This window comes from Puccinia triticina, chromosome 3A (assembly GCF_026914185.1).
Source record: "Puccinia triticina chromosome 3A, complete sequence".
In the NCBI taxonomy this organism is placed as follows: Eukaryota; Fungi; Basidiomycota; class Pucciniomycetes; order Pucciniales; family Pucciniaceae; genus Puccinia; species Puccinia triticina.
In genome coordinates this window covers 6,908,507-6,978,211 of record NC_070560.1, presented here as the reverse complement: position 1 = coordinate 6,978,211, position 69,705 = coordinate 6,908,507, and the positions used below count along the sequence as shown (strand labels likewise).

Here is a 69,705-nt window from a genome sequence, read left to right as displayed (position 1 = left end):
CAGCGGTCAACTGTAGTAAAGAGCCCGTCAGGAGGGGTAGCGCAGAGCAGCGCCACCGGTTCCGGCATCTTATCCTCTACAGCCATTTCCAACAACAGCTCAATGTCAAGGCAATCCCAGGAACCTACTGACACTGCTGACAAGGACGGCTAGAAAACAACTAATGAAATTCCTGATCATTTGTGCTCTCACACTCTTAACTTGTTTTCTTGTTGTTTTTCCCAACTCCTTTTGTCTGGCATATTATTGTTTTTATTTTATTTTTACTTTGTTTATTTAAATTTCACAGCTACTTGATATGCAATGCAGTTGTGGTACCCTGGTGGTACCACATTCTGCAATATTACCCGTGGTTTTGATCCGCTCCGCCCCCCCGGGTGACCTAACCAAACCACATCTTGTGGGCCCGACCCGTGTGTGGGTATCACGACGAATCCTTGGGGAGTCCACAATTGAAGGACCCGTGATCCACCCGTGGGCCCAACCTTCACGTTGGGATCACAGGGAATCCACGGTTGATCCTCCCGGTGGTGACCCTGTGATTCCCTGGACCTCCAGCCGCTGGTCCAACCTTGCGCGCGGCTACCACGTGGAGTCCTTGTGAAACCCGCATGATTTCCCCGTGAAATCCGCGTGATTTCCCCGGGTGTAGCCCCCACTAGTCCTTGGACTAACCTCTAAAATGAATATGCATCATGCTCAATGGCATGAACTCTATGTGTTTAGGTGCCAAACACATACCATACAGGCACCTAATCACATAATCTCCAACAGCCTTGGACCTCCCAATCTACACCAATGCGGTCGGCGACTCGGATTAGCTTACTCCAACTGTAATCGGAGCTAGTTAGTCCAGACTAAATTAGCAACAGATGCGGAGTATCTGAGGGACTTGGCATTTTTCAAGTCTAAAATCCAACGTACTTTTGAGAATCTGGAGAAACACTAACTTATCTAATTTCCCTCCTTGGGGGAGCGCAGCAACCTCCAAAGGAGGGACTTAAATACGTGCTAAGCTGACTCCGTGGCCTGAGAGCATTTCAGCTTTTAGTGGGCACTTTTTCATAATCAACCTCACGCACTCGTCTCTGGACGCTTTTCCTTCTAGTTTTCATTTCTGGGACCACACAAACAGTCCCCATGTACCTACTATATTTTTTTTGTCTCCATCCCATCAGCTGCCTTCACTATCCTTCTGTGTAAAAATTTTATTTCCTCTTGCCAACGGTGGGCCAGCTACGCTAACTGTAGCGTTAGCGTGGCGTAGCGTAGCAGAATTCCGCTAAATTTTAGCGTAGCGTTAGCGGAATTGCGCCTTTCTGCGCTAACGCTACACGCAAAGGGTGCACAGCTAATTTAGCTGTTAGCGTAGCGTTAGCGCAGATGCGCGCAATTGCGCTAACGCTACACACGCAGGGCGCAAAAGAGCGCGCGCTACGGTGCGCCACAGTGCTTTTAGCTGAAAAAAAGGCCTTTTTTTCCGCTAAAAGCGCTGTAGCACAGCGTAGCGTAGCGTAGTGACTGTAGCGGCGCGCTAACACTAACAAACAATTGGCGCGCTGTTAGCGCCGCTGAAACGTAGCTCAGCGTAGCGGCGCTAACAGCGCGCTAACGCTACTCAAAATGAGCGGGCGCTTTTTGCCGCTACGCTAACGCTAAGTGGCCCTGTAGCGTAGTGTAGCGTAGCGGCCCACCGTTGCGAGTCTTGGGCATGGCACTTGAATTCCAGGTGCTTCCATGCATTAAAGCTGTATTCAGTGCTGAAACACACTATGCTGTTTCAGTGACTGTGGCACATGAGTACATATAACATGTTATGATCATGTTGCAAGGGTTCTAATGTTTTTTAAATCATTCAAACTGCTGTATTTCATGTGGAATCTTTTTTGCATGAGATGTGGCAACCAATACTGGATTTGGTGTTTGAGTCTCTTTGGAGGGATGAAAACACCAAACGGCACAATTAACAAGACATTGAAGGATTTCACAGGTTCAAGAAGGAGACATAAGGATTCTCCTGGATAAGCCCCTCCTTTTGCTGGGCAACTTAGTAGTCAGCCGGTAAGAAATGGTGGCACTAGAGCAAATCAAAAAAAGGTCCAAATTTCCTGATGCTTTCAGGCAAGAGGGCCGACATAGCGCATAAGTCCCTCCTTCGGAGGGTCCCTGCGGGACGGAATCCCCCCTCCACATAGAGAGGGACTTAGTCAAGGCTCTGTTTGGCAGTGTAATAATAGGAAACATGCTACATTACATATGGTAAAACATGTTCTTTTAGGATAATCTTTTGAAAGTAAACCCTCATAAGGCTTGGCAGTCTACTTACAAAAGATCAGGCGGAAAAGTAGTGTCTTACACAATGTAGGGGGACATGGCAAGATTATTTATTGTGTAATAATCACACTGCCAAACAGGGCCTCAGTTAGGGCAAAACACCATCAGCATTTCACCAATGGAGGCCATGAAAAAGTACAATTACAGAAACCGTAAGTTCCTCTACCCAATTGGCACAATGAGGCAAGCGCCTGAAGAGCAAGGTTGTACATATGTACATGCTGTTGGTTTCCGGGACGGTGGAGGACTTCCCGTCAATCTGGGAACTCAGATTTTTCCAGATTTTGCGGGGAAATCTGGGCTCCATTGTCCCAAATCCTAGACCTGTCTAGATTTCCCTGCAAAATCTGGGAAAATCTGGGTTTCCAGATTGGCAGGAAGTCCTCCAATAAGACTAGATGAAATCAGTCTTAATAAAAGTAAGTGAATCATGTTGCATCAGTATCATGGTAGCATGTTTTTGAGTAGACAGTTTTTAGGAAAGTAACTTTACTTGATTAAAAGATTGAGTAAGAGTTTACTTCTTAGTTTTTCTGTTTTGAGTTATCAAAGGCTGATAAAATTTGGTCCTTAAGACTTGAACTAATAAAGTTATATCAAGACGTTAGCATCTTTAGTGTTTTGGCTAGAACAAACATATACCAAACTACTTACGATAATCTTTGTTCACTCACCAGGAAAAAACAATGATCACTTGTCTGCAAGTGACATCAAAAAGTACAAAGGCCCCTTTCTACTTTGCTATGTCACTTGTTGGCAAGTGATCATTCTTTTTTCCTGGTGACTATTGTTATAATAGCTCTGGTTGTTGCTAACATTATTTGATCTAGTTGTTTATGAAGAAAGAAGAAAGAGTGATTAGCTCTTTGACTAACTAATGCTGAGATCTGAAGTTTTACTTATGTTGTACCGGGTAATTGAGTATTGCCTAGGTTGTAAGTCTTGATGATGATTGCGTCATTGATTGGAACAAGAGCACAAAACTTCTTGTGATCTGTCTGGTCCATGCAGTTTAACTGTCACACAATTTACACATAAAGAGTAAATGAATATTCATTATGGTTTGGTCTTGGTGAGTGTACAAAAGTACTACTCACCGGGGTACTCCTCTTAAGAGGGTTCTTATGATTCCAACACTACCAACAACAAGGCTGGTGGCCCAAATTTAGTTTCAAGTCGTTGTACCTTGTTGTTTTGCAATCTTGGTTTATCATCATCATGCTGCGAGTCTCATTATGTTTCTATATAATTACTGTATTTCATGCAGAGCTAGTTGTACATAACATGCGGCACCAATTACGGGTTCAGCCTAAAAACCACATTGGAGCGATGCAATCAATAAATGTCGCATAGCAAAGCAGTGAGGAACTTAAGAGTAGAAATTGAGATGGTGTGAATCTCCTGGTAAAGCCCCTCCGAGTGTTGGGCGACTTCATAGTCAGCTGATAGCTGACGCAGGCGCTACAGCAGATCAAAAAAAAAAAAAAAAGAAGAATTTTCTAATTTCTCTACTGCCGCGGGGTCGACATAGCGCATAAGTCCCTCCTTCGGAGGGTCCCTGCGGGACGGCGTCCCCCCTCCAATAGAGGGACTTAGTTAAGCTAGCACCAATGCCCGAGTAGAGAGAATCAAAAAGTAGGAAACCACAAGTCAAGTTCAAAATTGACAATAAATTTGAGAGCTGCATTGAGGATCAGAGATCTATGCAGGCTACTTGTGAGTGGTTAGTCCCGCAATAACATAAAGTCCTTCGCGTAGCCTTGGCCAAGTGGATCTTCTTTGTGGCGAGATGTAATATCGGTGCGAACGTTGATAAGCTCTTCCAAGGCGTGCTTCAATTGGGGACTGAGAAAATCAAAGGCCTGGATTCCATAGAACACTAAAGACGCCTGTCGATCATCGGGAGTTCCAAAAGGAGGTAGCTGATATACTTTGGGGTTGTCTTTTGGTCCTTTGTGCTGCAAGCTGAAGTACAACGCGAGATAGGGGTTGCAGTCGTTGGTCTTGATCCCAGCGGATTCAGGAGTCATCTTCTCCTGAAATTCTGGCAGTTGGCGGTCGTCTTTTCGGTTCTTAACTTGAACACCGCAAAATGTAAGATTTGCCTCATCCAGCGTAGCTCGGGACTCATGTTTCAAGTAGATAGGCAAAATTTGGTCGAATGCACGTTGTTCAGGGTAGCACTGCATAGCCATCCCTCTTTCCATGCCTTCCATTAGTGATCCAGAAGTCGGCGTAGAAGAGCAATACATGAAATGGTTCCAGAACATCATGCCTTCTTCGAGCAGTTTCCTCTTGGGATCTTTGGCGATGGAGCCCAGAGGCAAGTCATTTGCCGGCAGCCCGGTGAGAGTCTCGAGGAATTTGGTCACTGGGACAGGACTGGGAAACGAAGTGAGGACTGGTTTCGATCCGTCGGCCGCTTTTCTTTCCCCAATCTTCACTTCAGCGGCAGCTTTATTCATCGCGCATAGCAGAATGATTCTGCTGGCGAATTCGCCCGCATCGCCCGTATCGACGTGTCCTCGGGATAGGACGCTCGCTAGAGAATTGATACAAAAAATGAGTTTTGCTTCGTCCCTCTGCAGAAAGTTGTTGGCAGCTAGCGCATAGATCGGTTGCGAGGGATAGAAACTATGTTGGATTTCCCGGCTTGGATCGAGGTAGGCGCAATGAGCCGCATGTGACGCAGTGAGTTCCACATTAAGATGCGGCTGGCCTTCAAGAGGAACTCCAATGGTTGGCCCAAGCAACGCAAGTGCCTGGATCTCAGTCAACTTGAGCGATTCTGTGATATCTTCAGAACAGAGAAGTTTCTGCAACGCAAAATTGACCATTGGGGGGATAGCTGTATCGGGTGTGATCGCTCGATCCTCCATCAAGTCTTCGAGATATATGCTGAAAAAAGGGACGCCATAGCTGCATAGTCGGTTCGGCAAGAATAGCTCGTCCCAATTGTTTGGTTGAGGGTGGGCCTTTCGATCAAAGGTGCGTATCATGTAGATGGGGGCGAACAGCTTGATCGGCGCTTTTGCACGAGAACCTATTGCACGTGAGCTGCGGTCCTCTCGGTTCACAGGACAGAAGTTTGACACGCGAGAAGTGGTGTCGACCACGATAGCGAAAACGCCGGAATGATCAGGGATTTCTCTAATAGCACGGCGAAAGAGGCGAAAAAGATGGATTTCCACGTTGGCTGGTTCGACGAGCATAGCGCTGGCTTCGTCAATGGCCAGTAAGACCTTCAGGCCAGGAACTGCCAGGGACGCATTGCGTTTCATTGCGTCAACTGCGAGGCCAAGCTGCTTGACAGCAGTAACAGCGTTGAACAAACAGCTGTTCAATGCTTTCATGACATCCGTGTGAAATTGTGTTGTGGCTTGGTGCTTGTTCCATTTTTGGTACTTTTCTTTGGGCTCTTCTGGGTGAGATTCGAAAAACCGGACGGTGACCAATAAGATTGCCGTTATGAGTCTGATGTAGTAATCCTTGTAATCAGCGGATGCCTTCAGGAGTACCTCGTCTGCGAGAAGAGACCGTTTTGGTTCACCGGTGGACCCCTCGTTGCGGAGGCAGATGGACACGACACAGACTTCTTCTGCGATTTCCATCAGCAGTCGACTTTTTCCGATCATAGTCGGGCCAATTAGGCATGTGTAAGGTGCGAATTGGACATCTGATTGCCACGATGTAGCATAATCGTTCAAGGTTTCTAAGATCGGAGCAATAATGTCGTTGTAACCGATATACTTCGAATCGTAGCCTCGTGCAATCACATCTCTGGGTAAGATGGGTTGTTTGGTGGCTATCAACATGACTCGGCCTGATTTCACAGAGCTTGCAAGTGATTCAGCGATTGCGTCCGGACTGAATTTCTGTTTACCAAACAAATCGGGGTAGCGCCTGAGGAAGGCAGCTGGAGAAATTTTTCTTGGGTATCTTCATTTTCTTCGATTCCCCAATTACGGACGGTAGATGTCCATGGTACTGGAGCCTCACCGCAGGCAAATCCAAGCAGTGTTCGGATTGCGTATTGGTCTCGAGGATGATCTGGCGATAATTCCATAAACTGCAGAAGTTTCTCAAGCATGTCCAGAAACATAGCTGCAAGCTTATCTGTAGAATCAGAGGGTTCGCACAGCTAGATTAGCAACATGTTTCATATTTAAGCACTGTGGGAAGAGAATGTGTTACACACGGCCTGCCTCCTCCTCAAATATTCGAAACAATCTGTAGTGGTGATCGTTCGGATGAAGACGTTTGGCTTTCTCCTCGATTGGCAGTTCTCGGTTGGCCATTGTCGTTAGCGCAGCGAGAGTTTCGGTTATGAACGAGTCTGATGGTCTGTGGTAGATGAATGATTGATGTGAGTGATTGGGTGTGTATCTATACTGGAAAGAATGCAGTTGGACGAGGGGGGGTGAAAAGACTAACCTGAGCAAGGGGTCGCGGTGTGATGTTGAATGGTTCTTGTAATATTGTAGTGTTTGACGGCGGAGAGGCGAGACGATTTCGATAACACAGAAGCAAGAGGAAGACTTGGATACAATCATTGGTTAGTTGATGATTGACAAAGAATAAGGAAGATATCGAGTTCTTTGCTCACCGAATTTGGGAAGGAATTCGACGATTCGATGAGAATCGATATGAGTCGGAAGACGGAGATTTGAATCGTCTTGGGATTGAAGTGAATGATTTATAAATATGTAAACGCTAGTGTAGGTTATCAAAGTCGTAGAATCCCGATACTGATACGTGTGGGAGTGGACAGATCTGTGCGGACGTTGGAGAAGTTAACTGACAGAAGATGAAACAAAGGTCCATGAGTGACGACAGGCCACAACCGACAGCTATTTATGTAAATATCTTAGGACACCACACCAGAGAAAACCAGGGAAAACCCCAATGGAAATACATACATAATCCGACCGACATCTTCGAAGATGAGGTTCCGTTCCAAAGCTCGTCTGCAAAGAGGGAACTTCCACCGGATTCGTTGTGTCTCAAACGACTTAAAACACTCGAGAGGAAGGAGAAAAAAACTCCAGCGGAAAGGAGGGAAAGATTTCAAAGTTCCACCTTCTCACAGATGAGATAGAAATATTCTGCAACTCACTTCAAAAAGGGATTGTATTGCGAACTTGAGAAGTTCCTTGTGCTTGAATAGGCTTGAATCTTTGATGTATTTATTTAATTGAGAGCATCCATGTAACGACCCGAGCGGATAATTAATGTTAATTATCTGAGCTGACAGACTATTATGCGTCTAGATTAATAAGCCGATTACTAACAATTGGATTAATTCGATCTGCTTTGCAGGATGGCGAGTTAATTTGATTTACATGTTGCTATGACGTTTGATGATCGGCGATGTCGTCATTCGGGATGACCAGATTGTTGTCTATGTTTTCTCTCTTCGGTTTCTGTCTTTCCTCTCTTCTTTCCTTTCTTTCCTTATCGGAATATTCTTTGTTATTACTATTCATCTCATTATACTTATTTATCCGAGTAATCCATTCTCGAGTTACAAACAACAAAAGTTTATCGTTCTCGCAAAGTATAAAGCATAAATCCAGAAACTACTATCAAGCATCTCGGCGAACTATCCTCTTGGAGAGTTTCATAGCCACATAGCGAATTGATAGTAGGCTGGGCCTCACAATTATATTCCGATCCTTTCGAAAATTACTCTTATAAATTTAAATATGTCCGATAATTCCGAAATCGCACCAATAACTCCAATCCATAATTCTCCTTCCTTTACTCCAACTCCTCCTCCGGTTTCAACTCTTCCAATACCGGGACCTTCTCATCAATTTTTTTCGGTCAACACGCCTTCGCCGATTGATCATAATTCTCCGGCATTCATGACTTTCTCTCCTTGACTTATTCCAACAACATCCCCTCAGCCAGGCGTTCAACTTCCACAGCAAGGTGGATCTTCTCAAACATTCGGATTACACGGTGTGGTCATTATTCCTGTGTTTGTAGGAGGAAAATTCAAACTTTTATGTGTACTCACAAAACGCCTCAAGATACAGCCAACTGCAAAGCAGAAATGGAATCTAGGACCAAAATAGCCCCTAGTCACCCACTGAAACCACCCTCATATCTCTACCGGATCAGAAGATACGCAAATCACCCCTTTCACGCACCAGTCCGAGTGGGTTCACACACAGACTCAACTCTTGGCTACCATACTTGGCATAATGCATACGGCACATGAATTACTTTTCTTCCTTCCTTTTATCAGGCCTCACCTCCTATTTCCCCTTGCATATGTTTGTTTCCCATTTGCATATCTTTGATCTTGGAAAATCCTTGTATGAATATATATGATCCTGTTTGCATATCAAAGGGACGCGTTGTAAATAGTCTAGCTAAATTCCCTCAGTTGTACTTTCTCACCAGCCAAATTCCCTCAAAGCTGTTCCCCTGGAGCTAAATTCCCTCATCATTGTCTATATAAGGAGGCCTCTGCCTGCCAGTTGTTTTCTCCTCATCCCATCAGGGGACATTCCCCCTCAGATCCTCATGCCATCCGGCGGTCTATATTCCCTACTCACTTATCACTCATATTATCTATCCATATCACAGTTATCAGCTCACATCACCACTCAGTTTCACATACCTTTCACACTTTATTTGAAATTCATATCACCGCTCAGTCACACACCTTTCACCAGTAACCAGTCCCCGGTTCCACTCCTGGTTGAGCTTAGCTCCCTCTCACCCTCATCACTCCTCCCTTTCTGAACTTATATACCCCCAGGCCAAGGACCTAGGTTCAAGCCCCACTCGAGACATCAAGTCGCCGTCACCTATCACATACATCAGTAACCCCATCAACCTCGGACATCAACAACAATCCTCTTATATATCTCATCTTTGAACATATCCTATCACAAAATAAATTGCCAAGCTTACCTTGGTGGTCTTGTTTTCTGATATACAGAAAGGCAGAGCTTGCACCTCACCCATACCTTTCGCCATTCAGCAAAAGGGTCTCATGACACCTTTTGAGTCTTACAAGGGAGTCCCCAACGTGATCGGATTGCCGTATAATTGGATTGTCAAACGAAGTCAACCAAATTAGTCAAATCCTCGAATAAGAAGAAAGAACAACAAATCTATCAGCCACTACTGTCATTTAAAATAAACGGAAAACTCAGTTACTCTGAAGATCAACTAGTCTACTGAAAAAGGCTATCCAGCGACGAAAAAGACTCACCATCTCTGAAGAATAAAGATTTAACAACGAACCAGTACTGAAGGACGTATCTTGAAGAAAGCAGCCAGTTATATACCAGAAGACGGAAGATTGCCAAAGGATTTGGATAACTAGGATCCTGTTAGAAGAGAACGTTGGAGCACCACTCGAAGGAAGCGGACGATTAGAAGCTCGGAAGAAAGGTTATTGCACCTGAAGAAGCCGGACAGACATAGACTCTGGATAATTGTATACTGTTAGAAGAACCCTACCAGCTACTATTAGTTATTTGGAATAAACCCCTCAGCTTGCCCTGGTAAAGAGACCAGAGACCATTTATAATCGAGAAAATCAGAGATTAGCAGGATAAATACTCAACAGATAGAATTTTTTTAAAACCAGAAAATCAACAGAATTCAACATGGGCTTACCATTTACAAACATGCCAGAATTGGAAGGCGGATTTGCTCCTCTAGAAACTCCTTCGAGAAACCGATTTTTTTCAAACACTTCAAACTGGAATCCACAAACCGGTTTACCACCACCACGCCCAGACAAAGGCAAAGGACCTGCAAAAGAGGAAGGCGGAAATGAATCAGACTCCGGTACACCTCAGAACAAAAGTCGACCTAGACCACAAGCTCAGGGATATGGGATGCATAATGTTCGCCAATCTGAAGGACTTATGGAAGAAGAAGACAAGCCTCCTGTCATGCAAAGAGGAGCACCAAAAATTATTAAAGACCCGGGATTGCTCTACAACGGGACCCACTTTATGAAGTTTTTAAAACGATACAAGAGAGCAGCAAGGACATACCAGGCAACGGATTACAATAAGGCGTTACAGATCGGACGATTTGTGCAGACGGAGGAACTCAAAAGCAAACTCAAGGCGATGGACGGATATGACGAATGCGATTGGAAGAAGTTACAAAAAGATATGGTAGAATCATGGGGCAAATTGGACGACACAGTTCTATACACCACAGCCGATCTAATCAAAGTAGCAGAAGAATACTCCAAGGAAGGTCAACTTAGCAGTCATCAAAAATACAAAGCATACGTTGGGAAATTCACCACCATCCTCAAGTACCTAGTCAGCAATGAGCACATAAACAAAAAAGAGGATGCCTTGCTATTATTTTTAAGTGCATTCTCACGGGAAAGCCAGAAAAACATCAGAAGACACCTTGTCAGTCAGGGAAAAATACCAAAAGGGAAAGATGGAAGCAGCAAACCACCACTTTGGAAAGACGCCACGGCAGCTGCAGAATTGGAAGTCCAGACAGAAGAGAACGGATACTTTGACATCAGAACCTTTTCAGACTCCAACCAAATCATGCAAAGGAACCTAGATGAACACCAACGAGAGAAGATGCTTACGGATAACCCCAAAGTCATGGAAAAGCAAGTTCAAGATCTAGCGCAGGATATGTCAGCACTCAAGCAGCAAATGAGAAGCCTGGTACCAGCAACTTACACACCAAATAAAACTATGGACCAACCCTCAGAACGTTCAGAATTCTTGAGGGGGAAGACTAGGCCATCAATGCCACTTTACGATCAATTGAACTGTTACTACTGTCATGAAGAAGGGCACTCAACAAACCAATGTGGAGAATTGGCAAAATACAAAGCAGAAGGATTAGTAAGGTATGGCTCAAGCAGAAGAGACTGTTACTTATCTGATGGACACCAGATCCCTTGGAACCCAACAAGACCAATCCAATCAGTAGTAGCTACAGCTTCAGCGAACACCAAGATACAAGAAGAATCCAGGGAAATAGTGGAAGATCAAAAGCCAACTTCAGTCAAAACATCAGCTCAAACAATAGACTGGGAACCACCAACTCTTAGTGCAGAAAGTTACCTCAAGTCTCACCCAATGACAAGGTCAGAAGATCAGAAAGGACAAAGAAGCGTAAGGATCCAGGAGCCCGGCCAAGAGGAACGAATGGATGTCGATCAGGAGGAAGAACCCAAAACACCGGTACGCAGCCCGGCAAGACGGATGGTCAAGAAAGTATGGACCAAAGAGAAGGGACTAGCTGGAAAGGAGAAGGAATTGAATCCGGAAGAAGCGCTACTCCAGGAACTAGACAACGTCAAAATACCAACAACATTTGCTCAGCTAACAGCAATCTTGCCAGCATACACCGCCCAGAATATCTCGAAGCTACAAGACCAATCTCCAGGAGCCAAGCATGGAATAAAAGTATCAGTACCACTTGCGAGAATAGGACAAGGAAGAGGCTGGAACAACATGAGGGATCTCGGCACAAATAATATAAGATCGTTTGGGTTCAGCTTGGTTCCACAAGGGCTCAAAATGGGACAGGTTTTGTTATGTTGGATAATGGCCTTGACCATGATGATCGTGGAGGGAATCAAGAAGCTATCAAAGATCAGTATGAAAAGCTTTGAGGTTATCAGCGGAATTATATTGGTTATTATTTTATATCTTTTCCGACTTGGCAAAGAAACAGTCCAAAACGTAACCGGGTTGCGAATTTTGTTCCCGGAACAACTCTGTAAAATCTGGAGGAATGGAAAGCTATGGCACATCAAAAACAATCAGCTATCAGGAAAGTGTATCAGCCGCATTCAAGATCTCAACAAGCTCAAAGACAAAATCTTCAACAAGCATCTCTTCAAACCTCACTTGGATCAACATGAAGAAATTTTCAACAAATCTTCACCTCTGGACCCAGGACCCACAGATACAGACCCTGAAGAAAAGAAAGACAGAACCATCAATCTATGCCACCCAAATGACAATTTTACAGATCTCAAACCAATAAACTCACCAACTTCAATCAAACCAAATACAATTTGTCAGCCTTCTGAAGAAACATTTGAGACTCCGCCGCCACCAGTTCCTCCGGATATTGCCTCAAAACCAAATCATTCAAGAAATGAATCAAAACTGAAACAAGAATTCAGATCAATCAACAATCTATCTCAACTCAAATCACACAGGAATCAATTTCTCCTCTTATTTTACTTACTCAAGAAGCTCATTTTTAAATCAACCCTGAAGATTCCACCAGACCGCTTTTGACAACTCCAGAAAACCTTCAACCTCCCAAGGCTCCTTGTTGGAATTGGTTAAACATTCATCATTTTTTCCTGTTTTCTTGTTTTCTACACTCATCAAAATCAGATATCAGCTCTAAATTCTTGCACTCTCAGAGTTAGAATCTTTTCAAGTTGGGGGAGGAACTTACACTTCTTTCACACATCAATCTTTCATTGCCACCTTCCTTCCATCCCTCTTCATTCTTAAGTTCTACTTTTTCTTATATAAGTTGGGGGAGAAGACCTCTGTGTAGTTTTTTGGCTTACAATTTCTCTTGGTTGAGGACAACCATCTAAGTTGGGGGAGGGCATCCTTCATTCGGCTAGAATTCTAAAAATTAAAAGCTTTTTGCGGACACAAACTCGTCTCGATGCAGGTTGGACAACTAGAAATAACTCGCGGAAGACAGCGCTGGATAAAGTGTTTTGTATTCGCAACCGGATCGGCTGAGGACCGAGGAACCAATTGCCACCAGAAATTCAAAAACAACTATATTATTATCATCATTCATCACAATTCAGACATTTGAAAAGCATCAACAATAATGGGACGGTAGTTTATATTGCGACTTCGAACCAAAATCATCGTTCTAGAGAAGAAAACCACACAAGGAAACTATGATCAGCTTCAAACAAGACAGAATCTATAGTTGGGAATGATCGAAGAGCATCGAGTACTGGCTACGGAGTTCGAAGAGTATCGGCAAGTAAGGACGATCAGACAAGTTTGGCGAGGCTCTTAAATACAAAGGAAGCGGAGAACAGGAGTCGATTCCGGATCGTTTCTGCTAGACATGGCGAGATTTCATTCAAATGCAAATTGCATACGGGCTGTACTTTGATTTGGATGCATGACAAAGTAACAAGATAAAAAACTCCGAACGAAGATGACAGGAGACAACTTACCTAGTTGAAGAACCGCTAGCCAAATCGATCGAGTAGTCGTGGATCGTTGATAGGAGGCATGGAAGCTGCTGGAGATCAAAAGCCGGGATCGGACCAGCTAGAAAGGATCACAGGCGCGAAGACCTGTCACGGACTTGTACTCCAAATCGGAGGAACGCACACGTCACCATAAAGCGCAGAGCGCGACTGCGGGCGCAGCAGCGAGGCCTGCGCGACCAATCACGCAAAACCAGTACCCCCCGATGACTACTCAACACCCGAGGCGCGCGAAGAGCACAAAGGCACACGCAAAGCGGACTCCGCGCACACCAACCAACCACAAAACCCCTGGGAGGCTACAACCTTGAACCTGGGTTCAATTCCCACCAACAAACAAGCATTAAAACTTCAGCCAGAACGCCGGTTCAACCCCTACTCATGAACCCAGCTTTTTGCGCAAGCGGACTGCAGTTCAAATCCCCAGTAAAACCAACCTCTCTCAGTAATAGGACTTGGGTTCAAGTCCCACTCTCTGAAAAACACAAAAACTATCAGATAATGGGTTCAAAACACACACTCAACCAAATTTATACCTCAACCCTCAAACAAAATCAGCTCACCGCGTCTGCGGAGGATCACTGCTCAATCAACACTCAAGTCAAAGCATGATTTCATCATCTTTTTGGATCAAAGCTCTCCATCATATAAAATCAAACACAGTCATAAGTCATAATTGACTGGGGACAGTCAATAAGTTGGGGGAGGATGTGTTCATTATTCCTGTGTTTGTAGGAGGAAAATTCAAACTTTTATGTGTACTCACAAAACGCCTCAAGATACAGCCAACTGGAAAGCAGAAATGGAATCTAGGACCAAAATAGCCCCTAGTCACCCACTGAAACCACCCTCATATCTCTACCGAATCAGAAGATACGCAAATCACCCCTTTCACGCACCAGTCCGAGTGGGTTCACACACAGACTCAACTCTTGGCTACCATACTTGGCATAATGCATACGGCACATGAATTACTTTTCTTCCTTCCTTTTATCAGGCCTCACCTCCTATTTCCCCTTGCATATGTTTGTTTCCCATTTGCATATCTTTGATCTTGGAAAATCCTTGTATGAATATATATGATCCTGTTTGCATATCAAAGGGACGCATTGTAAATAGTCTAGCTAAATTCCCTCAGTTGTACTTTCTCACCAGCCAAATTCCCTCAAAGCTGTTCCCCTGGAGCTAAATTCCCTCATCATTGTCTATATAAGGAGGCCTCTGCCTGCCAGTTGTTTTCTCCTCATCCCATCAGGGGACATTCCCCCTCAGATCCTCATGCCATCCGGCGGTCTATATTCCCTACTCACTTATCACTCATATTATCTATCCATATCACAGTTATCAGCTCACATCACCACTCAGTTTCACATACCTTTCACACTTTATTTGAAATTCATATCACCGCTCAGTCACACACCTTTCACCAGTAACCAGTCCCCGGTTCCACTCCTGGTTGAGCTTAGCTCCCTCTCACCCTCATCACTCCTCCCTTTCTGAACTTATATACCCCCAGGCCAAGGACCTAGGTTCAAGCCCCACTCGAGACATCAAGTCGCCGTCACCTATCACATACATCAGTAACCCCATCAACCTCGGACATCAACAACAATCCTCTTATATATCTCATCTTCAAACATATCCTATCACAAAATAAATTGCCAAGCTTACCTTGGTGGTCTTGTTTTCTGATATACAGAAAGGCAGAGCTTGCACCTCACCCATACCTTTCGCCATTCAGCAAAAGGGTCTCATGACACCTTTTGAGTCTTACAACGGGAACGCGGAGAATGATATTTCGGCTCTTCTTTCGAATCTTTGAGTCAATAACTCAACACAATCGACTTTGATTGAAGCGCAGGCGGCTTCAATTGCTCTTTTAACCGCACAGGCTCGTCAGGACAAGAAATCGATTGCCACGTTACAAGCAGATACGAAGAATATCAAGGATATCTCCCACGCCGAGTTATCGAAGAATCAATCTGAAAATCAGCAATCCATTGCTCATCTTCGTGGATTGTTGGAGGGTTTGAATGATGCGTTAGGCGGTCGTTTGGGTTGATTGGAGGTTTTGAACACTCAGCCAATTTCGGCACCGGCCAGGATTTTTATTGAGCCACCTCATCAGTCCCATATCTATTTTACTGGCTCGCCTCGTGAAACTAACAATTTTTGTTTTACCATAAGAAATACCTTTGAACGGATTGGGGAACAGTTTAACACGGAAAAGCAGAAAATTATGTGGATTTCGGGTTATTTCCGCTCTTCCTCCGGACGAATGGAAGGCGAAGTCCCTTCTTATACGTGGTGGTGTGGTCTGCTTGCGAGCAACGCGGAAGCTCTTCATTTGCCGACTCTCAGAGCTTCGGCTAGTATGACGTATGTATTAGCTGAGCTTCGCGATGTCAATTCCTTCATCAACGCTATTGAACACACCTTCGCTAACCACCATGAACTTGAAGAAGCGGAATCGGCCTTTTATTCTGCTCGTCAAGGGAACAAGACCATCGAAGAGTTTAATATTTTGTTCAATTCTTTACTTCGCCCCTTACAGTTGGACGAACGGTCTAAATGCAAGGCTTACGACAAGGCCATCGATCCAAATCTCGTGAAGTTGGCTCTCATTCAAGGACCATGGACTGATTTGGACGACTTGAATGCAAAGCAAGAGATTGCAGTTTCCGTTTCTCGTAATCTGGTTGCGGGTGTCAGCAAAATCCTGGATCCAAAGGGCAATCAGCCACGTTCGGCGAATTCAACCCAACCAAAGCAACAGACTCATCAACAGCCGCAAGTTAAGGTCCCAGACGGAGATTCGATGGAAATCGATAACGTCTCTTCGACAATGAGAGAGATGGAGTTTTCGTACCCGGAGTTTCGTCAAGAGTGTGTCGAGCGAAATATCTATATCCGATGTGGCGGCACCTTCGATGACGCTCATTATCAAGCCCGTGGTTGTACTTTGGGACGAGAGATGAAGATGAATTTGTCGGATATGCTGAAGTTGTGGAAAGAGTGGGGAGGGGCTGTTCGGCGGAAGAAGAACAAGCGAAGTGAGTCCAAATGGGCACCTGAAAACATCCGCCGTCGTGGGGCCGGTCCTTCTCGTGGGAAGTCGGGTCATCAGTCAACCGACGGGAGTGAGGCTTCCTCGCCGACTGAAAAGCCTCGACTCGATAAGGGGAAGAAACGCGAGTTGCTGTCAGAAATCGATGGCTTGCCTTTCAAGAAGAGGTCTTCTCAAGTGGAGGATCAAGCCGAACCAGCGTTATCTGCTGATGTTGTTACTATGGGGGATATGTCGGCGGGAGAGGTGTTTTTCAACACCTGTATGTCTGAGAAGATGAACGTTACCGATGGTAAGCAAACACATGTAATTAAAAAGGCGACTGTCTCGGATAATCGTCCTTTTCTTAATGGTCGACTGTTGATTAACAAAGATCTTAGTACTGATGTTTATATTTTGGTTGATTCCGGTGCCTCTGCGTCGTTTATTGACGTTGATTTTGCTAAGAAAATTAAAATAGAAACTTTCGAGTTGGCGGCCCGAGTGCAATGCAAATCTTTCGACGGATCATTGGCGGCTTCAGGCGAGATTGTTTCTTACGCAAAAGGGGATGTTTTATTTCCCACCGTGTGTGGTTCCTTTCTTCGTTCGCATGTAACTTTGTATTTAACCAAATTAGCTTCAGCGAATGTTATCCTAGGCAACTCGTGGTTGAAAGACTCTGGAACTTTTGTCGGGGGATCGGATAGCGACGTTGTAATGTATGAATGTATACAGGAAATTTGTTCTCTTCCTTGTAATGAAGCTAAAATTCTTACCGATAAGTTTGCGGATGTGTTTGTCACAGAAGCACTAGCTTCTCTTCCGCCTCACAGGGTGCAATTTGACTGTAAGGTTAATTTGAAAAAGGGAGCGGTTCCTCCGTTTGGCAAGATTTACAATTTGAGTAAACCAGAGCGAGAGGAGTTGAAATCATATATTGATGATAATCTTGCTAAGGGTTTTATTAGGGTTTTGTTGTCCTCGGCAGCGGCCCCAATTTTTTATGTAAAGGTGGAAGGGAAAGCTAACCGGCCTTGTGTGGATTACCGTCTTTTAAATCATATGACGGTAAGAGACTCGTATCCGCTGCCAGTTATTTCTCATCTTCTTAATAATTTACAGGGGTCTAAGTTTCTGTCGAAAATTGATCTGAAGGCGGCCTTTAACTTACTCCGCGTAGCCGAAGGCCATGAGTGGAAAACTGCTTTCCGAACACCATGGGGCCTCTACGAATATCAGGTCATGCCTTTCGGCCTGGCAAATGCGCCCGCGACTTTCCAGCGGTTCATTCAACACGTTTTACGTGAGTACTTGGACGTCTGCTGTTTTGTATACATTGACGATATATTAATTTATTCGAAAACTAAGGGTCAACACATGATGGATTTGACTAATATATTGCAGAAACTGCGGGAATTTTCGCTGAAGGCTTCCCTTCATAAGTGCGAGTTTTTCTGTAGTAAGGTTACTTTTCTAGTGTTCGACATTACGGATCAAGGCTTGAAAATGAATAGAAGTAAACTCTTGACTATTGAAGATTGGCCTTTTCCGAAGACTGTCCGGGGGTTGCGTAAGTTTTTGGGGTTTGCGAATTTTTACAGGCGCTTCATACCTTGGTTTTCGACGGTGGCGGGTCCGTTAACTACCTTGACGCAGGAAAGGTTTTCCGATTCCACGTTGCTAAACTCTCCGGAAGCGGAGAACTCTTTTGCGGCGCTAAAAAGTTTATTCATTAGGGAACCGTTGTTGATTCATTTCGATTTCGAGAAGGATAGGATAGTTCATGTCAACAGTTCGGGATATGCGATCGCGGCTGTTTTGAGTCAGCCAAACGATGACGGTGATTATTTGCCCGTCAGTTACTTCTCCAGAAAGCTTTCCGATCGTGAGAGGTCTTGGAAGGTTTTTGATCTGGAGCTTTTGGCTATTGTGTCGGCTTGCCATGAATGGAGGGCGTGGTTGATGGGAACGGCTAATCCGGTGGTGATGTATTTGGACCATTCTAATCTCCTTTACTTTAAGACTGCTAAGTATTTGTCACCCAAGCAGGCTCGGTGGGCCTTGTTCTTAGATAACTTTAACATGTTGATCTATCACATTGCTGGTTCTAAGAATCCGGCTGATGGGCCGAGCCAGCGGGGCGACTATTATGATGGAAAAGTGGTTAGTAAGGATGCTGATTTGATTACGAGGCGCATGGTCTCCTGTGATGCGGCAGGGGACGGTGTGGACGCCTCTCCTTTCTCGGCTCATGACTTGTTTTTCCAGAGACCAACGGCTGACTTGCTTTCTTATTTCATGAACAACTACTCGCCGAGTGATAAGAAAACTAAGGGTGTTCGTTTCACTGATGGTATTTATTGGCACGGTGACAGGGTTTTCGTTCCCTCTTCCTTGCGTACGAGGGTTTTGATTATTTATCATGACTCCCCTACTATGGGCCATCCCGGTGTGGCAAAGACTTTGGCTACTTTGACGCGGACGTTTTCGTGGCCGGGGGTCAAATCGTCGGTGGTGAAGTATGTAAGGAGCTGCGACTCTTGCCAGCGTGTTAAAGCGAGGCGGATGTCTCCAGACGGTAAGTTAGTCTCTATAGTGGCAAATGCGAAGCCGTGGAGTGTTATTGGGATGGATATGATTGTGAAGCTCCCCTTGTCGGGGGGTTTTGACTCTATTCTGGTAGTTGTGGACTTATTGAGTAAACTTACACATTTCATTCCATGCAAAGAGGCGGCTTCGTTGGCGGTTCTGGCCGGTTTGTTCAAGAAGCATATTTTCCGGCTGCATGGGTTGCCCGATAAGATTGTGTCGGATAGGGGGAGCACGTTTGTTAGTGAGTTCTGGAAATCTTTGATGCGTTTGCTAGGAATTCAGTCGGCTTTGTCGACCGCTTATCATCCACAGACGGACAGACAGACGGAGCGGATGAATCAGGTACTTGAAGATTACCTTCGTCATTTTTGTTCCTACTATCAGGACAATTGGGATAAATGTTTGGATATGGCGGAGTTTTCCATCAATAACTCCGACTCGGCGAGTTTAAAGATTTCTCCATTTTTCTTCACTTATGGGTTTCATCCACGGTTTAATATTATGACGGAAAATACTGGCCGAAAGGGTTTGGATGACTTCATCATTGATTTGCAAATAATACAGGAGACAGTGATAGATTGTTTACGTCAGGCTCGTATCAAGCAAGCTCTTTATTACAATAAAGGAAGACGGGAAGCTCCGGTTTACAAAGCGGGTGAACAGGTTTTATTGTTGCGGAAATTTATACAATCTCGACGAATTAACTCGAAATTGGATTACAGATACATCGGGCCGTTTAATGTGGTTAAAATGGTAGGTCCTAATGCTGTAGAGCTTGATTTGCAAGCCGATTACCCAAAGCTTCATCCGGTTTTTAACGTGTCTCTGCTATTGCGTTATGTGAGTCCGGTTGCATTGGAGGGTCGTTTGTGTCGTTTGGGGATCAAAGAAAAATATTATACTGATAAGCAGGTTGTAGATTGGTCGCAAATTAAAGGGGTGTTGGATGTTCGTTCTACGGCTAAAGGTAAGTTCGACTATCTGATATCATGGCGCAATTCTACGCCGGGAGAAGACACTTGGGTGGCTCAGAATCACATACCGGTGTCAGCTTACAAATATTTAGATGATTTCCGTAGGTTAGCGGAGTTGAAAAACGCCAAAGGTAAGAAAAAGGTAAAGAAAGCTACAGCTTAGGGTAGTAGGCAGGTCTTATTTTGTAACGACCCAAGCGGATAATTAATGTTAATTATCTGAGCTGACAGACTATTATGCGTCTAGATTAATAAGCCGATTACTAACAATTGGATTAATTTGATCTGCTTTGCAGGATGGCGAGTTAATTTGATTTACATGTTGCTATGACGTTTGATGATCGGCGATGTCGTCATTCGGGATGACCAGATTGTTGTCTATGTTTTCTCTCTTCGGTTTCTGTCTTTCCTCTCTTCTTTCCTTTCTTTCCTTATCGGAATATTCTTTGTTATTACTATTCATCTCATTATACTTATTTATCCGAGTAATCCATTCTCGAGTTACAAACAACAAAAGTTTATCGTTCTCGCAAAGTATAAAGCATAAATCCAGAAACTACTATCAAGCATCTCGGCGAACTATCCTCTTGGATAGTTTCATAGCCACATAGCGAATTGATAGTAGGCTGGGCCTCACAATCCACCAGCATCCACCCTTGTTGCGGCAAGTCTTTTATTTACATAGCCAGCGAGTCCTGCGAGGTGAAACTGTATGTAAACCTCCTTTCAGGCATTTGTAGGTCCTCAATCACCGGCAATAGCATCCCCTTGAGAAAGGTATTTAGACAGCTTGAGCCTTGAGCAATTGGTCGATGACATCAGGAAACGTGGGTCTGAAGCTCCCCCTACACAGCGGGGCAGATTGGGCAAAGCTGATGCGTCCAGCTGGCGTCCCAGCACTCCATGCGCCACGGTGGCGTGACAGGGACCCAGGGCCGTACAGGCGCCACTCTGTCATGCTAGGGGGCGCCACCGGGACTGTGGGCAACTGAGGTGCCAATTATAAACGCTTATTGAAATTTTATTCAAAAAAAATCGAAATTCATTCAAAACTTTTTCTATCTAACTTTTTCTTATGTACTTTTTCAAAAATAGCCAAATGACCTCGAGGAGGTCATTTGGGACCAAAAAATTTCAAAACTTTTTTATCCAAACAGATTACAGGTGTACAGTGCATGTATTGGACACTGTACTGCACTAGTCCAACAGTACCACTCAGTTTTTACTTCAATAAGCACGACACAGCCGCATGCAGATGTTTTGGCGACAGTCCAGCCCCCAGCCTAATGGACACCTTCCCGCGGCAGAAGTCGCAGATGTCCAAGACAGCTCTGGCCCCTGGGGGAGAGGCACCCGGCGCCCCTGCGGCCGCAATAGCTCCCCAACCTCCAAGCGCTTGGCTGGCGGCTCGAGCCCAAAGACACCACGGAGCGGGCCCACCTTGGCTTCCAGCCCTTCCTCAAGCTTGGAGAACTTGCCCAAACCGCGCTGCTGCTCGATGCGCACACCCCACCGAGTATTATGTCAACGGCGTCAGAGTAGAAGAGAACGGTCCTTGCCGACGGCTGAGCGTCCCAACCACAAGGGGCCTCACCCTTGAGGGGTTCCTAGCACAATGTCGGTTCTACGCTGTTGTGTGAAGCTGTGTGGTGGTGGTGGTGGACCTGGTTTGTTGGTTGCGCGGGGGAGGGGGGGGGGATGACACTGCAACAGGCGGTCTTGTCTTGGGATTTGGATTTCTGCCTGTGTGGGCTCCAGGTTTATGATTGTAAAATCATATCCAGACTTTTTTGAAACTTAATTGGGCCTGTATTGGCAACATAAATTTAACAGATTTTGGTTTCAAACGAGTTTCAAAAATATTACAATAAAATTTCAATAATTGTTTATAATTGGTCCCTGAGATGCCACCAACCTGGGCGCCAGATGGCCGCCCCGGTGAGATGCCAGCGTGACGCACCGGTAGGGGAGGCGTCACCGCCGGCTGTCACGGGGGCGTCCATGCCGGTCGCCTGGCTGACGCAGGGGTCCAGATGGCGCCACTGGTTATGGGGGCCGCCACTGCGTCCTGGGGTCACCGGAGCGGCTAGGACGCCCGATGGGCGCCCCCCGTCCAGGTGTGGGCGATCAAAGGGCCCATGAGCCGCAATCCAGTCGGCTTGGCTTTGGCTGGCTCGCGTCATGGAGTGTTGGTGGTCCTTGACCCGGCTCCCCCTCACATGCCTCACCAAGCCAATGATGAAGCTCGGAGACATGCACCAATCCCCCTCATCCTCCTCATCCTCAATGAACAGCCAAGCTAAGTTCTTATCCATCTCGGGCGCTGCCGCTTCGACACCGTTCGCTAACTTCAGCAAGATTGGCGATCCCTCCGGACGGCTCAACTTTGGTGGAAAGGCCGTCGTCCATTCCCATGGCGTTGACTTCTCTGTCATGGCTGTAAAAGTCAGTGTAAACAATCTTTCTTTCTTCCTTTTTGGTGCGGCCTGCATCCCCAAAACCCCAATGCCCACTCCAAATCACAATATCACAAGGTTGTATTTACTAGCGATGGACTAGGGAGCCCATCCCTGACTCCCTGAAGACCGACAGACCTCGGATTATTGGGGGATAATCCAAGGATCCCCTCCTTTTTTCAGTAGTGGCGACAGGTTGTGGGGGCCTCGACGCGCTTGGAACACTCAATCTTCTGGTGGGATGGGACAATGAGCTGGGCTTTCCAAAATCCAAAGCATCATAATCCTCTTCCCAATCTCTTACTATGTTTTTCTGCTCTTTTCTTTCTTAGTTTCCTTTATTCTTTCTGCAGAATCCTTTATTTCAATCCCTCCTCTTTTTTTCCTTTATTTTTTCCTCTATTTTATATCCTCTTCCTCTACTATACACCATAGCTTCACACATTATCGGCCGCTTCATCATTTAGTTCCCTGGTGTGATTGCTCGACGGTTTCGAGTACAGGAAAGATACGAGCAAACTAAGTTGGGGATTCATTGCAGGGATGAGGGGGTCTATTTATAGACCGGAGGGATAGAGTAGTGCTCGAGGTGAATCAGGAGAGAGACGAGACAAAGAGGGAGGGACGAGTCCATCTGATGGGCTTGTCACAACAATAAGATATATATATGTGGGGCCAGACTTGGAGAACTCCGGCTCGGATGAGATCAGCTAATATACAAGGATAAGAGAAACAAGATGCGGAGCATCTACAAGGATGCCGCGAAAGGCTAGCAATATATATGTGATAGGCCAAGAGCGGCAAACAGAGGAATTAGAATATCAACACCAAGAGCGGCGTACAGGAGACAAGGAACGGAAACGGCACAGTGAGATCCAGGGACCAAGAGCGGTCCGAGAAGTATAGGAAAGAAAGGGTTAGGATTACTACCTTAGCCGGTGAATAGGGAGGATCCCTATAACCGGAAGCGGGGGGGCTTCACACTGGTGTGCATTTGAATACTTTAGAAGATTATTTGTATATACATAAAACATAACAGATAAATAGTGCGGTATGTGAAATCAATAGCACTTAAAAAAAAAAAAAACCCAATGCAGTGGGGGCCATTGCTAGGCCCCACTGATGCGGCAAAGCGATTGCTTGTCCTGCTGTGCCCCAGACCTAACCCAGACCTGGTGATATATGTAAGTATCACCGTGCTCCAAGTCAGCACATCCCTTGTGTGCCCAGAAAGTTTCCCCCAACTTTTCCCCCATACCAGCAACTTCTCCGATATCATGAATCCACCCCTCCCCCTACTCCTAAGGTAAGTCCCCACACCCCCCAGGTAAGTCTGACCTAGTAAAAATCCCCTCCTCATCCTGCTCCTGCCTTGCTGAGTATTAACTAGTTAAACCTGCTTCTGCCCCAGTTTATTGTCAATCCCAGCTCCTGTCACCCTGACCGGTGTGGTGATTTATATGGGCAAGCGCAGTAGAATGTCCACTCGGGGATAGCGCGGGCGGGAATGCACAAAGCCGCTCAGGCAGAGTGCATTCCGGTGACATAAGCACTGAGGATGAGGTCAGGAAAGCACACTAAGAAAGCTTACGCAAAGTCACGCGCGGACTGGAATGCACGGATTGCGGATTGCGGATTGCGGATTTTGGATTGGGTATTTGGATCGGAGCGGAAAAAGGCAGGGCTGGACTGCGGCGGGACTACACACGTGGACTGGTAGCAGCGGCGCGTCAGCGGGTGAACCACGACAGCCAAAGCGGGTTCCACCAGCGGGTGGAACCGGGGTGGAGGCGGTGGCAAGAGAACTACTGACGGGGGCTAGACAGAGGACGGTGGGAGGACAAGCGTCGGAGAGGAGCGGAGCCTGGGGAAGTGACGAGTGGGAGAGCGGGTGGAGCTGGAGGACTAGTGCGGGAAAGTGTCAGACCTGCGGGATTGGGTGGGAACGGCAATGTGCATGGAGGGAAGGGGGGGATTTCTCTTCTCTTCTGTTTTTTTACTTATTGGATTATCTATCTACGGAATCACTCATCATTGTACTTACAACTACAAACGTACTAGAGTTATTAGAGGATTATCTGGGACTTTTATCTTTACCTTGAGAGTTACTTGCGGATTTTGTGCTTACGGAGTGCGGAGCTTTATTCACTTGCGGATTATTACGCTATAGATCAGGCTCAGTAGAGGAGCGCTGAAGGCTAGCGGAAAGTAGCAGTGCGGAGCCGAGTTACCGACAATCACACAGCCCGGACATCAATATTCTTGAAGGAGGCGGCTAGCGGACATTTTCCACCGACTAACCAGCTTTCAATCTCACACTGGCCCGCCTTCCAATGGAACCAATTGAGCACTGGTAGAGGCTAAATCTCTTCCCTTGGACAAGGTTAGTAACCCTCCATACCAATCCCCTTTTACTGCAGTCAGCAAACATGACATTGACCCCCCCTCCTCCCTCAGGAGATCATTTGTGTAGCCGCCCGCAAGGCACCTCCTTGATGTCACAGGTGGATAAGTTGGCAAGCCCCCCATGTTGGAGGACTCCGATACATCCGCTTGTGTGTGCCTGACCGAGGACAACATCAGGGCCCTAGCTGCCGAGATCACCGATATGTACTCGTGATCCCCTCCCCACCATTCAGCAGTCCTTGTGAAGCAATCTTGGCTATGTTTGCTCCCTCTTCCCACCCCCTCAATCTCTTGCACATCTCCCGCCTATTCCCCTCTACTTTGAGTGTCCCTCCTGTTGTATCTAAGTAGATTTCCCCGATCTTCTTGCTCTTGAGAATTATAAGATTTTCCAAATGTTTATGTACCCTGTCCGCTATTGCCCGGAAAGCTCACCCATGGGCCATACAGCGTCCGCATTGACACAACGGCAGCCTCCACGACGCCCCACAGATGCCACCCCAGTCAGCTCCTATGAGCGCTGGCGGGATCATTTAGCGTCTGCCAGGGGCGGTCCCGCCCCCTGGACGACCTTTGTGGCCTCAATAGCCACATCACGTGCGCGCCTGCCCGCTAGCCCACGGCGGCCCCCAAGGCATCTCGATGCATGTCTTCCTGGTGACCGCAGAGGCGGGAGCATGCCGTCGAAGAGACCGTCTGCCTCGCTTCCCCGTAGGCGCCGTGAGGTCATCCCCAGACATATGTCCCGAGGATCTCGGCATGGACGCCCGCGGGAAATCCAGCCATGGCGCACTGAGGTCGCCCCCCCTGCGCCTCGGTCGGGGTGGCGCCCATCTGGGCTGCCCTAGGTGCGCCACCAGAGATGGCGGCAGGGCGTGGCTGGATGACGCCCTGGCGGCGTGTGGCAGAACGGCGGCATCAGGGCGTCCGACGACTGCGGGGCCCTGCTGGCGTCCAGTCGGCCGCCCTCCTGACATCCCACTTGTCCCGCTGTGTACTCCTAGATAAGCCTAGATACTATATGTGAACTTCTCTGATCAACTTCTTCCTCTGTTCATGAGAGCCCTCGCGAACTCAAATGCATCTTTTTTCATATGATATATTGTTATCATCCGCCATGATACCCATGATTCACTCCCGGAAAACCCCCTCTTTCTGAAAGCAGGTTGACTGAGTTCTATAACCTTATTTTGCCATTCTTTTCCTGAAAAGCAGCGCTACATAGTGACAACGAACTTGACCCAACTAAATACCTAATCCTGGCCGTGAGCGGCGTTGCATTTGCTGGTCAAAGAATGAAATCTTCCCGAATATTATGCCGGTGTGTTCCTTGGACTCACAATGGAATGACGTGGATTCCTGGAATAGAAGACATGTGACTCGGATTTCGGCAAGCTTATTTCTAGCTTGTCTAATTTCACTTTGTTTGATCAAGTGTTTTGCAATTGTCACAGACATTATTAGAAAAGAAAACCGGAACTAAAACTTAGTAATCAATCCAGAATTTAGATGCAGCACAAGCACAGATTCAAAAACATTAAACCTTGAAAATAAACATGACTTCGACAAAAACGATGGTTAAGGAGACCAAACTGAGAACTAGAACGGGCAAGAGATTCCAACCCAGGAAATCCCGATTGCGGATCAAAATACTCTTTTGCTGGAGGATTTGGCGCCATAACAAGCCGGCTAAAGAGGAAGGGATTGTCAAGCTAAAGGCACCAATATTCGACGACATTGCAGTCGCAAAGATCGCCGATGTGAGGATCCTCGGATCTTCAATCACTCGAGAGTTCATTCTGAAGTGCGGATCTGAGATCACATTTACCATTAATATTGTCGCTCCAATGTTAGCTGTTTATGTTTTTGAAAGATCGGAAAAGTTCGACGATATGATGGGAAAAAGAAGAAATTGGGTATCTCGGTTAGTACTAGCTGCAAAATTGGACGATAAAAAATGTCGACTTACTGCCCATAAAAGGGCATAATACCATGCTGCCTAGCAAGCCAATAATATAAACTGCCCGAGCTGGAGTCGTGCAAACGGAAGCAAGCCAGCGAGCGAAGACAGTCACCCAGCCCAAATGACTCAAGGAGCTGATTAGAATAAACATCGCGATAGCGAACGGCAACAAGGGCAATGGCAAATGTTCAATTGTCCTTGAGGTGCACGGAAACCGTCGCGCTAAGTCGGCCGCAAATCCAGCGAGATTCCACCGTGTGTCTTGCTGTGATGAAGGCTTGGTTGGAGGAACCCTGTCGCCCAAAACCAAGGAAAGGATGATGCGGTCAGCAATCAAATTTAAATGGACACCTCATGATCGAAAAGTGCAGCAAAAGAAAGGGTCAAGCTGACGAGTAGAGAGTCGCAAGCTCATTTGCTTGAACAGGTTGATCAATTGCCTGCTTAACATTCCCGGTAAGATGAAGAGGGTCAGGTCGCTTCGGTTGAGCGATAGGGATAGACGCGTCGTCGCTCTTTCGGGGCAGCTGATCTTCTTGAACAGTTTTGGATAATCCTTCAGCAGGTGGAAGGCGACCCAGATCTTGCTCGAGTTCGTGTTCTTCGACGGGGCTCGACTTCCGGCTTTGCGATCGAAGATCCCAAATAATGTCTCGGATCAAAGCCAGGATGCCTGCTGGCATAGTCACATGCCAAACCGAGGCAGTCTTGATGAAAGTCACCCCAACCAAAAGGAGCAACGTAGTGATCATTAACGTTCCATGGAAAAATGCACCTTGTGGGTCAACTAGTACCGAGCGTGGATTCACGATCGGTTGATTCAATTTATCGGGAATGTAGTTGGCTCGTGGGATTGCTCGGAACATCGCTTTCGGAAGCTGAAGGATCCTGGTTACGCTGAATGGCGCTAGCCTGCTCTTAATGGCGTGTTCGGGCGATTGGCTTATTGGAAATTTGCCCTCTCCCTCGGGCAGAGGCGATGAACTGATGTGGGTTTCGCTGACTGTCAGAGATTTGAAGAGCGCATAGAGCAAGATGTATCCCACAATAGCCGAAACCAGGGAAGGAATGATGGTGAATTTTGTAAACCCCCTATTTTGAGCACAAACACATCGTCCAGAAGAAAAAGTCAGAGTCATGAGTAAGAAAAAGAGGGCGTAGAGGTATATTTCTTGTTGAAAAAAAGGCTAACGTACGTCAAAAAGTTCAAGTCAAAAGCTTGGGCAAGCAGGACATTAGTTGGGTTACTGCTCACCAGGACAGCACTCGCGACATTAGAAGCAACAAACTCCATGAAGATCCATGCGGTGGGATTGGTGACCCCGCAATGCTTCAAGAAATACGTTAAGAATGCAGTGCCCGAGAGAATGATCGGGTCGTTACCAAAGATCACTCCAAAGACGAAGAAGAAACAGTACAAAACAAAGTACAGTTGTGGGCCGGACCCGCTCGTGTGATTCGAGACGAGGAATGCCAAACTTCTCAAAGCGCCCGTTGAGTCAAGTGCGGTCGCGATATAAGCCTGTAACAACACAGATCAGTGAAAAGATTCGAGTGACTTGTCGAGGCGATAGCCATAAGGATATGGGGAGATGACGATCTGCTCGACTGACCAGTGAGATAAACAGGACAAGTACATCATAGGGTTTGCTGTCGCCCTCGCCGACGATTCCGCTCCGGATGACTCCCCCATTGATCGTGGTGGTTGCGAGCAGGATGAGTACTGCGATTGGAGGTGAGGTGGTTAGGTTCAATACGAGCTGCCAATTTGCCGCAGTGGTTGGGCTGGGGGGCTGTGTGGATGTAGCAGCAGCTTGCGACTCTGAGGGAGGGCCAACCAATCGACACCCGATGGCCAACTTCTTCAATGCACCCGTTAACGACTCTCCAAGGCCAATTCGAATCGGGAACAACACGGGGACCACTGATGCGAAGCCACGAGAAGAAGAAGAAAAAAAGAATATGTTAGACCTTGGCGCGTTGGCCTGGGAAAAAATGGACACGCACTAGCCAGAAGAACGATGATCAAGCCGAATATGCTGAATCCATCTAGCGAACGAACTTGCTCCTCTGCCATCTTTCGAAGTTATCGCGTTCACCTTCAAAAAAATAAATAGGTACCTGGTTAGTGACAGATCATTCCTATACCTTATAGCAGCATATCAAGTCAACATGTTCACGTAGTACAGTACCTGTGGATAGATTTTCCCAGACGACTCTACTGTAAATGGTCGCTACATGCCACGTGCTGCACCGGAAGTGTGGAAGAGTGGTGACAGCCTGTCAGATAGCGCCCGGGGTGTCGATTTCTTTGACGCGCCTTGGGAGTTTTGGTGGAGTGCTGGTTGAAGGCCTTGTGGTTTGTGGATGAGTCCAGCGGTGTCGATTCCAACGTGACTTCCCTTCTTGGCAAGCTCGTTGGAAGGTTGGCCTTTCACCCTGTCCTTGGCAGCCCGAGCAGAGCAGCTTTAATCGTGCACCGTTCTTCTTAAACCCGAGGAACGTTTGATCCAGTCACCGGCGGTCGACAACGCTCTCCGTCTTCCAGGCGGAACCCGGATGTGAAATCGACGCCGGGCCGTTCGAGCTTCCCGCTTCCGGCTCCCTTCAACTCTGCAGCCTATGTAGCTCCGCTCCCGATGTGCCGCTGCGCGCCTCCTTGGAAAGGCTGACTGAGTTATTTACATAACCTCGTTGCTATCGACCCCAGACGCGTCATCTGGATCCATCGAATCGGTAAACCAGTCGGGTATCAAGAACACTTGATCTGGCAGTAAAACAGCCTTTTTTCTACATCTAATCAACACACGGCTTTCGATATGCACTGGTTGAAATATTTGTGACAACTCGACACTGTCCAATGTCTCCGTGCTTATCGGTTGATTAAACCGGGAGCTGATGGAAGTCATACACACGATCAGTCGGCCACATAGCTCGGCTTGCTCCAAAACAACACAGCAAAGCATATAGCCTTGGAGATCAGCAGAAAAGTCCCCCGTAATCAAGACACTTTTCCTCACTCTTTGTATCACAAGATGCGAGACATCGCGTCTAGCACCCTGGTAACCTCGTTTTTCATCTGTCAACCGGCAGATAATGATTGCCAGCACCCACGCGTCGCTTCCAAGGGCCAGTTCGTCGAAGTCACCAAGCGCTTTCTCCACAGCGGCATCAGTGGAGTATTAGATTTCCCCGATAGAATATCCCAAAGTTGGGAAACATCTCCAACAGCACCAACATATTTTGGCCCATTCTACCGGTGCGTAAAGTAACCCTTCTCTCACACCAGAACCCTTCCATACATTTTATTCTCTCTTGTTCCACGTTCCACTGTATGCGTGTCGGGTGCACCAGCGTGTGTGAGAGTGTAGCCGAGAAATGTTCCTTTACACTAAGCAGCTAGAATGTGTGCATACCTGCTTGCTCAGACGTACCATAGCTAGGGGTGATTCTCCAAATCGACTCTTAGGGTTTATTCATCCATTCCCAGCGTTGTTTGTACACTTTTGACAAGGGACTTGCGGGCAAACAAGTGCCATGCGTGACTTAAGATCAAGTTGGTTCTCATCTTTTCTTTGCTATGGGAGGTCGCTCTGCCGGTCACCTCTCATGGTTTTACCAGTTAGTCGAATTTCAGCCTTGCTGCATAATCAGCAGGGGTTGATGACGGTATATGAACTGCTCTATTTGAATAATCTCTACGAGGGAAGCAGGACATCTCCTATTCATACTCTCTTCAGCTAAGCTACTCGACGCTTTAAACATACCTAATATAACCATACATCATGGGGCACAGAACTGATTGGGGATATCTGGAACATGTAAAAATGAATAACTTTAGAAAAAGCCTGAAGGGCTAGAGTTTTTAAGTTTGAGTACAGTTGCGGAAGAGAATTAGCTGAATGGCGTTGCGAGGCTAGTGAATAGACAAGCACCGCCCTCAGGCTTGGTAGCGAAACAAGCATCTGCCAACTGTTGCGTAGTTAATTGGGGGAACTTGATTGCATAATACTGCGACTTCAACGCCTCTATTATTTTCTCTATGTCAGGGTCTCTGACTAAATGGACCGAGGAGCCACCCCATCCGGCTCCTAGATTAGAGAGCAAAGCAAACCCCAGCTTCAACATGTTTTTTTCTTTCTGTCGAGACTGGAAGGAAAATATAATTGATTTACCTGTCAAACGGCTCCCGAGACTGCCATTTGATTTGGAAATCGATACCATCTCATCGAGCGCGTCGCAAGAGCACTCGTAATCCTCCCGGCAACTTTTTTGTGATTCATTCATCAATCGACCTATGCTTAAAATCACTTCTTCAGGATCATGGGAATCGCTGGCATTTTCCAGTAGCTCTCTGAACCTATACACTCGGAGAGCTTCAGTGAGCTTTTGGATTGTATGTAGCAGTGGCTTGATTAGTTTTGTTGAATGTGCAATGTGCATGCCAGATTTCGTGGATCAAATTTGTTCACTGACCACATGACGTGCTCGATTGTAGGGCTTGTAAATTCCGCCTCGAGGTTCGACAACCATCCCGTTCAAGATTTCGGCCTCGAACTGCTCTTGGTTGATTCCTAGGTTTTCGAGGACGGATTCCTGAGTAAGGCCCTCAGTACCACCCAACAGCTTAACTTCTAAAAGATTGTCCAAAACTCGTTGGATTGCTTGAGGGGTCGACTGATGTGGTGAGAAAAGCTCGGCGAGCCCCTTGAAGTCCTTGGGATATGGCTGTTTGCCTTTCAACAAATTATCCGAAAGAATTCGGTTGGCAATCCGACACTCCACTACTCTTAAATTGTACTGTTCTTTTGCTGAATCCAGTTTTTTGGAGGTCACTAGACTATTGGCGATTATGAAAGTAGTCGGTGGTAGACCGGGTAGTTCGAGAGGGACGACTTTGATTGTCGGAGTGAATTCACTGGCAAATGAAGCAAGGTCTATCAGAAATTGAATCATACCTTCTCGAGGAATAATTTGGTATGTATGTCAATGGTCGTACATGTGAAGTAGCTTGGCTGGTTGGCCGAAAACCGAAGCTGTTTGGTCCATTCCGCCCACGCTGACGCCACAAGCTTGTTCGGCTGCAATTGCGAGCGAAGCAGCAATAGTCTTAGGGATGTGTTGCTTGGCGGATTGATGGATGTAGAGAACTGCGAGGACTGATGCCGTGGTAATGGCTGCAGAAGATGATAGACCCGATCCAGCTGGAACAGTGCCATCGACGAGAAATTTGATCGAAGTGGGTAGGTGGACTTCCACAGATGACGATGAGTTCCTTAGATGATCAAGACACGTATTAAAGGCGGACTAAAAGTAGAAGAATAAGTCAGCTTAGATTACAAGCAGAAGAGAAAGCCAATGAAAGTAGCCATCCTGATTCTTACCTTCATGTAATCTGACCACCCCCCATTGCCGACGGGAATCTTCGCTGATGGTGCATAGCTGAAGGAAAACTCAGGATATGAACGATTGACATTGATAGCTTGAACTTGAATATGCTGATTGCTAGACTTGAAATCCGAAGGCTCATTCGCATATTCGACCGATGCAGCAATCAAGAGATCAGGCTCTATAGCAGACGGTAACACAGAGAATCCACAGTAATCAATGTGTTCCTAAATACACATGTCGATTTCATGATCATCTCATCAGTCAATCTGCTCCCACATATCAAGACTCTGTTCTTGTTAGCCCGCTTCCACTCACCCCAATGATGTTGACCCGCCCCGGTGCTCGAGCAACAAACTGAGGTGGATGGGCATAAGAGTTCTTGAATGTTTCGGTGAGCTTGGTCCATCTCGTGGATTGCTTGGTGACCGAAATTTGAGTGTAAACTTGCCCGAGCGAGCTCGGAAACAGAACCAGCTCACCATCGACTGCCATTTTAGTCCACTCCTGCGTTTCTTTCCTGTATGATGTATTTTCATGTATTTATGTATTTAAATATCAAGCCGGGCTGTGTGGCGGACGACCGAAGCTCCCCCCCCCCCGATCACGAAACGGTACACTTCGGGTACCCTCCTTTTAGAAATAGTGGTGAGGTAGGACACTGGTGGACTTCCCGTCAATCTGCAGCCCCTTGCTGAACCAGATCTGCAGCCAGAAAACCTTAATTTTTGCGGGGAAATGCTGTCCCAGGGGCTGTAGATCTGGTTCTGCAGGGTCTGTAGATCTCGACAAGAAGTCCTCCACTTTTGATAGAAACCTGCTGTTGTGCCAACCTACCTTTTGACCCTTGTCAATTGCACAAGTTTTTGTGATATCAAAAATGAACATGTGTACTAAAAGTCCCAAATCAATCATGAAAATGGGAGCTGCATTGAGGATTAGATGCACAGTGGAGGACTTCCCATTGAGTCTGGGAGCCTCCCAGATCTCAATTTACACAACCAAACTCTTAATTTTCAGGGGCAAGGAAAATGTTTTCCTAAACCTGTATTTTGTTGCTCTCATGTGTGCTGTTTGTGGTTTGGGTAGGTGTCTTAATTTGGGAATTAGAGAGGCATTTAGAGCTCTTTAAATGCTGACGGGAAGTCCTCCAGTCTGCAGATGATGAAACATCCCTAACCTATACTCAAACTTTAAATATGCAAGCGTCTCTCCAAAGGAGGGACTTGAAGGAGGGACTTGTGTGTGCTATGTTGACCCCATGGTAGAAAATGATGTTTTTCAATCCTTTCTAGACACACTATTTGCACTGGGTAATAATGTTTTGGGGAAATAAAATATATGCAACCTCATGGAGTTGCTCTCTACATGAGATATTCCAGATTTTCTGGGGCCATGGATGCTGGCCTTGAAGCCCTTTTTTGTGACTGAAATGTGCCTACTTCATTGTGTATTCCTCATTTTGCATGTACAGAATATGAAATTGATGATGTTACAAATCTGATTGCAGCTCAACCAAAGGAGTTGAGGATGAGAAAAAATAGTGCAAAGACAGAGACAGCTTGGGCCATTCCATAGATAAAAGTTGGAGAAAAAAAAAGGTAGAAACTCATGAAGGAGATTGGTTTTAAAAAATTTCCCACCAAAAGGGCTAATTTTCTACTGCTTTGGGGTTGACATACTCCGCAAGTCCCTCTTGTTGAGGTTGCTTTGCTCCCCCAAGGAGGGACTTGACCAAGTTAGGTCATTCTTGGTAAACAGAAATGGTGATGCAGCATGAACAAAATCTGAGGTTAAGGTGCCATAATATACAATCCTCATGTCATCTAGAGAGCCACGCAGTGGTCATGGAAGTTGGAATCCACTAAGGAGTATGTAAAACCTCAAAAGCAAAATGAACTAGCCCTGAAATTGGATGGTTCTTAAGTGTATTACCCATTCCTCACCATCCTCACCCTAACCCCCCCCCCCCCCCCCCCCCACCCATTGAGGAGTAGGATGAGAAATGGCCAGGCATCTCTATCTCACCTCTGATCCCAACCAGCCCAATTGTGGCTTCCTCTTTGAACTCAAGTCCCTTGTCCCTTCCCTCAAAGAATAAAAAGGGATGATGCATGTGCATTCAAACAGATTCAAACTGACGGTGCTATTGATATTGATTTGAAAAACAAATTGACAAGATAGCATTGCATGCAACCTATTTTTTGAGTTGAACTTGTGTGGCAAGAGTGAAATAATAATTAAAACTAACTCATGTTCATTTTTAAATGCAAAGTATTTGAGTGTAGAAAATATGAGATTATCAGCCAAGGTGAAAGGCATTTTCCTCATAAATTGAAGAGGGTGCCAGGAGCTCAATCCGCTTCAGCAAATGGTAAGCAAAGCAAACAATTTTACGCATTCCAAGCAATTGCTGCGGAGTTGTGAAAATACTGATTATATCTGAATTGTGAATACAGTGAAACTGTATTACAGTTTCAGAACCTGCAAGCAGCAATAACCAACATGTGGAGAGTCCTGATCAGAGACCTCTAGCAAATAGAATATCAGCCAGCACCAAAGGTGAGCAGCATGATTTCTACCTAGAAGATTAAGATATTGTGGTAAGACTTCATTCCCATCCTGCTAGAAAACGTTGAGCAGTACAAGACCAAAAAAACCAGCAGATCTAATCTGTCAGCCTCGAGCACACGCAGCCAAGGAGTCACCTCCACACGCCAAGAGACTGCTTCCAGAGCGTGCAGAGCAGTTACCTCCACGCGCCAAGAGATTGACTCTAATAGAGTGTGTGGAGCAAATACCTCCCCACACCAAGAGTATTATTGAGCAAATGGGTCCCAAGTATGTAAGGACTCCAGTTGGGAGTCCTTCACTGTTTGTCAAGTGGGGCACAGGGAGGGAAACTCAAGGCAAAGTTCTAGTTGACGGGGCTGTAATTGCAGATATGAGGGGAAAAAGTCTAGCTGGGAGAGATGTGAGTCAGGGATCTCTCTGTAAGTGCATGAACATTAGCATAGGAGGAGGAGGACAACTAGGAAAAAGGAAAATGAGAAGAAGGCTTACCTAGCTGGGAGAGATGTGAGTCAGGGATCTCTGCCAGCTAGGAAGTGTGTGAGGACCGGAATATGTAGTCAAGTGAGAGGGAGGCTTGTGATATCTCTTGTGAAATCTTTTGGTGCGCGGGGGCTTCACAGAGTACTAGTAACTGTTTCAGCTATTACTAAGGACCATTAGGGAATTATATTCCCTCATGAATAAGCAAAAAGCCTCCCCCAAGCAATTACATATGCTTGGAAAGGTTTAGAGACAGGGACCCTCCTGGAAGGATCAGATTATGATGAGCCAAAATAGAGTCTCAAGATCTCTACCAGGCCGAGTCTCAAGATCTCTACCAGGCCCAAGCAATTACAACAAAGTGTTGTGATTGGGGCTTTATATTCTCTCTCTTTTCCTTTTATCATTGTTTTCCTTAGCTTTATCTCTCCTTGAGTATCCTATACTTGCCTATTCTCACTTGCATTCCTTCTATCAGCTTGAGTTTCTTATTCACCATTGTGTCACTTCAGCGACAACCACTGATATACTCAAAGAGCAGAAACAACAGAAGGTGATTAGCAAGTTGATAGCTAGGCTGAATTGTTTTATCAATGTTAAATTGAAAAGAGATTGTTGAATGAATAATACACTTTTTTGACAAAGTCTCATAAGCTGGTCAGTACTAGTAGGAGCCAAAGTTCCTATCCATGTAAGAGAAAAGTTGACCTGAATAGACAAAAGCGTCAATAGCTTAAGCTAACAAGCAACTGTTCATTTATAGTTCAACCACCTTGATCAGAAGAAAGCTTCTTCTTTATTCTTTATTGATCCCTTTGATTTTAAGTAGACAGCAGCCAGTTACCTGCTCTTAGCTTAACTCATCATTTAAATTCCCCACTATCAAATAAGAGCTGTAGTTAGATTGGTGTATTGATCTCATTAATAAACACTCTTAGTCCTTTTGTTTCAGAAAAAATAGTGGAGGCGGCAGGTGAGATCCTGACATCATAGGTTAGACAGGGGGGTGGAAGCTAGGGAGAGAGGATTTTGAATTCAGGCAAAGTCAAGCAGCAGAGACTACGGGAGTTATTGTGAGAGCAGAGCATGGCGGATGGTGTGCGTGTGTCAGAGAAGAGCTTGAAGGATGATGTGTGTGCATGTGTATAGCACTTGGCGGATAGGGATTTATTATGGTTTATTAGGGCTATCCTTCTTTTATGGCTACTTCTTGCGGTGAAGTGTTGTGTGGTTTTTTGTGGTGTTTGCTTTACTATTGCAACATATTTTGATTACTATTATTGCTTTACGGGTTACTTTTCTTCTGCAGAGTTAATTTACGCTTATGCTACGCTGAGTTCAGATTTTCCCTCAACTACTTGGGAATATCTTGCATAGAAGAAGGTCCGCTCTGGTCATTTCATACAGGAGGTTCATGCTCTTCCACCACAGTGTGTGTATAGCGTTTGGCGGATGGCAAGTGTGCATGTGTGAATGGTGTTAATGGATGGTGTGTGTTGGAGGCGTGTGGAGGATATTTTTCAGTTCTCTTTCTTTTCTCTATATAACTACAGTGGGGGAGGGAGGATTCTGCCTCATACTCAGAGTCACCACATACTCCACTTTACTTTGCAGACTGTTGTGTATGTTTCAGGGCAGATGTTTCTTTGCGGACTTGCTTTACCTGCGTTACAGTTTTGCTCTGCAGAGGTCTTGTGCTTGCTTTACAGTTGTTTTTCTTATGTTTTCACAGATTTATCACCTTTTATGTGGAGGGGCTTTTATTTTACAGTTTAATTTTGTGGAGCTATTTCATTCTTATATGTACCTTACTTTATTTACCCTGCTCTCAGCCTTACAACATTTGCAGAGCAGCAGAGCAGAGTTCTATGGATCACCCAAATTTCTACGGGATAATATTGTGGAGGAGTGGTCCGGTCACTTATTGATGGTATTTTGCAACTATGGTACAAAAAATTAACTAATTCCCTCTCTATTTGGAGGGGGGACACCTTCCCACAGGGACCCTTGAAAGGTGGGACTTATGCGCTAAGTCAACCCTGTGGCCTGAGAGAATTTCTAAATGGCAATTTTTGACTTGTTGTAACAGTACCATTTCTCATTGGGTGATTAGGTAACAGGGGGTCAAAAGATACACAAGATCATGAGGAATCTTGTTACATATTTTTTGAAAATTCTTTTGGGGGCCTTGAGGGGCACTCAAATTCCTTTTTTATGTCACCATTGGGTGTGCTTCATCCTGTATCAAACATCTTGCACTGTACACAATCAAAAACAATAGATATTGCAAAGGATATTGAAGATCAAGGAGAAGTGTTGGGGGTAGATGAGGATAGTACATGGATGAGGCAGTTTAGGTGGAGCCAGAAATGAAATCTAGAAAGAAAAGTGTCCAGAGACAAGTGTGTGAGATTGATTATGAACAACTGACCACCAAACATAAGTCTCTCCTTCAGAGGTTGCTTCACCCCACTGAGGGAATTAGCCAAGCTAAAAGCATCTCCAACAGAGCCAATGTTGTGCGGCCTGAGTCCAACTTTGGTGGGCTGGAGGTTTTTTTTGGCCTCCAGCAGAGCTGCTGAGAGAGCTGCCAAAATGAGCGGCTGTTGATGAGTTTTCGACCGGAGAACCCAAAAAAAGGGAGGCGGAGATGCGGTAAGGATATGCTGGACAGTGAGAGGAGGTTTTCTCACCGGATCGGCTCAATGGCGGAAAAAGAGGGAGAAAACCAATGGGTTGATTGCTTTGGACTAGGTTATGGTTAAATAGACTATGTACATGGCATCAACTTGTGGTTTGAGAATAATAATGAATAAAATAATAATGAATTTGAAACTTCTCAGCTCAGTGTAACATGTCAAAAGGTACATTGATATCCCCATCAGAGATGCGCGCAATCTAGAGGATAAGCAGTAAACAAGGAAAGCTGATAGTCTAATCTGAGCAGGGATCAAAGTCTACAAGATCAGTAAGAAAGAAGCATGACCATGAATAAAAGACAGACCACATAGAAAGGGGGCAACATAAGTGTTGGATAGCTTTGATCTGAAAACAAGTCCATAGAGGAGGATAAAGTAGTTGGAATGGAGGGAGAAGGGAAAGTAAAGGGGTTTTAGGGATGAGTGGAAAGACAGAAATCCAACAGCTGTCAATCAAAGCCGCCCTTGGCTGCTTTCTTTGGCAGCTTGGGCCGGTATTGGCAGTGTGGCATCCATCCCCGCCCAAATCAACATTCTGTAATACGGACTGCTGTGACACATTAGTGACAGCTTGGGACATCCGCTTGCAAGCTGCTCAAGGCAAGCCAATCCACCCCCAGACAGTTGGAGATGCTCTAAGGGTGTAATTCCCTCCTGGAAACCACCCTTTGAGGCTTTGGCCCCCCCTTGGGGGACTTTGATAAGCTTGGCTTGCAGGCATTCAAGATCAAATCCACAATTCTCCTGACATGACACAAGTACCCCTGGTGGGAGGCTCACTGTGGCTGGCTGCAAAGCAGCCCGTCCCGCAGGGAGGGACTTGTGCACAAAGTCAAAAATTTGGCTGAGAAAGAAATCACAAATGGCTGGAGGAAAAATACTTAGCATCACCCAGCCTCCACCTCAGCTCCTGTGGAGCTTCCCAAGAGACAAATTACACTTCTTAATCTCAGCTTTCAAATGGTTCTTGTTAGAATTTAGAACTTTCAGGCTCAAGAAATAAAAGGGCTAAGATGAGTATTGATAAAAACTCAAGAATTGGGGCAGTGAGGATGACTCTCTCACCGGATGCGGCTCAGCGGGGCGCGGAGAAAGAATGAGGAGAACCGATGAGTGTAATTTCTTGTTGCAGGCTGGCTTTAAATAGACTAAAAACAAGCGGCCAACAAGTGGTTGGAAGACAATAGAATAATGAAAAAGTTTGATCAAGACAAGTTTCATTTATACTATCTCTGAGACTATGCGTGATAACAAGTATGACAAGATATTATCTACTACTCACGGTTCAATGACTACTTGGTGTGATAAAATCTGTACTAACAAGGATACTGGCAATGCTTTTGAGAATGACATGAAACAATGTTTTAGAGGTGTAAGTAAGAGGAAATGGCAAAATTCCAACAGTTCTGGTCTCATCTCCGCAATCCTTAGTATTTTTGCTGTACTAATGTTTCAAAAATAAAAATAAAAAAACACAAAAGAATGTAACCAAGGAATTAAAACCATTGTGCCTTGTGGATATTGGATTCACAAGCCTGCAGATATCTGCAGATCTTACACTTGTAGCCACTCAATTGTTGCAGCTAGGATATTCAATTGTGCATGTTATCAGAAAATCCAAAATTGAATCTTCAGAGCAATGGAATATCCTCAAGGATTCCTTTGACCTCCAAAATGGACTCCTTCAATCAGTTTAGGAGTTTATGCCTCAAACACTTGGGTGAGGGTGCCCATCAGTACTGCCAAAAAAACTGTCTATTCAGTTTTTCTTGTACATATTTTGGTGAATTTTAAAATGTGTTTTTGTGTTTATAGGATTGAAAATCCTTTCTTTGTCTACCAGCCTGCAGATATTATTCATAAGCCTCTCCTACAGAGAGCCCTCCTGGCAGGGACCGCCAGACTCTCTGTTTGAGAGGCTTAGTTAAGCTAGAAAATTCTCCATGGAGCCAATCAGACAGAAGTCAGCTGCACCATGTGGTTGCATTTATGTTCAAAGTTGATTTCAAAGTTGATTGCATAAGTATGACCCAGGAAAGCCCCCATGGAACACAGTAACCAAAATTCCTCTATTTTTGAAAAATCCATACATTTTTTGAGCTCATTCATATAGGTTTTGTGTGTAGGTTCAGAGCTAGGCCAGAAGATTCATACAATTTTGGTGATTACTCTTTTTAAAAAAACAGGACAGTGGAATGCTGCTGAGGGGGGGGGGGGGGGTGCAAAGGAGAGCCAAAAGCTAGATTTCCCTGCAAAAATCTTGACCTCTTAGGGTCTAAATCAACTTTTGCAAGGCATATTTGAGGGGAAGTCATCTACTGAACAGGGGACTGCTGATAGGGAGAAGATTGAGTCATCACTCCATCATTCCCAGATTCCCACAAATTCTTGGTTACTACCTCTTCCCCCTCAAAAAAAAAATACATATGTGGTGAGTGCTTTTACTGGAGGCCTTCCCGTCACTTTTGAACAGATCTGGAATTTCAGATTTTGCAGGGAAATCTGAAATCTGGAACTCTGGATCACTTTGGGGATCTTCAGGGACCTACACAGCGGGACAAGTGGGATGTCAGGAGGGCGGCCGACCGGACGCCACCAGGGCCCCGCAGTAGCCGGACGCCCTGATGGCGCCGTTCTGCCACACGCCGCCAGGACGCCATCCAGCCACGCCCTGCGGCCATCTCTGGTGGCGCACCTAGGGCAGCCCATATGGGCGCCAACCCGACCGAGGCGCAGGGGGGGCGAGCTCAGGGCGCCAGGGCGGGATATCCCCCGGGCGTCCATGCTGAGATTGTTGGGACATCTGTTTGGGCGATGGCCTCAGGGCACCTATGGGGATGCGAGGTAGACGTGCTCTTCGACGGCATGCTCCCGCGTCTGCAGGCGCCATGAAGTGGGCTCTCTGCTTTATAACGAGTACATATGGAGATGGAGCTAGGAGCTCACCCGCCTTGATGGCCGGGTGGCGGTGTAGACAGTTCATGAAGGTGTCTATGGGGGAGGGAACTGTTGATTTGTGGAGATCATGATCGACCAGGGGATTGATTGCATGGCACATGTGGAGATGTAGACATAAAAATTGGCAACATGAGTCCGCGCGGATTTAACGGTAACTGGAGTAAGAGTAATGATGAGTGAAGTCGATGTTAGTATTCAATGAGGGGTATGCAAGAATGCATAGGGCCAGTGGAGTACGTAGTGGGATAGGACTCAACGATTTCTGGAAGCGGGCACGGGCACCCTTTCCACCAAATTTCTTGGGTTCCATCCGTCGGGGGTCAGCGACGAGGAGGGTTCGGTCGTACTGAATGAGCACTTTTCGGAGAGCGAGAGCGGAGGCAGCGTCTGAGGCGCAGGATGATTTGCGAGCAAGTTGCGTTGGCAAAATGGAAACGGGTGATGCATGTATGAGCCGAGAGGGGTCTTACCATAGTACTTGGCATAGAACGCTACGACGGCCTTGGCCAAGGCTTGTCGGATGGCATAGACTTGCGAAGTGTGACCACCACCGGTGACTCGGACCCGGATGTCAAGCTTGGAGAATGCCTTGTAAGATCAAGGTAACGCAGAGCATTAGAGTGCGAGAATGTTGACGAGATGTGGTTTGGGTGGCCGAAGACAACATACATCGGCACCAGCGATCAGGATGGGCTCGTAGACCTTGTAACGGAGGATTTCAGGTTGAACGAGGGCGATGGGAGTTCCGTTGATTCGGATGAGTCCTTTGCCATCCTAGAAACGCATCTTCAGACAGTCAGACTCGCAGTCTTGCTCGATTAGTTGGTCAGGCGGGTTGCTTACCTTGCAGAAGGCAACGGCGGTAGCGGTTTTCTTCTTTCCGAAGGTTTGGACGCTCTGTGAAGTCGACATCTTGATGGGGGACGGAGGGGCAGCGGCACGCGGAAGCCGGTAGCCGACCATAGACCCAAAGGGGAGCGGCAGGCGAGGATGCGCCGCAGTCTCACTATAGCCCTAACTCCATTTGATCTCTTCGATCCGGGGGTCGAACCGGCACTTACACTCGTTGCGCAACACGCACCCGCGCCCGGCTCCGGCGCCAGCGAGCTCCGCGAGGCCCCCCACACATGTCGCGCGTTGTGTAGCCCGGGCACTTCCGATGGCCAACTCCGCGTCCCCTTCAAGCTCAATCAACGATGTCGACATTCGATGGCTTTAGTCAGTCTTCCGTTTACCCGTGATGTTGAACGATTGCTAAACATCTCTGACTCCCAGTTCGTGAATTCGATGGTCTGGTTCGCGTGGATAACTTCCAACAAAATGACCGGCTTCCACTGAAATGTCGATCTTCGGTGGTTTATCTCTTGTCCCATGCTCATTCGGACCATATGGCTGGCCTCGATAAATTCGACGGCTCAATGATCTACTGTTCGGAGCTCACAAAATCAATCGTCCTAAATATTCGACCAGTTAAAGCTCGCGTAAATGAAGCTGATGGTGTTCGAAATGGAAAGATGGTCCGGACTTACAGAAATCTACTTCCAAAGCAGTCCGGCGGTGTAGGTCTCCTAATAGCTCTGAAACCCTACGAACCTGAGGATATTCCAGTGAACATTGAAGGTCACAGCAACTGTCGCGTCACACTTATTCCAGCTAACCATTGTCCAGGCTCTGCAATGTTTTTAATCCAAATGTCGAATCGCAACGTTCTATACACCGGTGATATTCGTGCTGAGCCATGGTGGGTGGAGTCGTTGACCAAAGAGCCTCAACTCGCACCCTTCGTCGTTTCACCTCAAGGGATAAACCAGCGACTTATAAGACCACCTCCCGGCCTGAACCATCAAGATGAAAGATCGCCTAAAATGATCAGCCATCAACCTCCGTCCGATTCCAAAGCCAAACCCTCTCTCCCCTTCACCCAATTGGACAACATCTATTTGGATACATCTAGTTTACTAACCAAGTTCGATGTCTTGACAAAGGTGTGAGCATCTTCTCGGATATACTCGCAGTCATCACCTAACTGATTGACCTTTCTTCTCACTTCTATGCTCATTCTAAACAGGAAGACGCGATCAAGATCACGATTGAAATGATGTCGACATATCCCGATGATACCAGATTCTTCATTAATTCTTGGACGTGGGGATACGAAGAGTTGCTTCAACGTATCATCACCCACTTCAAAACTCTGGTGGGTTTACACAACACTCAAGCAATTTGGCAGAGCTTGAAGAATTTACTTGGACTTAACAATTCACGATTGGACTCAGATTCACGTAGATCAATACAAGCACCAAATATATACCCAACCTATGTTCAAAAAGCACTTTCCTCTCTTGTCAGCTCACGTGACGCTTAGACCGAAAGTGAGCAGGTTCCATGCTTGTGAAAGAACTCGGCGGTGCTCCCAAGTTTTCGACATAAGTCAAAAATCTCCGGAGCCTCAGTCTCCCAACTCTGGGACCGAAACAAGAGGCGCAAGACACCAAGAGCCTCGGATTGTATGCGTCAATCCTTCTGAATTCACGACTCAGCAATGGAGCTCATGGAAGGCAGATCTTGATATTCAACTGGCTGAGGCCGCCCGACATTCCTCGAAGAACCCCAAATCAAAGCATGACCCCTGGCCGACATTACTGGTGACTTTCACATTTGTAATATCTTGACTAATGTGGTAGATCATTGATTAACATTGCTTTTAATGATCGGTGATTGTTGACTATGTAGCTTTGCCCATTGACCCGCCATTCGTCGTTCAAGGAGATCTTAAATTTCATATCGGCATTTCGACCTAAGCGCATCTTCCCCAATACGACGTCTGCGGATACCGGATTCATCGAGTTTTACGCAATCCCAAAGTTATTTGGCTCTCTGCTGGATTCCGGATTTGCTGAAGAGATGCAAAAGCAAACTACCCGATTCATAAAAGATTACGAACACCGCCATAAGAAAAAACTCGCGAATAACATCACGTCTATTGATCTTTTGGATTGGAAAGATTCACATTTCGACAGCTTGGAAAAGTTTTTTAAGAAATATGAGAAGCTCGATTGTGAATCGCCAAAAAATCAATCGATACGGGAACAAAACTTTCCAACAACCACGCTGCATGATAAGCACAAAGCAGCCCAGTTTTTAGGAGGTCCATCATCCGCCAAAAATCTAGATTGTTCAGTGCCTCCTGGACCCACCGAAATTGAATTTTCCGTCGAAGAGAGATCGTGTGGCTCGCAAACGGACGCTTCTGACTCAGAAACAGAACCAGAAACACAGCGATACCAATCATCTGAAACGTGCCGAACCAACCTAGAGGAATCATCTGAAACGTCCGGATCTATTAGACAGGGCACAGCTGGAGAAGTTGATCGTGCGCTCCAAGGAGCACGGCACACCTATGAAGAAGCCAGTTACACGTCTGAAGAAGCAAGTCGTGCGCCGCAAGAAGCAATAATTTCTCGACATTCGTCCAGGACCACGCAAATTCCTCTGGATCTCGCTTATATCTCTCGCATTGCCAGTACACCACCCTCAACAGTAAGAAAAGATTTGCCGCCGTTTCAAGACCCGCCAAGCAGCCCGGCAGAGCTTGTTCCAACAAACTTATCTGAATCCAGATCTAGCTCGAGTGGCTTCGATCTTTGTTGCGAAAAACGATTGTTATCAAAATGTGCTGCTAAGCTTCAGGTGCTTCATCGCCAACGTGCCCTCAAGGCGAGCGAATTGGCTGAACAACTTCATGAATATGAGCAAGTACGGAATCGGCTTGAGTATGAATATCATGATGATAGTCACAAATCGAAGAGAAGAAAGAAGTCCATCGGTGCAATTGATCGCACCTCTGATACCGAAAGTCTTTCGGAATCTTCTTCCAGCATAATCATCATTGATAATCCCAATGACCCGCTTCTTCTCTGGATTAAGGTTCGAAATTCTATCGTTAAGTTGACTGATCTCAGAGCAAAAACCTCGTACTGGAGCCAATTAGGCGTAAAAGCAATCCTGCGTACTACTACTATCTAAAGTCTTGATCTAGGTCCATAATCTTTCCTGCATCACGTAGACATCAATTGTATGTACAACCTTGCAACATCGAAATCAAATGAGGGGAAACCACGTGTATCATTTTTGTGCCTTGTGCTAATAGTGAGTCATACTCAACCCTATATCAAAACAACTGGGACCACATCCGCTGCCACCTCTATGGCGCTTTCGTCAACGCGTGCTCGGGACTGTCCCACGGAGTCACGGTGGGCACTAGTACTCCTGTGCCAACGATGGGCATGCCATGGCGGCGCGTTCATTGATCTCAATCAAGCTTAGCCAAGTCCCGGAGGCGTGTAAGCGCTGTCGCGAAGCAACCCTCCAAAGGAGGGACTTACAACCAACCTAGGGGGAGAAATTTCAAAAACTTCAACTCTTGTCCGCCGGCCTCAGCCCACCTGACTGCCCAGTCCTTGAGGGCATATTGCTTCAGAATATCCCTTGAATCCCAAATGAGTATAAAAGGTATTCATAGGTTTTTGCAACGGTGAAACAATACAACACAGGATTGGTATTGGCCAATACTATGTATAGTATTGTTTTTTTGATGCATCAGAATTTAATACCATGTATTGTATTGAAAAAAAGAGACAATACGGTGGTATTGTATCTAAAAAAACAACACCTTGTCTGGGCAATTGGCGCTCAATCCAATGGCCCCTCCCAGCAATACACTTGTAAATTGTGTTGTATTGTATCAGAATGTATTGGCAATACAATACCATGGATTGTATTGGTTTGGTGACTTGATTGTAACAAATATCTTGTTGATTATGGATTAACACGTGCTTTATGTGTTATTTGTTAAGCTGACTAACAGCAACGGTGGGCCAGCTACGCTAACCGTAGCGTAGCGGAATTCCGCTAACTTTTAGCGTAGCGTTAGCGGAATTGCGCCTTTCTGCGCTAATGCTACGCGCAAAGGGTGCGCAGCTAATTTAGCTGTTAGCGTAGCGTTAGCGCAGATGCGCGCAATTGCGCTAACGCTACACACGCAGGGCGCAAAAGAGCGCGCGCTACGGTACGCCACAGTGCTTTCAGCTGAAAAAAAGGCCTTTTTTTCCGCTAAAAGCGCTGTAGCGTAGCGTAGCGTAGCGTAGTGACTGTAGTGGCGCGCTAACACTAACATACAATTGGCGCGCTGTTAGCGCCGCTGAAACGTAGCGCAGCGTAGCGGCGCTAACAGCGCGCTAACGCTACTCAAAATGAGCGGGCGCTTTTTGCCGCTACGCTAACACTAAGTGGCCCTGTAGCGTAGTGTAGCGTAGCGGCCCACCATTGCTAACAGGATGATTGGCGTTGGATCTCCTTGGCTTTTGTAATCGGATAACATTGCGCATGATTCATGACGTCTTTCTTAACCGTTTATGTCGTCATCGTATGCTTCCGTGAACCTTGTCTTTATCTCTTTCTCTTCAGATCCGGTTGTTCCTCCTTTCCTCTCTTTCTCACCACAACCTACTGTATACACCCTACTACATAGCGACCGTGAGGTCCCGCGGGAGCCTATGTAGTAGCCAATGGTGTGCCTCAGCGAATCTCGCGCAAGGGTGCCACACTCTCCCCCCATTTACATACACCACAAGTACTTCGCACTTCGCGACCCATACGGGCCTTTCCCGTGCCCGCTAATCCGTGAAACCTTCGTGGGCGTAATCCGGTCCGTCCGGTCCAAGCCCCCGGCACTCACCCTCTCATCTCGGTGGCTCAACTCCTACTTCGAAAACTACACAAAAAAAACCTTTGATCCTCTACTGGCTAACAAATTATTTAGGCGCCTCTCAATTTCAAATCAATTCCTGCTTGAACTTGAATTCTTGCCCAATCAATTGCTCCGCTTCCGTCCTTTGGATTTGGTCACAAACCCAGGTAAGTCCATTCCACAATTTTCTTTTAGCTTTGCCCCCCCCTCCCTAATTATTTCAGCTGTGCAGCTGGTCTGTGACACCCTTTGGAGTTAACTTGCTTCACTCTTTGCTTTATGAGGAGATCATTAGCTAACTCCCTTTGATTTACATTCTTAAATTCTGCTTTACAATCAAAACTTTGCGGCATCAAGACTACGTTTCTCACATTTTCTTCCTGCAATTACATCAACTATGCCTGCTGCAACTAAGAAGACCCCCATGGCTCGGAAATACGCTCCTGCTAGGAAGTCTGCTGCTGCTGAACAGTCCGCCTCCGCACCCCAAAACCGCTTTCCCCCCGGCTCTCTTGATCACTCTCTGTCAGACTATCGTGATCCTCTTCCCTCAGCTGACGATCATGCGGCTTTGCTACAACTTGGGGGCTCTGCTCCAGCAATATCTAATCTGGAGAATGCGGCTGAGAACACCTCCACCAATACTACCCAATCTCCGACAAATGGCAACCAGCAAATATCCACATCTCAGCCTGGACCTCTCAACGACTTGAACAATCACCCTCAGAAAAGACGCAAGAGGGCCTTACAGACTGATGTTGAATCCGGTCCATTGCCCCAGTCCTTCAACGAAATGATGAAAAAGTCTGTACTGGAGCTTGCAAAAGAAGCCCAGGAAAACTCAAAGGGAGCTATGTCCGAGGAGGATAAGCAATTCTTTCTTGATTACCATACTCAACAACGTCAGATGTTGATCATCAAGGCTATTGAACGCGGGGTCTCTATGCCCATGGTTGATGGCTTCCTGTAAGTATCCATTTTGATTTCCTGATCATCCTGTTTGAGGCATGCAAAATGGGACAAAATTACATATTTTTTATGACTGTTTAGTGGTAAGCGAATCGCACTCAAAGGACCCAATTGTTGGAATGAGTTCTTCAAAACCAAAGAGGTGCGAGAGGTCTTCCGAGGCAAGTGGCTGCCTTTCTTCCCTCACAACCCAATCCATCATTAATCCAACTCTCAACTCAAGCAGCTAGCAAAGGAATTGACAATGAGGAGGCCAGGGAGAAGGTGTCGAGTATGTGGCACGGAAAGACAAAAGAGGAACAACGTGCCTACGTTACTGCTTCTGCCCCGCTTACGGTGGCGGAACAAGTTCTTGATGTGGATGGTATGCGGCCATCAACAGGTAATCAAGGAAGGCGTACAAACTTAGACAGTTTGCTCACAGCTGAAGAAAAAGCTCTTGACGATGACTCTGAGGAAGAAAATTTCTCTGCCAATCCACCATCCAGCGTTGCTCGGAACCTGGCATCAATTTTGGAGACCCCTCATCTGCGGAGCACAGTCTCCTTCAAGAAGGATTCAGTTACGGTGGAGGAACACATGGATGAATGGCTCAAGCAGGTGAGCTGCTTGGCAATCTGACCATCACACTGTTTGAATCTGACCCTTCAACCTTTTGAAATAAGGCTACCCGCCTCGGTGCAAGACACAGTGCTGAATTTATTATCTTCGGGGTCTCCAATCACCTTGGTCCGCATGCCTTCCAATTCATGCGAAGTACGCCGGGGGCCACACCATTCCTTCAATTCAGTCTTGACTCCGATCAAAAGAAGCATTACCCTGCCCGGTTCCAGTCGTTCATCACTGGGCACACTGAGAGCGAGTTAGCTGCACTGGCAAGACCAAAGAAAAAACGGTGTAAGCTTTCTTGGTATAACATTTATCTGGGTGTTACTGAACATGCATCGTTTCACAGGTGCCAGAAATGGAATGTCAGTGACTGACCGCATGCACCAGTTGATCAGTAAGCCCAACTCCTCAGTCACTGTTCAAGAAAGCATTGGAAATTTTGTCTTTGCTTATCATGGACTTTTGAAGATGAAGCGACTTCAGGCATTCATGAGAAATGACCCTGGACAGATACTGAAGCACACCTTGCCGACATAGGCTACAAGGTTGTTATCGCACCCAATGCAAGGATTAACCCCAGTTGGATCATGAAGCCTAGCCGCTTCCTCAGTGGACCCCAAATGCAGATGCTTCATTTAGATCTGGACAGCCAGCTCATTGATCTTGTGCGAATTCCCAGGGTCCCATTTCCTAAGCCCTCACACGTCAATCTTCCTAAGCGCTCGCGGGTCAATAACAGCATCTCCCACTCATCAAGTTCTAGTCCGGAGGGAACAAACACAGGTGGAAATGGCAACAGCAGTTTGGGAACTGGTGAACATGAATCAATTTGTGCGAGTGGTTAGTGTGGAGGTTGTTTGACTCATATCTTTTCCTTGCTTTGCACAACACCTTGTATACACTCTTTGTTTTATTCCAATTTCATCCTTCCCAGTTTTTAAACTGGTCCTCTGATCTGAATATCTTGTTATCCATTTACCTTACTACATAGTTGAAAATCATTGAAACTTTATTCACACTGTTGCCCACCTTTGCTTCAATTAAAGACCAGCTTGTTTTCACACATTAATGACATCAATTGATCGCTGGAGGCTCCTTAAGCAACTGGGCTCAAAGCATTACAAATACATGTTGCTCGTCGGGTTCATCATCAGCCAGCTCCTCTTTGTCATCCTCCGAGGTGTCTGCCCCAGTTGTCCTGCAACCCATCAGGCCGTCGCCTTCTCGCCTTGTTGTCGTCGCCATCGACGCAACGACTGACGACGAGCACGACCCCGTTCTTCCTCCCCCTGCACCCTCTTCGTAGCCATACATCGAGCCCGCATCGAGCCCGGGATGTTTGTCGAGAAGGCACTACTGTACGACCGATGCTCACTTGCACACAAGAGGTTACGAATTTTTTGTTACTCAGCTTCAATGTGGATAGGGTTTGTGTGCGGGATGGGTGACGTACCACGGGCTGCTTTGATCGCGCTGACGATCCAATTGAACGAGTTGCGCATCAGTGGGGCCAAGGGCTTCGATAGGATAGTGGGGCATCGGTTAACTGTCTGTGGGAGGTTACAAGCGAGTACGATAAGGATTTTGAGCCGGTCTTGTCATAAACAACCGGCCAGGTGGAGGCGCCGGCGGGTACGCTGGACAAGGACAGGGAGAACTGGGTGAATCTGTTTCCCAGGGGGAGCCCGATCCGATCAACGCAGCGAGAGCGAGCTGCAACAATCAATTGACATTTGACGGTTGATCGGCCGTCACGACTGTTGTTACTCAAAAGAGGCTCAGGGGGTTTGATGTCGGAGACGCGGCCCAGGGGAGTGTTTGGGCCGGACAGATGACCAGCGATGAATATGGTTGGGTGAGGAGAGGTGTAGAGATGGTGCCGGTTCTATCGACGTCAGGGTAGGACCATAGAGGACGGGGTTCTTCAGAACGGCCAAATAGCTGGTTCTGGGAAAGTTGAAGCAGGGCTCGCCTAAGGCAGCTGAGGTGGCCGGGGGTTTGAGCAGAGCGTGCAGGGCGGCAGCGATAAATGCCGTGGACTTCAGGGCCGATGACATAACCTGGAGCAGAAGGGATTCCCAGGCGATTCAAATGAATTCGGTTGAGGGACGCCATCTTCGGATAAGTAAGGTGGACGCCATCCTTGGATAAGTAGAGTTGGGGTTGGCATCGGATCGACCTGGGTCCTTCAGGTTTTAAGATAGCTTCTGTGGTTGGAGCGAGCAAACACCAGACCAAGTTTGCGAGGGCACGTTGGGGAGACGATAGTCACCCAGGTATTGATGAATTGAGATGGTAAATTAAAAAAATGATGTCAATTACTGAGTGATGTGGTCGTGATGAGAGAGAATGATTGGCGGGCTCTGGAGGGCAGACCGCTGCTGTGCCTTGCCAGCAACCAGAGCAACCAGAGACAGAGATTTAGGGGGAAAAAACTTACTTCGTCGAGGGTTGTATTCCAAAGAAGGTCGTTTGCTGTCCCGCCTACGTGGATCATGACACGCCCGGTAGAGAAAATTTCGGATCCAACATTCAAACTGTTTTGCGTAAATCTCAGATGGCAAATTAAAAAAGGATGTCAGTTACTGAGTGATGTGGTCGTGATGAGAGAGAATGATTGGCGGGCTCTGGAGGGCAGACCGCTGCTGTGCCTTGCCAGCAACCAGAGCAACCAGAGACAGAGATTTAGGGGGAAAAAACTTACTTCGTCAAGGGTTGTATGTACACCCGGGGAGTCCCTCCACGTGGGGCCCACCGCGAATCCACGTGGATCCCACGGTGAAGGGGTGCGCGAGGTCGGACCAGCGGCATTTGGTCCACACGCCCTCGTGGGCATCACCAACCCCATCACGAGGGCACCTCGTGATGCTTCCGAGGATTCCACAAGTGCTTTCAGCTCTCCGTGGGCCCCCCGAGGACTCCTCGTGATACCGACGGAATCATCGGGCCCAGGTGTACTTGATGCGTGGGCTCCCCGTGATCCCGACCGAAGCGTCGGGCCCACAAATCAAAACTCCATCTGAACCCGTGGATTCCACGTGGCTCATTGGTGGGCTCCACCGGTTCAGGTGGTCCGTTGTGGGTGGCATGGCTCGGGTCGTTGGTACGGAGCGGATTGAATCTGCCGGATCAAGATATAGCAGAATATGTTATCACACACACTGCATTGCATTGTTGGTGGAGAGACAAGGAAGGATAACATCATGAAATAAGAAACATTGCAAAAAGGGAGAAAAGAAAAAAAGAAAACATTGGAAACAGGGAAAATAAAAAAGAAAACATTTATGTTTCATCAGGAGGAGTTTTGGTAATAAGGGAAGTCAACGGTGCCGTGCTGCTGGTTGAAGGGCAAGTATAGCTGGGAGATAAAGGCAACAGTGTCTTGGGTGGTCGAGAAGCCCTTGCCGCCGGTGCGGTTGCGCAGATCGTTGATTGCTTGACTAGTGCTTGGGCTGGAGATCAGGCAGACTGAATATGCAAATTGGTGGTTCATGGGCCTGTTTCGAGTTAGGTCGACCGGCAAGTCTGGGTATGAGGACCGAGGAGGCCTCTGTGTGGTCTGTGAGTGCCGACGGCGTGCCGGCAGGAGAGGAAAGCACGGCGAGCCGGGTGATCAGATTGATGTTGCGGTTCCCCGCCTGAGTCGACTGTGAGCCCACCGCGTACGGTAGGAGGTTCTGCTTGTAGATGTACCGCAACGACCGATGACCAAGCCGTACCCCGTTCGGTAGGACTGGCTCGAAGGCCGAGTCGCCTAGGGCGGCCTGTCGCTCCTCCAGGAGCGAATCGTCGTCTTCGTTGTCCGATACATCCGACGACTCGCTCGTCATATCTTCCCATTTGGCCTCCTCAACCATACTCAAGATCCTGTTTGCCTTGGCCTTGTTCTTGATCGGCTTCAGCTTCTTATACGACGCTCAATAATCAAAGAAGTCCGAGTACTCTAGCCTTTGCTCTTCGGTATCCCAAGCCAGCTTGCAATGATTCTGAGAATAGAACAAGCCGGCAATGATTCAGTATGAAGAGTGTAGTATGTATGGATGTGTGACTGATATCAACGAAGTAAAAACAAAAAATACTTTATCACACATGTGTTTGCGGACGCTTTCGAGTCCTTTGCGGGTCAACGAGGCGTGATCTGGAAGGGCCTGATCGGCGGTGATCTTACCACCGAACCCAGTGCCGCAGTAGAGACAGACGTTCCAGACAGCTATCGTTTCTGCGAGATAGGCAAGGAGGCTGGGCCTATTGACGAGGTATTCCTGGTCGGGTAGGAAGAAGCCGTGGGGGCGGAGCATGTGGGTCAGGGCCTGGTCTGGGTCGGCGAAGCGGACCGAGCTCGAGCGGGGACAGAAAAGACATTCGTTTGGCTCAATCCGCGGCGCCTGGGCAATCTGCAGCTCGATCAGCCGCTCCAAGTCGGCCTTCTTCTGTTCAGATGGGATTGCATCTACTTTGATCTTCTCGGATAGGTTGAGGCTGTCCAATTGGGCTATCGGATTTGAGGAGCTCTCGGCTAGATGGCCAATTTTAGTTTGTTGGTGTTTGTTTTCTTTGGGTTGTTGATTGATGGTCTGATGGTGCTTCTTGATGACCAGATGGTTGTTTTGGGCGACCAAAGTATTAAATGACTTCCCACAGGGCTCACACGGCGGGGCGGTGAGCAGGAAGGAGGAGGGAGCGATGGTGACGGCGGCAAGGGCGATGAGGGCGGCGAGGATGAGGAAGGAGGCGGAGAGCCAGGTGACGGCCCTGTGGCGGTGAGTACGTTGGTGAGGGTGATTTGGAGACAGGCGGCAGGGAGCCTGGAGTTGCTGTCGACGAGTTGGATGGTGAAGACGGCCTTGATGTTGGGGACGGACCAGGCGAGTGCGGGGATGGCGGGGATGGAGTACTGGCTGGGGTCTGTGAAGTTGTAGGTGGGCAGGGGACAGAGGAGGCCCGAGAGGACAGAGCAGAGGTCGATGGAAAGGTTGAGGGCTTGGATACCGTAGGCAGTCAGGTTGAGACCCCTGCTGACGGAGGCGGTGGAGAGGTCAAAGTCGAGGGTTTAGTTGCGCTTGGAGTAGCGGACATAACAATCACGGCTCGTATTCGTCAGGCGAAGTCCCTTTGCCCTTGCAAGGGGCCGCTTGCGTGGGACTTGTTGAATTCTGGAGGTGGGGGAACCTAACTGGGGGAGCAAGTGATGAGACTGACAAATTACTGCAATCAACAGCCGGTTCAACTTGCAAGCCCGCTCATCTGTTTTCCCAGGGGAATGACGTGGGGATCCCGTCAATTTGTCTCCTTGTCGGCTCCACCAGGAGCCCAAGGGCAGCCGTGGAATCCTCGTCTGTGGGAACGACGAGGATATCCCGTTGAGCAAAGATAGAGGTTCCCGTCGGCTCCACCGGGAGCCCAAGGGCAGCCGTGGAATCCTCGTTGGTGGGAACGACGTGGGAATCATGTTGAACACATTTTGTGGTTTTGTCGGCTCCACCGTGAGTTTATCACGAGGAGACCCCGGGAGGGTGGAGACGACTGGGTATCCCGTTGTCTCCACCCATTTTCAACGGGTTGGTGATACCGACGGCGGGCACAGTGAAATCCACGTGGGTTTCACAAAGCCGGCGTCACCCGTTGCATCCACGAACTCGCTTGCCAGGAAGTACCCCCGGCGTGTATTTCAAGAAAAGTGGTTCGCTGCAGCTATGTGTGTATGTGACTCCGCACAGCACGCAGTTAAAAAATTGCATCTGACCAAACTATTTTGTATGAATCTCAATATATGTATTCACATCTGGTTATGTAGAGGTGAATTTTCACAACTTAAAAAGGAAAAAAGGTCTAGTGGTGAAATCTTGTATGCTTGAAGCTTACCACCACTTCAAAAAATACCTACCACAATGAAACTTGTGATAGGCTCATGTGCGCTTTAAAGAAATTCAGGCAGTAACTCTCCTGAAAAAGTGAAGAAAGTATTGCAGTGACCAAGTTGGAAAATTCCAACTTGACTTTTGGTAGTTGGTTGCTCTCATTTGGAAGACTAGTTGATCTGGTTTGTATCATAAAGTTTTTTATTCACACCTCTTTCTATTTTTATTTATGTTTTGACCTGCCATGGATGATGGTTCAACTAAATTTCATGAAATGTAAAAAGGCTGTTTGCTTGCTGCAGCCATGGGGGAATACATCCTTGATCATTGACATGTTGGGGACTCATCTGAATCCATAATCTATGCTCATTCATGTCTCTTTTGAGAACTTGAGGGGGTGATTAGGGTAAGTTTTTAATATACACACTGGTGTGCATAAAGTCTTCTTTGAAGCAGATCTTGCAAGTTTGATGATGTAATCCCACAAAAATTATTTTATGATTTTATGATTTATGATGCAATTTAAACACCTAATTAATTGTTGGACTTACTTCACACTGTGGAAAATTCTTTGCGCTCTGCGCAGTGCACACATTTCCAAACACTATGCACACTGCGGGTGAAGGAAGAAAAATTTTGCTTCCTCGTTTTTGACAAATCAATAGGAAAGCCCTTTCATTGTCCTCTGTAAATTTTTATAAGTTTTTTGAACCTCCCTTGTATGCTGAAACAACCCATTAATAAAAAAAACAAGTACTGTCATTTGGGGACCTGGAATTCATGTTCTGGCATCCTAAAATTTCCAAATAATTTATTGAATCATGTTAATTATATTTTTAACTGTTTCAGAACTTTTTAATTGCCCACTTTGTGCAAGGATGAGGCTTTGAAAATTTGGGAAATTGCACCAGGTACTAATGCAAGTTGACAGATTTCATGTAAATTTTCCTAAATTTTCAAAGCCTTATTCTTGCACAAAGTGGCCAAAAAGTTCTAAAACATTTGATGAGAATGATTCAATAAATTATTTGGAATTTTCATGCTGGAACATGAATTCCAGGTCCCCAAATGACAGTACTTGTTTTGTTTCAGCATACAAGGGAGGTTCAAAAAACTCGCAAAAATTTACAGAGGACAATAAAAGGGGTTTCTATTGATTTGTCCAGAAAAATGTTGAAAATTTTGCTCCCTTCAAGTTCAACCACAGTGCGCAAAGTGTTTGGACATATGCACACTTGCACAGTGCGCAAAGAGTTGTCCGCAGTGTGTGAACTAAGTTCTTTAATTGTTTGGTGCAGCTCATATTTCAAAATTTGAAGTATCTCAATATTTTTGAAATAGAAATCAAAACTCCATGCCAAATAGGTGCAACACACAACCAAGATTCTATGAGGTACTATTTACAATAATTCACCAAATGTTACAAGGCACTGCTTGTACCTAAACTTAGAAGCAGATCTGTGGCAAGGGCATCTTCTAAATCATTTTCCTGCTGGTCTTGATCATCGTCATCATTTTCTTCATCCTCATCATCAGCGGGCATATGGTCAAGAGGCAACGGTTCAGCAGCAGGAATTTCTAGAGAGAGCTCAAGTGCTGTATCTGATATGACTCCTTCACAGATGTCACCCGGCACACCAGATAACAGCCCCATTCGTTGAAATCGGTAGATGAAACTCATCTGAGAATTCCATGGTTGCAGGATGTCGCCATCTTGAGGTTGCCTTGTTGTTTTGTTGAGGACTTGTGTGATTTGGGGATGCCATGCCAGTTGAATGTTGAGGATTTTGATGTAGGCAGCATGAATCACAAGCTTAGCAACTTTGAGCCTGTCCAAAACAGAGGGAAGTGTGACCAGTTGAGCGTGTTCGACCAGGGTTTGAATGTCTTGAGGGATTGGCAATGCTTCAGGATTGCGCAACAGTCGCAAAACATTTTGTAAGGCGGTCTTAAGAAGTTGATGACGCTTGATAGCCCATCGCATGGCTCTCCTGGTTTCCCAGCCAAGTCTTCGCTGCTCCTCAATCGATCGTTTGAGATAAGCAAGTTGTCGGATCCCTTTTTTTGTTGCTTCGTCAATCGCCCATGGCTCGTTGGCATTGGTAAAAATCCCATCGTTCCAGAAATTATCGTCATATTGGAGGGCAAGGAGTTCCGAATATTCCATTTCAGGCAGCGGTGGGCGATCTGGACAGGCAGAAACATAAGCCCGAACATGATTGTTGTACGAGTTCAACACGGATCGGATCTTCTCGGCATGCTTCCGGAGTGATTCAATTAGTTTCTGCTGCCCCCAGGTGCCTGTCTTGCAAGATTTGTCAGCTGTGGATCTCTTAATGCTCTAAGAAAAGGTATTTACCAAGTGTGGTGGTTTCCCCAGCCCGGCGAACACGAATTAAGGGTTGCTTCTCTTCAATCAACGCCAAAAATCGCCGTCTGACCTCGGTTTTAGTATGCCACACCTTCACTAGCAATTCGCTCTCTTCCTCTACATGTTTAAGGAGGTAGTTTCAGTACATGCGATGAAATGAGAAGAGAAAATCACTAACGTGTCATTCGGTCGGTCAAGTAATATGTACCAAGCCTCTCGCGGACGGTCCTAATTTGCTCTGTGAGCGTAGAACAAGCGGTAGCCCGAGCAAGGGCCTGCTGTGGAGTCAATGCCGTGGTGCCCCTGTGAATTTAAGTAAGTCAACAGTCAAAAGGTGATTCGTAACTGGATTTATGCTTTTTGGCACTTACCAAGCAGCATCCAGCTTATCTTGTAAGCAGAGGAGTCCACCGAGTTGAAGTTGACTGTTCTTTAAGGTCACATTGGCGGTGCGATGGTACTGTTTCTCTAGAACCCACTGTTCCTCGAGGAACTCATTTGTATAGTTTTGGTGTTGTTCAGGGAAATGTGGGTTCAATGTTTGATAAAGTGTATCAAGAAACCTCTTCGCTTCATTACCAACTTCTTTAGCATTTTTAAGTTTGTTTGAGAGCCACTGGGCTGAAGAGTTGGTCAGGTCCGAGGAAGGGTTTGAGATGAGAGATAGTCAAACCAAATGCTTACCACTGCTCTCGAGAAGTTGTTCTGAATGATAATTTGCTTGCACCTGGATACTGGTCAATCGATGAAGACGTGTGGAAACTCGGAGAGGGGAAACAAGCTTTGATAGGAAAGACCAAAGGCGTTCCAAGCATTCACCATCCGATAGACCCCACCATGAGTTGAATCGAGGGTTATACGCAACCTGACATGCCCACTCATGCACATATGCATGAAAGACGGAGGTTCCAAAGCTCAGGTTGTGTATCTGGCTTGTCAACAGATTCCGCTATTCAGGCAGCAGTTAGCATAGCTTTAAGAGATCCAAGTCACCCAGTTTTGAGGAACATACCTTCCTCATGTGAGTCTCAAGGTGGCACCCAAGATCGTATAAAATTCCCACTTTACACTCCGGAAAACTTTCCAACACAGTTCGGAGGATGGAAACAGGATAGTACAATCTATACCACCATGTCAAATGCAAGATCAATTATATTCTTGGAAATTAAGTAGGGCATCTCACATACTTCTCGCCTTATTTGTAAATGTTCACAAATAAAAGGGGTGCATCATGGCGACAAGTACTTGCAAAGAGGCCACTGTCATCACATTTATCCCAGGTGGATCCGTCTCGGCTATCATTTGCAGCCTTGTGAGAATCTGTGCATGGAGGCTGGAATGCATAAATTTAACTCTAGTGAATCATCAGGAAAAAAACTGTATCCAATGTTGATGTCAAATCTTACATCAATACCTTGAGCCAACAACTCTGAATCCTCAAGGGCTTGCTTGTCTGTCATGATTTTTGAAGGCTTGATGAAACTATCTGGATACTGATCCTCTCAAGGGTTGTCCTTACTGGCATGGGCATAATGGCGTTGTTGGAAGTTTCCATCTAGCGCAATGATGAAGTCTGGTTCATTTGGGTCAGCTTTAATTTCATTTACACTAGGTCCAAAACATCAAGGGCACTTATCCGCCCAATCATCAGCTGCTGAGAGTTGGAGGCCATCTGAAACAAGCTTTTTCTGAAGAGTCATGATCCGTGAGTGTAAATCAACGCTATAGGAGAATGGAATACATAGGTTCCGCTTTCTAAAATGGACACTACGGGATAAAAGTGGCTGGGTGCTACGGGTATCCAAGAATGCAGACAGGCCTTTGACAAAAGCGGATGTAGATATGACCGACGGTTTCCAAATGAAATGATGAAGCTGGATAAGTCTGACTGAGAAAGCTGTTCGTGGTGTGTTGGCGGAGGCAGCAAAGTAGCCATAGTGTAGCAGGCGTATGACGTTGGGGATACATTTGCAGAATGGGATTGAGCGTCTGGGTTGTTGGTCTAGTGGTGTATGCATGGTTATTAAGATGATAATTTGTATAGGTGATCCTGAACAAGAGAAAACAACGTACAAATAATGTCTATCAGGTCAACATGACGATGATGAATGTCACCCGGTGCACATGCACAACTTCCAGAGGGAACCGTAAACTCATCCATTGTATTACACGTGAAGTTGAGAGTGGATTCTTGTTGCAAGAGGTATGTTGATGCGGCTTGAGCTTCCAGCTGTGACCACTCATGGCTGATTTGCTCTCTTCTTTCGGCATGACGGCGAAGGCAATGATAAGCTGCATGTTCTTGAAGCATTGGGTCTCTTTGATTGCGTTGTTGATTGTCTTCCTCGTATTCATCAATAGTTTCCTCCCAGTCACTGTTTTCATTGGTGCCAAGCAAAGCTGAAGTCAAAGGGTGTGTCGGGTGTTGAGAAGGGGCTGGAATAACACCAGCTCGACGGCCAGAACGAATCGATTCTTCAAATCGATGTTGCTCAGCAATATCGTACTCAGTTGGCCTACGGCGTTTTCGACGGCTTCGCGTGGATCCAGTTGAGATGGATGCGTTGATTTGGTTGTTTGTTCTTTGGACTGGCCGGGTCATCGTAGTGTACAGTGCTTTTTCAGGATTGGCTTGCTTGCTTTGCTTTGCTTTGAATCGGTAACCATTAACATAGTTACATACATAGCATACACCCAGTGAGGTTTCACCAATTAGCGGTGTCCCTGCACGGGAATGGCCGGTGTGAGTCGCGAAGCCCAAAGTACATACTTGCTAAATGGGGGGAGAGTGCAGCACCCTTGCGCGAGATTCACTGAGGCACACCATTGGCTACTACATAGGCTCCCGCGGGACCTCACGGTCGCTATGTAGTAGGGTGTATACAGTAGGTTGTGGTGCTCTTTCTCCATCGGAATATTCTTTATCATCATTTCCTCAGAAATCTAAAATATCATTATCAACAAAAACAAGAACAAACAATCTGAGTTATCCTTATAAGGTTTCTATTTGCACATTGCTTAGAACCTTACATCTAGTTACTATCCAAGCATTGGCGAGTTTTCCTCTTGGATTAAACTTCATAGCCTATAAATAGCAAATTGGTAGTAGCCTGATCCTCACATTGATCCAATACCAATACAGTGTATTGGACTCAAAAAAAATACCAATACATGTACTGTACCGTTTCACAATTGGTTTTTGGAGGTGTAGTTCAAACATGTCCTGGGTTAACCCATGGTTTAGACACATGTCAAAGTTGAACAGCTCTTCCATAGTTGTCTCACAGTCAGGTTTAGGCGCTAAAAATACAAGAAAAAATATGGGGAAGGAGCCATCCTTCTTGGTCATCTCAGACCAGCTCACTTGGCCTCAAGTGTGTTTGTGTAGCTTCTACAGGGGGAAAAGTGAAATATATCAAAAACAGACTTCTGCTGTGTAAGAACTCAGTTGAGTAATTCATTGATTGTCTTTGAGGAGGCAGGAGGGACAAGGCACCTAATAATTTTTCTACAAGATGTTTTTTACTCCACAAAAGTCTTCAGCCTCACATCCTATACACATGGCTTTACCAGATGCAAAATGGATTCCCATACCCTACCAGAGCAACTCCATCCTGCCTGCTCTCAGGCTGAGTGCACTGGGCTCCTCTTGTGACATTGTAACAGACCCTAAAAAGTGGCAGGATTCCATTGGTCCAGCTCTCAAGCCATGAATCTCAAAATTCCAGCATCCTTTTTTGGTCTTGTCTAAATAGTTCTGTTGCCCTCCTGATTCATCCTAAAGTAAAATATACCACAAGAAATATTGCACCAGAATCTTGAACTCTCTAGTCACTAGTGAATCAACCACTAATTCATTTTAGAACCTGAAAATACCATGAAGATTCTACCAGGCTTTCAAATAAGAGGATTGTGGATTTTTTCACTTTGCCAAATCATCCAATGCATGGAACATGGAGCAGAAGGTAAATCAATTTGATCCTCCACTGCTTTTCTGCACAAATTCTGATATTGATTCACACATAAACATCTGTTACCTATGTCAGATGTTTATCTCTTGGGACAAAGTAAACATATCAAGATGGATTCAGTTTCCAGTCATTTTAAAATAGATTCTGAGGGAGACAGGATTAGTATACCAGTGTTTAAGTTCACTGAAGAACAAAAGAAAATTGCAGAAGGCTTGAAGCCCATAAGGCACTTTTCTCAACAGTTTAGAGAAATTAAAATTGGTATGCTGAAACTTTTGACATAAGTTGGAAGATTGATCATTGAGCTAACCAGATCTTTTAATTTTTTTACTATCCCCCCCCAAAAAAAAAAAAAAAAAATTGCCACTTGAAACCAATAAATGAATGATGAATCAAAGAGCAAGAGAGGTCAATCATAGATGATCACACATTTATTCAAAATATCCTCCAAAGCTGGTATCATGATTTCAAACAAATCAAAATATGTAATTTGAGCAGAATTGACCGGGAGAAAAAAGAAAAAGTATTAAACTCTTACAAGTATTTGCTGGATTTCCTTGATTCAATTTCCCCAAAACATTTTGCAAATAAACTCAATTACTTTAATCTGAAAGCCGGTGAAAGTTTATATGAAAATGCTCTGAATAGACTGAGTATGCTCCAGAGAGCTGATTTCTACAGAAAACTTGCAAGAAAGAAGATTTACAAACAAGAAAACCCTCCAAATATAAGTATTTTAAGCCGTCATGTGAAAATTACATTAGATGAACTGCAGAATTTCTTGGCTGGTTACATGCAACATCTAATGAGCCTTGAAGTAGTTATAATTCCTGATGATGCGTTTCATGAATTGCTGATCACTGGCATGAGGTAAACAGAAGAGGCTTTGAAATCAAGAGGATTATGATTCATGTCATTGATTACATGCTTCAGTACAAAATGATAGAAGGAGAGCATTTCAATCAACATTTTGACAATAAAAAAACAATTGATTTATGTGCAACAACAATGATAATAAACTACAAAATCCAACATGGAACCCTTCCAATTTCTCCAAGTTCAAGCATTGTTAGATGGTATGAATATCCTAGCAGCAAACTAATGCCACAAAGCAGGGAATTTTCAAGTTTCAGGATATTCACAGAGGGTTAGTCAGGAGTAGATGATTCTCTTTTTCCCAAATCCTTTCCTCTAACTGATTTAAACCTCATTTTGTTTTGTTTTGAAATGAAACTACTTACATAGTTTTGAGCAAACATGGGCAGATGATGTTTTCACATTGTTCTCTTGCAACATTGATGTCTCACATCTATGAGAATTTAATACATCTTGATGAAAATTATAAATACTTCCTCTGGTTCAGTTCTTGGGGCACTATTGAGGTTTTGCAAAAAATCCAAAAGGGGGAGATAGCATATGATGAAATCCTGGACAAAGCCTACAGAAATTTCATTGATTTCTTTCTGTCTGGAGATGAGAAAACCTTTTCACAGGGAGGAAGAATTCTGGCATTCTTTATGCTGCAGTTTCTCCATGACAACATTGGTCATGGGAGGTTAATCTTTGACATCAAGGATGAAACAAAAGAAAATGACTTGAAGAAGAAAATGGAATATTCAGCTTCAATTTTTGAGTTCTTGGCAGAAACAAATAGCATTTCAAATTTTATGAAATCTTACTTCTTACATGAAATTCAAGGGGACAAGCCAGATTATTGGATTTTGGAATATGAACCTCAAGGTCAAATTCAATATATACATGCAAAGAAGATTCTTCCCTGTATCAAAGAACATACCAAGAACATAAATAGAAGATATCAAAGCACTGTTTCCAAAAGTACAAATCTCATGGAATCATTCTTTCTGAATAGGGTAATCAAAGACTCTCAAGATAACTATCAAAAAATACTCCAGAAAACAAAACAAGAATTTCTTTGAAAGAGATTGAGAAATCAACACAAATGGTTTCCATTCTTAATCATTCAGCTTTTTTTTCTCCACAAATCTTCAAAAAGAATCTCAAAGAATAATTTTTGAACCTATTAAAAAATGAATTATTATGGAAACCCAATAATACAACTCAATATGATTAGGGCTGCCATATAGCTCTTCATGGTTTCTTTATCTTTCATAGCCAGCTACTCAATCACCAGAATATTAGCACTCTTAACATAAGCTAAACATCAGCAAGATTGAAATAAAGTTTATCCCATTGTGCCAGCCAATTTGTCTGGGAAAGTATGCTGATGTACATCTCTCACCATGGTCATAGATTTCTTACGTGAACAGTGCTATTTTCTGCCTGTTTCTTTTGTGACACATTTAATAGTTTTTCAAACCTTTCTTTTGGAAGTTATTTCACAATATCATTCTAGATATCTGTTTAGCTAATATGGTTTCTTTATCTTGGGGATTTGAATAAATCCTCTGTTTATGTGTAAAAATAAAACTTGCCTTGTTTTTTGAAGTCCAGAATGTTGTTGTGGGAAGTTGAACCCTCTCAGCCTGTGTGGCTTGATATCAGTATTAGAAAAGTTGAGATGGAGTGATCCCAGCTCCTCATAATCTAATCCTGGCACCCAGATAATTAATCCTTAGGTAAACCTTGACTTCTTTGTTGCACTGTGCTTAGTCAGACAAAGATGCCAGTGTAAGAAAGCAGGACCAAGTGTGTGAATAAGCCTAAAGTGAGTGTGGTGGGAGATATAGGGGAAGATATATGTACCACAGATTGTTTCTCAACCTCAGACCCACACTCTCCAATCCTGATATTCAATTTCTTGGTTTTAGGATTTACTCCTTGCTGCCTACATAGAAGTGGAATAAATTCATTTTTCAAATATTTCTGAGTTACAATCAATTTCAAACAGACTTCTTCTGATTAATACATACTTCTCAAATTGTTTTCATCAAGGTTTATGTGGTAGACATAACTAAAGAAGCTTTGAAGAAAACAAAGAACAAAGCAAGAAACAAGGACCAAGTAGAAGACAGACCGGGGGATCAGAGAGATGAAGAAGAGAGGACTGGTAAGTTTGTATAATAAGTACCAGATAACTGTGAAGTATGACTCCAGAGACGTTGGGAAATAAAATTATCAGAACAAATGCAGGAAGAGATGATCAGATTGATGGATCAATAATAAGAACAGAGAACAACAATCATAATCAATAAGAATTGAATATCTGGATTGAAGAATCAGAATGGCAAAAAAAATATTGTCTGCTATATGGTTCAGAGCAGATCCCATGCCACCCCATTGTTGAAGTCTGTGTGGAACATCAAACTCTGGGGTGTGACATCTTGAAGGACGTGTCATCATACCCTGTGTGCACTACACACATGAGAAAAAGGGGGAGAAAAAACAAAACAAAACATGATGAAATAAGGAAAAGAAACTGGTGGAGCTGAGAAGAGGCAGAGGCACAGCGGAGCAAAACACTGTAACCTTGAATATCCAACAGTCTGCCATTGCAATCTTGAAAAATGTGAAACATCTTTAGTTCCAATGCACACACTATGAATCCTGAGGCAGAGGAGGAGTGGAACTTTAATGCAGAAATGCCATAAACTGTATCTTGACACTGTGAGGGTGATATAGCGCACCACACTTCCAAGGGGAACAAATAGCTGGCAAGAGGCCTCCTTTTATACCTGTGGTTGAGGGATTCCAGCTCCAGGGGAACAGGCATTGGTGGGCTAAATATCTAACAGGGTACATCTTTACAAGCTGCAGGGATTACATTTTTTAGTACAACATATAGCTTGACAGGAGCACAGCCTCAAAGGGACCTGCCCTAAATAAACAGGGTGCTACCTACAACAGAAAGGGTACTACCCCACAGGGCATTATATATAGAGGGGTCATTGCAGTGGGTGGCAGTAGGTTATTTTGCATGAAAAATTCATTTCTGGAGTTGCTTTTACAATATCTTCTATTTATAAAGAAGAAGAGGAAATTTCCATATTTCTCTGTATAGAAACACAGGAATAAACACCACAGAAGAGGCACTTCTGACCAAAATTAAGTCCTCCCAATCTATGCATCTCCAGGTAGCTACTAACATATTTTGCAAAACTCTACCCTATGCCACATTTGTGAGCAAAAGGTGGGATCTTCTCTTTATTTTATTTTGTTGTTTGGCGGATTAGGTGTGTGGTTTTCTTTTTGAAAGATGGAAATACCATAATTTGAAAGCAGACTGGACAAGCTCAGATGGTTTTTAGGGAGCCTTGAGCTGCGCACAAGCGGAGCCAGACTAAGAGGCTACAGCCAATATACAAATCCTTGTGTTACAAGGACAAGACAACCAATGCCTTTGGCCTTCATGTGTTTGATTTCTTCCGGCAAGTGAAACCTCATGAATTGTGAGAATTCACGCCCAGGTGAACAGTTTTAATCTCATAAATTGAGAAGACACTTGGTCCAAAGTTGCCCAGAGATAGAATTTCAGCACCAAAGGTGGGCAGCTGTATCTCAGTCAACTAGATGATTGCTAATGTATGATCTCTTTTCCTCAGAGGAAGTCACAAAGGATAAAACCACCCAAACAAATTCCACTCAAAGAGCTGGAGAGAAAATTGATAAGTGGATGTGTTCTGTAGTTAGACAAAAAGGAACAAAAGGCTCATATCATGTTAAAACTTTTCATATCTCTAATCAGAAATAAAAAAATATCTTAGTCATCTGAATTCTTTCATCAACAACCTGTAAAATCACAATACCCATCGGCCAAGCAAGCATACATCTTCAGCCCGTATGCGCAGACCGTGTCTGGACTGAATGAGGCGCCTCCCAGCCACTCAGAGTATGGAGCACCGCCTGGATCCTGAACAGTCAAGTGCTGCTTGATGGCTCCGCCCTGATGTCCGAAACAGGATGTTTTTGTTGGATGGAGAGCCCAGAGAATTGATACTTTCATCACAAAGAGAGGCAAGGAAGCTAAATAGTCTGTGTACAAATACCTCCGGAAGCCCTAGAGGGACACGCATCCGGCCACTGTTTGGAAAAATCAAAAAATGTGATTTCACAAAATACAGATGCATGAAACATGTACCACATGTATACACCTTCCAACTTTGGGATTCCATGAAACAAGAAGTTGGATTCTTGAAACAATGGCCGGTGGAGATCGGTCATTGATAGGAGTCCACACCTCTGTTGATGCCCGGCCCGTACCGGCCATCAATAGTCACTTGCCACATTCTTGATGACCAGGTTGTTCTGGTCATCAAGAAGAAGATGTACTTCTCTTGATGACCGGTTTGTTCCGGTCATCAAGAGGAGTTATGTACTTCCCAAGATCTGGAACAACCGGGCATTGAGAGAAAGATGTACTCCTCAAAACGGCCGAAACAAACCGGTCATCAAGAGAATGATGGACTCCTCAAAACGACTGGAACAAACCGGTCATCTTGAGGAGTAGATTGATGACCGGTTCGTTCCGATCATCGAGGGAGTATGCACTCCTCCCAATGACCGGTTTGAATAAATTACAACCAGAGGCGAGCGGAGCGGGCGGAGAAAAAGATTGGCTTAGCCAATAGCAGACAAATAGTCTGAAAAAAGGGACCAAATAACTTACTCGAAGGGGCTAATGTGCCTTCGCAGATAAGACAGTGGGCGGGCTCAAGTGCGCACACAGGAACAGATGGTCAAGACTGATGGTTTGTTTGCTTCTAGTCTAAGGTGGTTTAAATAGACTAGATACAATGTGTTTGACTTGTGGGTGTGAATAATTCAAGCATAATGAATAAGAAAAATTTCACCGGAATAGAGGAGACATGAAACAAGTTTCAATCATTGAAAGAAAAAAAGAAATGGTTAGGAGAGCTGAAACGAGTGAAATTCCAACACGGTTCATTCCGGCCATCTAGAGGAGTACATACTCCTCTTGATGACCGGTTTGTTCCGGTCATCCTGAGGAGTACATACTCCTCTCAATGACCGGTTTGTTCCGGTCATCCTGAGGAGTACATACTCCTCTTGATGACCGGTTTGTTCCAGTCATCTACAGGAGCGTATACTCATCTCAATGACCAAGAGGACAGTCCATTGAGGGGAGCCCTCAATGACCAAACGGACCTGCCATCAAGAGGAATACATTCCCGATGGCCGGTTTGTACCACTCTGGCTGACCGGTATGGAGCTCCGCTTGGTGCTAGGCCGGCGGCAGCGCTGGGAGGGGAAAAGGTGTTGAGTGACTGCCCTCACGGATGGTCCGGATGAGTCGTAAGGATTCGAAGTGATAGCTGGGGGGGGGGAAGTGGTTTTGGGGGTACAACAAAGGTTGGATCTTCGTTGGCGGTTGTATCGCGCTCAGAATCGGAAAAAATGGATTGGAAAAGAATCGAGGATTGGATAGATTTCTTGATAGCCGCCTTGGATCAGAGCAGATGCTATGGCCTCCTATCCTCCAAGTTCGCCCGGAACTTGGATTCCTGGAGGCCTGTCACAGACATGTCATCATCTCCTCGCGCGCCATGCGCGCGCACACAACACAGACAAAGGAGAAAAGAAAAGAAACAGACAACACAAAGAGGAAAAGAAGCAGAGAAATAGAACAAAGAGATAAAACATGAAACCAACAAGAAACATAAGAAATAAGAGAGGAACCAGGAGAAATGGAGATAAACATGACAAAAGACAAGGAAGAAACAAAAACCAGAACAAGACAACAACTAGGAATAAACCCACAGACAGATCTGTGTTAGGACCAAGAAAGAGCAAAAGTGAGAAAGAGGAGAGTGGGGAAAAGGGAGAAGGAGGATCTGAGAGAATCTTGAGCCTTGAGGGTGGTTTTCTTGAGGGCTGATCTTGAAGTTTGGATCTGAAGCTGACTACCATTTAGACCACCACACCGGTCAGTACTGGTGACCGAGGAGTTGTTGATGAATCCGCGGTCTCATGGTACGCCTTTTGAGCTCAGGGAAACCGTGCAGGGAAAATAATCCTGACAAACCGGTATTTTTGGCGGCTTGGAATCCGAGGTGTGAATCCGCGGAAAGTTATGGTACAGTATGGAGGCCCTGACACGCCAATAATGCCAACAAAAAATTAAAAACCACATTTCACACCTCTGAAACGTCAGAAGTGTCACAATTCCTTCAAATTCTTCCAAATTATGCCCCTGGCTCGCCATACTTGCCAGGTCCAAACTGATCTCAACCGCCATGAATGCCAAGTTTCAGGATGCTCCGCGGTTTCATGGGTTTGGCCCGCCAATTGTGCCACAACCACGCCCCCAAGATGCCAGACCTTGACCGGAGGGATTCCCCCGGTCAAGAGGTATGTACGCCTCCCTGACCGGAGGGATTCCTTCTGTCAAAGAAGTGAGTCAACCTGCGAGCTGGATGTGTCCAGCTCGCCGGGAGGACCTCTCTTGCCAAGCTGGATACATGCACCCAGCTCGGTAAGGAAGGTCCCGGCGAGAGTTCACCCAGCGAGCTGAACGTGTCCAGCTCGTTGGGAGGACCTCCCTTGCTGAGCTGGATATGTCAGGTCCGGTCGGGTCCCGGCGAGCTGGATACATATTTATCCAGCTCCTGCTCACTGACTCAGTTGGGTAGTCAGGTATACCCGACTGGCCTTGGTCGGGGTCCAGCCCTACCATAAGGGGCCAAGGGTAACATTAGCAATGGGGGCATAGCCTTATATTCTGTATATTTTGTATCATGCTCCTTGTATGGGAGCGGAGGGGATGAGACACAGTGTGGTACTGATTAGTGGTTGCAGCAAGGGATGACGGAATGTATATATCATACGTGTCTGGGTAGGGGGCCTTCCATACGCAATACACTTCTGAAACCATGGGAAGTTGGGGAGGGATCAGAATATTACAGGCTGTTTTTGTACCTGTATGGCAAATTTGGCACTTGGATTCATTCAAAAATGGATTTATCATTTTCAAAAATCTGTTTTTTGTTTTTTATTTGTTTTGGCATGATTGGCATGTCAGGGCCTCCATAGTACAGGCCCTAAACATAGCATTCCAAAGAACCGTCACTGTTTCTCAAACATGTGAAGTCATTTTTTCTCCAAAAAATGCATCTTCAAATATTTTTTTCTCAAGCTCTCACATGAAAACATGAGCTCTGAGATTCATGGAATCCCAAAGTTGGAAGGTTTATACATGTGGTACATTTTTCATGCATCTGTATTTTGTGAAATAGCATTTTTTGATTTTTCCAAACAGTGGCCGGATGCGTGTCCCTCTAGGGCTTCCGTAAATACCTGTGACAGGTGCCGCAGTCGAGATATACGACAGTGTCACAACAGTTTTCTTGTTTTTCACCTCGTTAAACCTCCGCCGTATCGCTTGTACCAGGCAAAGAACGCTGCGTTGCTCGTTTAGAATGACGAGTTGCGGCTCGCGCGGCCGTGCGGTTTTCGCGGACCTCAGGGTGAGCGTAAACACTTTGCCCAAGGATTTGCCGTGTGCATAAAGGACTTCGGAGGTCAGAAGCGCCTTATCCTATAAGCGTGCAAGACCCCAGAAAGCCACCAGACATAGATCAGACACGGCTCTGTGGAAAGGGTCAATCTAAATGCACACCACTTTTTGACTAGATGCACGCCAAAAAAGTGGCGTGCACGCCTGTACGCCAAAATAAATGGCGTACAGGAGAAGTGCACGCCATTTGTTTGGCGTGCGTAGCCCTGAACGCCAAAAATACTCCTTTTTGGAAGAATTTTGGCGTGCACAAACCCTCCACGCCATTTTTTTTGGCGTACAGGCGTTGCACACCACTTTTTTGGTGTGCATATAGTCAAAAGTTGGCGTGCACCGTTTTACATGCAGTTTTTTTGGCGGCAAAGTTGGCCACTGCGCCCCAACGGCATGATGAATAGTGCCTCTGCCACTGTGAATAGTGCCAAGATGAATAGTTTTCATACTGGCCAAGCTTGGCGGAGTCACTATTTATAGTGGCGGGGCTTGGCGGAGGCACTATTCATAGTGCTGGAGCTTGGCAGAGGCACTATTCATAGTGGCGGGGCTTGGCGGAGGCACTATCCATAGTGCTGGAGCTTGGCAGAGGCACTATTCATAGTGCGGAGCTTGGCAGAGGCACTATT

The 69,705-nt window shown here is 45.8% G+C and overlaps 13 protein-coding genes across 13 annotated transcripts; 4 read left to right on the top strand and 9 right to left on the bottom strand.

Annotated features, from left to right (window-relative positions):
• Window positions 1-4,058: 4,058 nt before the first annotated feature.
• PtA15_3A758 (uncharacterized protein) lies at window positions 4,059-6,887 on the bottom strand (the record flags this gene model as incomplete). Its single annotated transcript, XM_053167757.1, has 5 exons — window positions 4,059-4,716; window positions 5,089-6,209; window positions 6,305-6,450; window positions 6,533-6,678; window positions 6,769-6,887. 5 exons carry the CDS (start codon window positions 6,885-6,887, stop codon window positions 4,059-4,061), a joined length of 2,190 nt encoding a protein of 729 aa, XP_053018943.1.
• Window positions 6,888-22,360: 15,473 nt separating this feature from the next.
• On the top strand, window positions 22,361-25,131 carry PtA15_3A757 (uncharacterized protein; the record flags this gene model as incomplete). The annotated part of the gene is made up of 2 exons (XM_053167756.1): window positions 22,361-22,624; window positions 25,093-25,131. The coding sequence occupies 2 exons, from the start codon at window positions 22,361-22,363 to the stop codon at window positions 25,129-25,131; spliced, it is 303 nt and encodes a 100-aa protein (XP_053018942.1).
• A 1,447-nt stretch (window positions 25,132-26,578) lies between these two features.
• On the bottom strand, window positions 26,579-29,081 carry PtA15_3A756 (uncharacterized protein; the record flags this gene model as incomplete). The annotated part of the gene is made up of 6 exons (XM_053167755.1): window positions 26,579-26,895; window positions 27,011-27,297; window positions 27,398-28,096; window positions 28,201-28,526; window positions 28,618-28,928; window positions 29,012-29,081. 6 exons carry the CDS (start codon window positions 29,079-29,081, stop codon window positions 26,579-26,581), a joined length of 2,010 nt encoding a protein of 669 aa, XP_053018941.1.
• A 1,817-nt stretch (window positions 29,082-30,898) lies between these two features.
• PtA15_3A755 (uncharacterized protein) lies at window positions 30,899-32,887 on the bottom strand (the record flags this gene model as incomplete). Its single annotated transcript, XM_053167754.1, has 6 exons — window positions 30,899-31,095; window positions 31,180-31,390; window positions 31,481-31,922; window positions 32,004-32,311; window positions 32,389-32,619; window positions 32,711-32,887. The coding sequence occupies 6 exons, from the start codon at window positions 32,885-32,887 to the stop codon at window positions 30,899-30,901; spliced, it is 1,566 nt and encodes a 521-aa protein (XP_053018940.1).
• An 8,361-nt stretch (window positions 32,888-41,248) lies between these two features.
• Window positions 41,249-42,015, bottom strand: PtA15_3A754 (uncharacterized protein; the record flags this gene model as incomplete). Its single annotated transcript, XM_053167753.1, has 5 exons — window positions 41,249-41,258; window positions 41,361-41,490; window positions 41,574-41,691; window positions 41,773-41,877; window positions 41,947-42,015. 5 exons carry the CDS (start codon window positions 42,013-42,015, stop codon window positions 41,249-41,251), a joined length of 432 nt encoding a protein of 143 aa, XP_053018939.1.
• Window positions 42,016-42,093: 78 nt separating this feature from the next.
• Window positions 42,094-42,441, top strand: PtA15_3A753 (uncharacterized protein; the record flags this gene model as incomplete). Its single annotated transcript, XM_053167752.1, has 1 exon — window positions 42,094-42,441. The coding sequence occupies one exon, from the start codon at window positions 42,094-42,096 to the stop codon at window positions 42,439-42,441; it is 348 nt and encodes a 115-aa protein (XP_053018938.1).
• A 50-nt stretch (window positions 42,442-42,491) lies between these two features.
• Window positions 42,492-45,129, top strand: PtA15_3A752 (uncharacterized protein; the record flags this gene model as incomplete). The annotated part of the gene is made up of 4 exons (XM_053167751.1): window positions 42,492-43,088; window positions 43,172-43,300; window positions 43,380-43,748; window positions 43,837-45,129. The coding sequence occupies 4 exons, from the start codon at window positions 42,492-42,494 to the stop codon at window positions 45,127-45,129; spliced, it is 2,388 nt and encodes a 795-aa protein (XP_053018937.1).
• Window positions 45,130-47,276: 2,147 nt separating this feature from the next.
• PtA15_3A751 (uncharacterized protein) lies at window positions 47,277-49,384 on the top strand (the record flags this gene model as incomplete). The annotated part of the gene is made up of 7 exons (XM_053167750.1): window positions 47,277-47,323; window positions 47,903-47,986; window positions 48,052-48,421; window positions 48,487-48,718; window positions 48,777-48,824; window positions 48,968-49,270; window positions 49,365-49,384. 7 exons carry the CDS (start codon window positions 47,277-47,279, stop codon window positions 49,382-49,384), a joined length of 1,104 nt encoding a protein of 367 aa, XP_053018936.1.
• Window positions 49,385-49,638: 254 nt separating this feature from the next.
• On the bottom strand, window positions 49,639-49,969 carry PtA15_3A750 (uncharacterized protein; the record flags this gene model as incomplete). The annotated part of the gene is made up of 2 exons (XM_053167749.1): window positions 49,639-49,804; window positions 49,884-49,969. The coding sequence occupies 2 exons, from the start codon at window positions 49,967-49,969 to the stop codon at window positions 49,639-49,641; spliced, it is 252 nt and encodes an 83-aa protein (XP_053018935.1).
• Window positions 49,970-50,208: 239 nt separating this feature from the next.
• Window positions 50,209-50,487, bottom strand: PtA15_3A749 (uncharacterized protein; the record flags this gene model as incomplete). Its single annotated transcript, XM_053167747.1, has 1 exon — window positions 50,209-50,487. The coding sequence occupies one exon, from the start codon at window positions 50,485-50,487 to the stop codon at window positions 50,209-50,211; it is 279 nt and encodes a 92-aa protein (XP_053018934.1).
• A 1,235-nt stretch (window positions 50,488-51,722) lies between these two features.
• On the bottom strand, window positions 51,723-52,287 carry PtA15_3A748 (uncharacterized protein; the record flags this gene model as incomplete). The annotated part of the gene is made up of 2 exons (XM_053167746.1): window positions 51,723-51,898; window positions 51,948-52,287. 2 exons carry the CDS (start codon window positions 52,285-52,287, stop codon window positions 51,723-51,725), a joined length of 516 nt encoding a protein of 171 aa, XP_053018933.1.
• A 60-nt stretch (window positions 52,288-52,347) lies between these two features.
• PtA15_3A747 (uncharacterized protein) lies at window positions 52,348-57,680 on the bottom strand (the record flags this gene model as incomplete). The annotated part of the gene is made up of 10 exons (XM_053167745.1): window positions 52,348-52,416; window positions 52,534-53,182; window positions 53,293-53,445; window positions 53,516-53,603; window positions 56,482-56,589; window positions 56,648-56,776; window positions 56,838-56,962; window positions 57,031-57,280; window positions 57,344-57,350; window positions 57,672-57,680. The coding sequence occupies 10 exons, from the start codon at window positions 57,678-57,680 to the stop codon at window positions 52,348-52,350; spliced, it is 1,587 nt and encodes a 528-aa protein (XP_053018932.1).
• A 1,385-nt stretch (window positions 57,681-59,065) lies between these two features.
• On the bottom strand, window positions 59,066-61,889 carry PtA15_3A746 (uncharacterized protein; the record flags this gene model as incomplete). Its single annotated transcript, XM_053167744.1, has 2 exons — window positions 59,066-59,248; window positions 61,872-61,889. 2 exons carry the CDS (start codon window positions 61,887-61,889, stop codon window positions 59,066-59,068), a joined length of 201 nt encoding a protein of 66 aa, XP_053018931.1.
• Window positions 61,890-69,705: the final 7,816 nt, after the last annotated feature.